The sequence below is a fragment of the Haliotis rufescens genome, unplaced genomic scaffold, assembly GCF_023055435.1.
Source record: "Haliotis rufescens isolate VD_foot unplaced genomic scaffold, xgHalRufe1.0.p SCAF_24, whole genome shotgun sequence".
In the NCBI taxonomy this organism is placed as follows: Eukaryota; Metazoa; Mollusca; class Gastropoda; order Lepetellida; family Haliotidae; genus Haliotis; species Haliotis rufescens.
In genome coordinates this window covers 1864094-1936182 of record NW_025963935.1, presented here as the reverse complement: position 1 = coordinate 1936182, position 72089 = coordinate 1864094, and the positions used below count along the sequence as shown (strand labels likewise).

General features: G+C 42.9%; 6 protein-coding genes across 13 annotated transcripts in view; 2 read left to right on the top strand and 4 right to left on the bottom strand.

The window, feature by feature from the left end:
- Window positions 1-4291, top strand: part of LOC124119022 (cell wall protein IFF6-like) — a 15823-nt gene extending 11532 nt beyond the window's left edge. For 4 of the 7 annotated variants that reach the window (XM_048401946.1, XM_048401947.1, XM_048401944.1 and 1 more), the window contains 3 exons: window positions 1190-1231; window positions 2289-2576; window positions 3679-4291. In XM_048401946.1, coding sequence (XP_048257903.1) covers window positions 1190-1231; window positions 2289-2576; window positions 3679-3869 — 521 coding nt within the window. In that variant the 3' untranslated portion in view covers window positions 3870-4291. The remainder of the gene's footprint in view (window positions 1-1189; window positions 1232-2288; window positions 2577-3678) is intronic. The other 3 variants (XM_048401945.1, XM_048401948.1, XM_048401950.1) reach the window with 1 other exon arrangement.
- Window positions 4292-17793: 13502 nt separating this feature from the next.
- LOC124119013 (vegetative cell wall protein gp1-like) lies at window positions 17794-28913 on the bottom strand. Its single transcript, XM_048401842.1, has 2 exons — window positions 28814-28913; window positions 17794-19556 (listed from the first exon to the last, which is right to left on the bottom strand). Exons 1-2 carry the CDS (start codon window positions 28911-28913, stop codon window positions 17794-17796), a joined length of 1863 nt encoding a protein of 620 aa, XP_048257799.1.
- A 1833-nt stretch (window positions 28914-30746) lies between these two features.
- LOC125383562 lies at window positions 30747-37890 on the top strand. The gene is made up of 7 exons (XM_048401943.1): window positions 30747-30839; window positions 31540-31610; window positions 32096-32398; window positions 33356-33647; window positions 33848-34146; window positions 34436-34471; window positions 34879-37890. Exons 1-7 carry the CDS (start codon window positions 30799-30801, stop codon window positions 35127-35129), a joined length of 1293 nt encoding a protein of 430 aa, XP_048257900.1. The 5' UTR covers window positions 30747-30798; the 3' UTR covers window positions 35130-37890.
- Window positions 37891-39523: 1633 nt separating this feature from the next.
- On the bottom strand, window positions 39524-45435 carry LOC124119028 (protein draper-like). Its single transcript, XM_048401942.1, has 5 exons — window positions 45319-45435; window positions 45116-45177; window positions 43160-43212; window positions 41780-42718; window positions 39524-40298 (listed from the first exon to the last, which is right to left on the bottom strand). Exons 3-5 carry the CDS (start codon window positions 43191-43193, stop codon window positions 40201-40203), a joined length of 1071 nt encoding a protein of 356 aa, XP_048257899.1. The 5' UTR covers window positions 43194-43212; window positions 45116-45177; window positions 45319-45435; the 3' UTR covers window positions 39524-40200.
- Window positions 45436-49170: 3735 nt separating this feature from the next.
- LOC124122851 (multiple epidermal growth factor-like domains protein 6) lies at window positions 49171-55068 on the bottom strand. 2 transcript variants are annotated; one of them, XM_048401940.1, is made up of 6 exons: window positions 54869-55068; window positions 54603-54718; window positions 54329-54382; window positions 52947-53000; window positions 51610-52548; window positions 49171-50107 (listed from the first exon to the last, which is right to left on the bottom strand). In XM_048401940.1, exons 4-6 carry the CDS (start codon window positions 52969-52971, stop codon window positions 50010-50012), a joined length of 1062 nt encoding a protein of 353 aa, XP_048257897.1. In that variant the 5' UTR covers window positions 52972-53000; window positions 54329-54382; window positions 54603-54718; window positions 54869-55068; the 3' UTR covers window positions 49171-50009. The 2 variants fall into 2 exon arrangements, with proteins under 2 accessions (XP_048257897.1, XP_048257898.1); XM_048401941.1 differs by lacking the exon at window positions 54869-55068 and having other exon boundaries at window positions 51610-52545; window positions 54603-54798.
- An 8534-nt stretch (window positions 55069-63602) lies between these two features.
- Window positions 63603-70216, bottom strand: LOC124122835. Its single transcript, XM_048401890.1, has 3 exons — window positions 70093-70216; window positions 65686-65727; window positions 63603-65257 (listed from the first exon to the last, which is right to left on the bottom strand). The coding sequence occupies exon 3, from the start codon at window positions 65166-65168 to the stop codon at window positions 64818-64820; it is 351 nt and encodes a 116-aa protein (XP_048257847.1). The 5' UTR covers window positions 65169-65257; window positions 65686-65727; window positions 70093-70216; the 3' UTR covers window positions 63603-64817.
- Window positions 70217-72089: the final 1873 nt, after the last annotated feature.

The window sequence follows — 72089 nt, the reverse complement described above, 5'->3', positions numbered from 1 at the left end:
AATCATTAACTTGGCGAGGCATACTGCATAAGACTCTCCCAATGATGATTTGAGGGAGTCTGTCCCACTCCTCTTGCAGTGCCTGGGCAAGTTCAGTCAATGTAGTCGATGGCCTATGACGTTGACACACACGTTCCACTTTTATGTCCCAGGCGTGTCCAGTGGTAGAGGTAGAGCGTCCGCCCGGAGAGCGGAAGGTCCGGGGTTCGATCCCCGGCCACGCCATACCAAAAGACGTTTAAAGATGGAACTTGTTGTTACCCTGTCTGGTGCGCGGCATTAAGAGGCTAAAACAAGGACTGGTCGGCTCGGAGTCAGTATACCGTTTCTGAGTGGGGTATTCGTGCTAGACATGGTATCTCAGTGGGCTAGCACTATAAATCGGCTTCTGTAGGGACCAGAACAAGCGGCCACACACACAGGCCTTCATGCACGTCGCTATGTAAGTTCAATAATCTTGGACGCGACGTCAAACCCAATTTCACCTCACCTCACCTCCAGTGAAAGGCATTGGCTAATTGCTCGCCATGGCATTCTGTGGATGTTGTGCTTCTGGAGGTGAGCATTGATTATTCATTCACGATGAACACGGGCATGGTCGTCCTGAAAGACAAAACGTCAACCCAAACATCTTGCAAACGGGACAGCAAAGGTATCGGTATGTAGTCTCGACAGCACAATCCATTGAAACTCCTTGCACAATGTGTAGTGGGACTGCCTCAGTCATAGTGATCATTGTCATAGCCAGCATACACCATAACCAATCCATCGCGAAAGCTATATCAGACTGACAGTTTATTTTGAAAGCAGAATCGATAAAATTGACAGAAATAAGGTCAACACAGATGAATCGACCTTCCTTGAAAGTGTCAAAAACACAAATGACACCCTTCGCAAGTGTATGGCGCAACTACGTGTGGCACGTGCAAACTATAGGTTGTGTTTTTGTGTTACATTTTACAGACATAAACGTTCTTACGTAGGATGTTTGTCGTCAATACTTGTCTTTGTTCTGTTACTTGCTATTAGTATGTACATTTCCTGATTCCCTACATTTTTAAAGAGTCTATGTATAAAAGTCGTATGGCAAATGGGCATAATGGATATCTTATCTGAAGTCAAACTTTTCTTGAAATGAGACACTGTATAGTTGTTGTGATCATTTTATTGAGGTGTTTTGGTTTTAAAGCAGTTTCCTTACCTACAACGGCTGGGACACCAACATCAGCAGGTGCGTATGCAACAATGATGGCATATGTATTGCTACTTCGCTAAATACACATGTTGCCATTATCTCACAAGGCCATTAGTATTTTCAAATCAGTACCTTGACGTTCCATTTATGTCTCCATGTTTTGCACTTACCATGGACAGCAATACCGGGTCCCATAAATATGAATAAGGGAGTGAACGTTATCAAGGCATTCAAGATAAGGAAACAAATTTCAAATGTTTGTCGGATTAAATGTTTATGTGTTAGTATAAATAAATTTTGTAAATAATGTCCTTCGTGTGGTATCTTTTAACTATGTGCATACCTTCTAGAGATCAGAATCTACATCAGCATTTCTAAAAGTATGAAGTAGTACTTATGTTAATGACATGATGGCACGTCGTCCTGTGAAGGTGTATGTGCAAACCTTTCCGAAGCTTGAAGGAATCTTGGTGTGTATTCTACCCAGGGAAAAAGTCGACTTAATACACTGTGATGCATCATATATATTTATTTATGTTTCCTGTGTTCTGATTCAGTTTCGATAGTTTATCACATATCGCATTTATTAACTTCAGAGTATAATGGGAAGGTCGGGTAGTCGAGTGGTTAAAGCGTTCGCTCGTAACGCCGAAGACCCGTGTTCGATTCACGACATGTGTACAATGTATGAAGCCCATTTCTGCTGTTCCCCGCCGTGATATTGCTGGAACATTGCTAAAAGCGGCGTAAAACCATACTCACTCCTTCTTGAACACAGTCCATTAAAAGAGTATAAGTATTATACAGGTACATACGGATTTTGTATGCATTACATTGCCAAATCATAACTGGGAAAAGCATGACATGTTTTTGTAATTAGTCAGAGCTTATTGTTTCAATAGTTTCAACTTTGCTTGTTGCACTTGCTTTGTCAAACACGCAGTGTTGCCAAGGGTCTCCAGTAGATGGCACTTTTATATCAGCAACACCCACAACCGAAACAGGATATTTGCAATATCTTCAACATCAATAGTTATCTTTCATTTATTAGCAACCATTTATATAGCTAGTGTTTAACATGATGCCCCCACAGATTCCACGTGTCCGGGGGGTGTCGGTCTGCTTGGAACAGAATACACAATAGTAGGTGACAGAAGCAACTATACAGGCTTGGTATGGGTACGACCAACTGATGGCCGGTATGTCGTCACCTGCAACCCCAGCTGCAGCCCCGTGGCTGGATACAGGGCAACTTTGAACGCCACACACTCGACACTCACTATACACAGTGTTGGGGTGGCAGATGCTGGTACATGGAAGATCGTTGATGCGAATGTAGGGGGTGCCATCCCTGTCGGCGTGTGTCAGCTGACGACAGCTGGTGAGTATTTGCCCTCAATACTTTGTCATAGTATAGATCATCAGATCATTTCCGAGTTAATGTATAGGCGATGACTAGCTATACTCATGAACATTAATTAATTCGCGTGAAAAGGTAGTGATTGATTATTGATTAATTCTTATACGTATGTATTAATCACATTAAGTGTGTGTGTGTGTGTGTGTGTGTGTGTGTGTGTGTGTGTGTGTGTGTGTGTGTGTGCGTGTGCGCGTGTGTGTGCTATCGTTACCCAGAAATCAGTGATGAAAATGATTCGTTTCGACGGTTGTGTACATCAATGTCGTGTGAATGTAATGACAAAACAGACTGCCAACCATGTAACTGCCAAATCAATGTATTGAGTCTGTATCTGTTACGGTGCTGGCACAGCCATGGCCATAACACTCACGGGGGCGCGGGTGGCCCAGTCGTCTTGGGCGCCGCGATTCGCTGTGCAGTGTTGCGTCCCTTGGGCACGCCAGAAACCTTTGATTGTGGGTTCGAATCCCCGTTCGCCCCGATTATGTGTCAGAACCATACCCGTGCTCGTGAGTTTCACCGAAGTGGTAAACGTCTGAGACCTGCATCACGTCGGGCTTTCCTCCCACATTAAGTTGACACGCCACAATATAACTGGAATACTGTTAAAAGCGTTAAACCCAACTCACTCATATAATCACAGGTGCCTTCTCTATTGTTGACAATGACAACCTTCGTCAGTTATTCTAACATGGCCGAGAATATCGCGAGCAGGCTTCTATCAGTTGTCATCATGGTTTTGGATGTTGCCTAAAGATGTGTCAAGAATGGGTCCAATAGAGAAGATGAACTGTGTGAATGTCTTTAAGAGTGAGCTAAGTCTGTGCCTGATGTTGTCACTGTTAAATGCACAATCGGAAAATGAGGTAACAGAATGGAATAGCATCACTACATTAATGTGTTGCTCAAACTTTTACAATGAACTCTGTTAGCTTTTGGCAGATACTTCTCAATATTATGGAGCATGTTTTCTAACTTTTTTTATATAATAGACGAATGTTAGGGTTCGTATCGTCTGCAGCTATCATTACCTACAAAACTATACTGCTTTCCCCTGTTGTAGGATCATCGTCCAGCCGTCTCTCTTCAACAACTCCAAGGTCCACGACAGTTAACGTTGTTGAGGGTCGGTTACCTGTAGGTGCTCTTATCGGAATTGTGATCTCCATCGTGATCGTTCAGGCTATAATAGTCAGTTTAGCTCATTATTCCGTGCACCTCGTGGACAGAAGACAGGGAAAGACGTTTTACTAAAGGTCGGAGGTTTGTGCTGGTGCAGAAAGTAGAAGCAACTCATATACTGATATCTTGATTTAATGTCCAGTACTTGCATCTACAAAAAGGCTTGTGTAAGATAAGACGTATCTGGATATAAAAATCTCAATATCAAATGTTGCTTTCCTGAATATCAAGTGCATATGTAAAGTGTTCAAATCTAAAGTTATTGAACATTTCTTGAAGACATATATACACATGGAAATCAATTTAGTACCACCCATAATTTTGTGATTGAGTCAATTTACTTGCGGCGTAGTGCGTTCCAGATGACACTGAGTATCAAATGCTGTCATAAAACATTTAGAAAGCAAGGCTTTTATTTGGAACAAGGAATTTATTGTGATTTGTTGGCATCTTTGGGAACACAACAAAGTGAAAATTACTGTTGCCACTCAATAATTATTGAACTTCTTCAAATCAGTCTGCATCAACAGAATCCCAAACCGGAAGATGCGAAAAAACTGTTCTTGTCAATATTTCGTGTAACTACCCTGCATACTGACGGGACACGTCTCATCATTTCAGACCGCCTCCGTGGTCTTGTGGTAGAGCGTCCGCCCGGAGAGCGGAAGGTCCAGGGTTCGATCCCGGGCCGCGTCATACAAAAAGACGTTAAAAGATTGTACTTGTTGTTACCCTGTCTGGCGCTCGGCATTAAGGGGCTAAAACAAGGACTGGTCGGCTCGGAGTCAGTATACTGTGTCTGAGTGGGGTATTCATGTTAAACTGCGGCATGGTATCTCAGTGAGCTAGCACTATAAATCGGCATCAGTCCGGACTAGTACAAGCAGCCACACACACACATACACGTGCATGCACGTCGCTATATAAATGCAATAATCTTGGACGCGACGTTAAACCCAATTTCACCTCACCTCACCTCATCATTTCATGAATCACATGGTGCACTTGACGCTGAGATATTCAAGTCCACTTTGCACGCAAGGCAGCAGCAAGTTCATGTTTATATTGGACAGGTGGATCTGTTTGAAGCACTTGATGGCCTAAAATGTCCCACAGATGTTCTACTGGATTATGAGCTGGACTTAAGCGTCCCGATGGAATTCTGACGCATGTGATCTCTGATAAGGTCAAGTTTACAATTGAATGAAACACATCCCCATACCACATACCAAATGGATGGGTCTCTAGAATGTTGTTTGTTGTGATGCTTGGTCCGCCTTCTGGCTCTGTATCCAACTGCTTACAGACAATTTCTGATGTTTCTGATTGAAATGGCTCTGCCTGGCAGCAATTGTGCCTTTAAAACTGTTCAGTTGTCAAATGGACGTCGCCTTACGAGCCTTAATAATCTTCTCTCCTGGATGTCTCCATGACATCCCTGCAGTTTTTATTTGTTATTGTTTTTTAAAGATTTTATTTGTTTGTTTGTTTGTTGTTTAACGCCGGACTCAGCAGTAGTCAAGCTATATGACGGCGGTCTGTAAATAATCGAGTCTGGTCCAGACAAACCAGTTCTTGACATCATGAGCATCAATCCACACAATTGGGATCGATGACATGCATCAACCAAGTCAACGTGCCTGACCACCCGATCCCGTTATTAGCCCCTTACGACAAGTATAGTCGCCTCTTTCGGCAAGCATGGGTTGCTGAAGACCCATTCTACCCCGGATATTTACGGGTCCCCTGCAGTTTTCATTCCAATAATCTGCCATCTTAACGCTTCAGACATTCTACAATATGCCACGATAATGCTTTGTGATGTGCATGCTGCCTGTGTCGAGCAATGTGTATCTGAAATGTTCACGACTAATATGTGTTCTCTGGACTTGTCATGGGTGTTATACTTCATGTACAGTGTGTGCAACATCAACTACCGTGACAGTGGTATTGAATGACACGGTGTTGGGAAAGAGCCATTATATATGTACGGATTCAATTTACTCATATTTATAAGAAATAAAAATAGGATCTGAATTTCTACACTTCTGTTTTGTGAATCGTCCCTGAATATTATGTCGAGATGCAGCTAGAGTTGTGAAAAAGTCAATCGGTTCTTGTGTTTGTCCCGATTCATGAATGTTCATTTGGCCCTGTGGTAATTCTGGGGCAGAGAAGCTCAACAGTACTGTGGTTCGTGTGGTTATATGTGCCCTTCCTGATGTGTGACATCTTTCACAGAAGGTGCGCTCCTTGTCCATACATGTCATTCTTTGTCGTGACGTTTCAAACTCCATCCCGCTCATTAACTCTATCCCACTCACAAACTCCATCCCTCTCACAAACTCCATCCTGCTCATTAACTCTATCCCTCTCACAAACTCCATCCCTCTCACAAACTCCATCCCTCTCACAAACACCATCCCTCTCACTAACTCTGTCCCACTCATAAAACCCATCCTGCTCATTAACTTTATCCCACTCATAAAATCTATCCTGCTCACAAACAACATTCTGCTCATTGGCACCATCCCGCTCATTAACTCTATCCCTCTCACAAACACCATCCCTCTCACAAACACCATCCCTCTCACAAACACCATCCCGCTCACAAACACCATCCCTCTCACAAACACCATCCCTCTCACAAACTCCATCCCTCTCACAAACACCATCCCGCTCACAAACACCATCCCGCTCACAAACACCATCCCGCTCACAAACACCATCCCGCTCATTAACTCTATCCCTCTCACAAACACCATCCCTCTCACAAACACCATCCCTCTCACAAACACCATCCCGCTCACAAACACCATCCCTCTCACAAACACCATCCCGCTCACAAACACCATCCCTCTCACAAACACCATCCCGCTCACAAACACCATCCCGCTCATTAACTCTATCCCTCTCACAAACACCATCCCTCTCACAAACTCCATCCCTCTCACAAACACCATCCCGCTCACAAACACCATCCCTCTCACAAACACCATCCCGCTCACAAACACCATCCCTCTCACAAACTCCATCCCTCTCACAAACACCATCCCGCTCACAAACACCATCCCTCTCACAAACACCATCCCGCTCACAAACACCATCCCTCTCACAAACACCATCCCTCTCACAAACTCCATCCCTCTCACAAACACCATCCCGCTCACAAACACCATCCCTCTCACAAACACCATCCCTCTCACAAACTCCATCCCTCTCACAAACACCATCCCTCTCACAAACACCATCCCTCTCACAAACTCCATCCCTCTCACAAACACCATCCCGCTCACAAACACCATCCCTCTCACAAACACCATCCCGCTCACAAACTCCATCCCGCTCATTAACTCTATCCCTCTCACAAACACCATCCCGCTCACAAACTCCATCCCTCTCACTAACACCATCCCTCTCACAAACACCATCCCGCTCACAAACTCCATCCCTCTCACAAACACCATCCCTCTCACAAACACCATCCCTCTCACTAACTCCATCCTGCTCATTAACTCTATCCCTCTCACAAACACCATCCCTCTCACAAACACCATCCCTCTCACTAACTCCATCCCTCTCACTAACTCCATCCCTCTCACAAACACCATCCCTCTCACTAACTCCATCCCGCTCATTAACTCTATCCCTCTCACTAACTCTATCCCACTCACAAACACCATCCCGCTCACAAACACCATCCCTCTCACAAACTCCATCCCTCTCACAAACACCATCCCTCTCACTAACTCCATCCCTCTCACTAACTCCATCCCTCTCACAAACTCCATCCCGCTCATTAACTCTATCCCTCTCACTAACTCTATCCCACTCACAAACACCATCCCGCTCACAAACACCATCCCTCTCACAAACTCCATCCCTCTCACAAACTCCATCCCTCTCACAAACACCATCCCTCTCACAAACTCTATCCCTCTCACAAACTCCATCCCTCTCACAAACACCATCCCTCTCACAAACTCCATCCCTCTCACAAACACCATCCCTCTCACAAACTCTATCCCTCTCACAAACTCCATCCCTCTCACAAACTCCATCCCTCTCACAAACTCCATCCCTCTCACAAACTCCATCCCTCTCACAAACTCCATCCCTCTCACAAACTCCATCCCGCTCACAAACACCATCCCTCTCACAAACTCCATCCCTCTCACAAACACCATCCCTCTCACAAACTCCATCCCTCTCACAAACTCTATCCCTCTCACAAACTCCATCCCTCTCACAAACTCCATCCCTCTCACAAACTCCATCCCTCTCACAAACTCCATCCCTCTCACAAACTCCATCCCTCTCACAAACTCCATCCCTCTCACAAACTCCATCCCTCTCACAAACTCCATCCCTCTCACAAACTCCATCCCGCTCACAAACTCCATCCCGCTCACTAACTCTATCCCACTCATAAAACCATCCTGCTCATTAACTCCATCCTGTCGCAAAATTATATCGCAACCAACAACAGTGAAAGTTCAATAGCTTAGCATTGACGACTTACACCCAAATGCAGCTTTCGTTCCACTCTATAAGTGAGTGAGTAAGTTGGATTTAACGCCGCTTTTAACAGTATTTCAGTTATATCACGGCGTGTCAGCTTAATGTTGGAGGAAAGCCCGAAATGATGCAGGTCTCAGACGTTTACATATTCTAAACTCGTTGGTCGTAAGTGGTTGTAATAGACAGAAATATGTTGTAAAAGATGGCTTGACGTACTAATATACAGTACAACGAGCACCACTTTTGCGGATTGTAATATTTGTTCTTAATGTAGAAAGCATCATACTTTTGGTGAAACTCACGATAACGGCTGTGAGCTGAAACAAGCGAGTGAATTGGGTTTAACGCGGCTTTTAACAGTATTCAAGTTATATCGCGACGTGTCAGCTTAATTTCGGAGGAAAGCCTGGAGAGATGCAGGTCTCAGACGTTTACCGCTTCGGTGAAACCCACGAGCACGGGTATGCTGACAAACCTAGAAACCTATTCGGGGCGAACCGGGATTCGAACCCACAATCATAGGTTTCTGGCGTGCCCAAGGGACGCAACACTGCACAGCGAATCGTGGCGCCTTGGACGGCTGGTCCCCTTCCACTCTATGACTATTAGTTAGTCAATGGGAAGTAATTTTACAATCTTTGCAATTATTCGGGGCCACACGGCGTACATGTGGGGCTAGCCTAGAGGTGAAAGTGTTCGCTACTCACGCCGAGGCCCCGGCTCTATTCCCAACGTGGGTACATGTGTGAACTATTTCTGCTGGCCCCCACCTGGATGTTGCTGAGATATGGTCTCACTCATACCTTTGCCAGTAGTGCTCAAATAACAGCGTTTTATAGTGTAGATATTGGACTTAATTTGCGAAAGGAATTATGTGACGAAATGTTTCTCTTCGTGTGTATAATGGGGGCGATTATTCAATCTGGCGAAAAGCACACACTGTGATCTCGACACAGGATATGCTTACTAATGTCGTTTATGCTCAATCGAAACATGAACAGATATGTTCTTATCTGTATAATATATAATACATTACAATATGACGCGTCTAATGGTGTCTTAAAATGTTATACCTTTGGTTAAAAACTATCTACACATTGTATAAAGTTGTAAACAATTTAGGACTTGGAATCATGTGCTGGTAGATTTTTATTATAATTTAGATGTTTACCCTTACCAAATAATTGAAATCTGTTACCCCGTTAAAAACCGTATCTGTATTGTTTGTTTGTTTGTTTGTTGTTTAACGCCGCATGCAGCAATATTCCAGCTATATGACGGCAGTCTGTAAATTATCGAGACCGGACCTAGTGATTGATATATTGTGCATCCATCCATGCAATTGGGAAACTTTGACATACATCAACCAAGTCAGCGAGTCGCCTTCAGTCGCCTCCTACGACAAGCACAGTCGTCAATTACCATCCTACCATCGAGTGTGAATGGCAGGCCAAATAGCCTGACACACCTTCTTCAGTGAACAGATTTGCAATCATGAGACCTCGGTCCACCGTTAGTGGTTTCGAATCCCAAATTCGAGCATTTGTGTTTGTTAATTAGTCGGCGACATTCCCGTTCTCGTGGCTTCCAACCGAGTTGCAAACGTGTATGACCTCCGTCACTACGTGCTTTCCTCCCACGTTAAGCTAGCGCCGTGGTATACATAAATCACTGTTAAAAGCGACTTCAAACCCACGTCACGCAAACATTATATTATTAAGCCTAGACACACTTTACCACTGATAATACACAACGAGGTTTCTGCTCTGGACTACATAATTCAATCGACAAGTTTTCACTTTGCTTTCATCACCAAGAAACAACAGTGCGTGCAGAGCTACGGTGAACCCATGTAAGGCGATGTAATATCAGGCCTTAAAGCCAACACGAAGAGCTAAAGAGTTTCTCCTCGGGAATCCACCTGTCTGTAGTGGATAGAAAATCCCAAGGATACATGATATTATTTTTGAACACAACGTCATAACTTGAGTATGTCAAGCATGTGTACTTGATACATGTACATTGCATATAAAGGAAGTCTCATGTCTTGTCTCAATGTGCTTAAGTGGTATCGAGATTATTTATAGCAGTTCACACATTACATACCTTGCGTTCATAACATATGATTTGTTAACATTCGTATTGATCTTATAATATCTAATTCGGTGAAGTCTAGCGCTCTGTGGCCTTATAATCACAGGCGATGTGAGGTGAAATGGGGTTTGTAACAAAGTACGTCAAGGGTCACTTTGCGGCCAACATATGGCCAAGAAAAATCATTATTCCTAATACAGTAAACTACGGTTATAACGAACACGCTTATAACGAACTGACGGATATATCGAACTTACTTTTTGGGTCCCGACTATTTGCTGTAGTTATGTTGTATATATGCTTATAACGAACTGCGGTTATAACGAACTAGTAGTCCCTTTGAGTTCGTTATAACTGTACTTTACTGTAAGCGAAGACATAAGATCGACTAATAATTGTACACATATTATAATATAGAGATAGCATCACTGCACATGTTGGTAGGCGAGATTACTAACGATTATCACAGGCCGCTGTATTCCTTGAAAGCTATTGATATGTCAACTGTGGATGTAGCAGGTGATAATATGAATTAAATAGATAGCATAGGGCTCTATGAGGATGCCTCAGCACAAGGCTTTGCAGCTCCTGTCGTGGTCCTAACATTTGACCATCGGAAACCTATGTTTTATCGTACAAGATTGATTGGTCGATCAGATTTCGTAACTAGGTTGATTGGGTGGCATCGCACCCCTACGTGGATCATGATATCAATCACTGGATTGATTCGATTATCTACAGGCTCGTTTAACATTAATGAAATAATAAATGTATCATTATCATTTGATAACCATCCCCAATTACCTAGAGGGGGCAATGATGAAATAATAAGATGATTTCTGGGTGTCAATAGGCTCGCTAAATACAATGTTTATTCCTAATGCAGGATATTTACCATCACCAAACACACAAGCGTGATAACCTCTTTCCATCATATAATGTCATTCTTTAATTCTGTGCTTGAAAATCGCTTTCCCTCTCTCAAAAACAATACCAAAACATTGCGAGCATTAATATTTATTACGTCACAGGGTAAGTGATGTGTCAGTCGGACAGTGACAGCAGCCAATATAGTTACAACTCAAATCTGTTTCTTATACACTGGCGATGCAACATATACGCAAAACAACAATTGTTTTTACTTGCATTTCCCGGCAATCCTTCGGTCTGTCCGCTAGAGTAACTGCCCTTTGTCAAAGGGAAGCTACTCTAACCCTAGTCTATAAGACGTCACGACCACGGTCAGACGTTGTTGACAGTCGGTCTGTCCTGTCATAACGTTAAGAAGTGTAGTCAGATGTACATACAGCGACAAAACGAAACAAGGTAACAATTCAAACATACGCTCGTATTTCGGCCAAATCCAACTTTTTTAATTTGAGGAGAAGGTTTCAACCCGCAGAGGTGTACAAGCACAAATATGGCTACTGATCCCGCTTGGCTAGGCCTCGTGCCCTCGCAAAATTGTTTCGAAATTTATATCTGCAAAGTTGGCAAAACTGCCTTAGCTACGTCACAATTAGACACTGATTTTCAGTATATTAGACTGTTTTTTTTTATAATTATAGCAAACAGCATCTCGCTCACTGACGCCATGTTTGTTTATAAACAGTGAAAGTAGTCCCTACTTGACCTTTGATTTGCATCTCTATCCGCATATGACCCCAACGGATATCGTTTTTATCCGTTGGCTTTATCCTGCCGAGAAACATACCCATTATATGACAAACTTCTTTATCATGAGGGACACAAAGTTTTGGAGGAGATGCTTACTCCTTCATCTTCCTTATATGTACCACTTCTAAATGCCTTTCTAAGACTCAATCATGAAATGGTTGATTAATTTCTTACACTCATAGCATAATGGTTAAAGGTCATCTGGATATCACATTATGTGATTGCTGTGATTCACGAGGTCTGGCGTCTGGTGGAGTTACCAAAACCCACACACCCACACCCACAACCACACCCACACCCACAACCAAAACCACACCCACACCCACACCCACACCCACACACCCACACCCACACCCGCACCAACACCCACACCCATCCACACCAATCCACACCCACACCAACACCCACACCCACCAACCAGCACCTACACCCACACATACACTCACACCAACCCACACCAATGCCCACACCCACCATCCACCACCAACACCCACACCAACACCAACACCCATCCACACCCACTGCCACACCCACACCCACACCCACACCCACCAACACCAACACCTACCACCCTCACCCATACACACATCCGCACCCAGACACCCTCACCTATACCCACACCCGCACCCAGACACCCACACCAACACCTACACCCACACCCACACCCACGACCACACTATCACCCATCCACACCCACACCCACACCCACACCCAAACCCTCATACCCACCCACCACCCACCCACACACCCACACCCACACCAACACCTACACCCACATCCACACCCACGACCACACTATCACCCATCCACACCCAAACCCACACCCACACCCATCTACACCCATCCACAACCACACCCACACCCACACCCACACCCATCCGCACCCACACCCACACCCACACCCATCCACACCAACACCTACACCCATCCACACCCACACTCACACCCACACCCACACCCCAACACACCCACACCCACACCCATCCACACCCACACCCACACCCACACTACAAAACCCACACACCCACACCAACACCCATCCACACACATCCACACACATCCACACACATCCACACACATCCACACACATCCACACCAAAACCCCTCACCCACACCCACACCCACACCCATCCACACCAATCTAGACCCATCCAAACCCACACCCACACCCACACCCACATCCACACCCACACCAACACCCACACCCACACCCACACCCATCCACATCAACACCTACACCCATCCACACCCACACTCACACCCACACCCACACCTACACCCCAACACACCCATACCCACACCCACACCCATCCACACCCACATCCACACCCACACTACAACATCCACACACCCACACCAACACCCATCCACACCCGTCCATACCCATCCACACCAATCCACACCAAAACCCACACACCCACACCCACACCCACAACCACACCCACAACCACACCCACACCCACACCCACACACCCACACCCACACCCACACCCACAACCACACCCACCAACCACACCCACACCCACACCCACACACCCACACCCTCACCACACTCTCACCACACCCTTACACAGCCACACACCCACACCCACACCCGCACCAACACCAACACCCATCCACCCCAATCCACCCCCACACCCACACCCACACCCACAAACCAGCACCCACACCCACACATACACTCACACCAACCCACACCAACGCCCACACCCACCATCCACCACCAACACCAACACCAACACCCATCCACACCCACACCCACACCCACACCCACACCCACACCCACCAACACCAACACCTACCACCCTCACCCATACACACACCCGCACCCAGACACCCTCACCTATACCCACACCCGCACCCAGACACCCACACCAACACCTACACCCACACCCACACCCACGACCACACTATCACCCATCCACACCCACACCCACACCCAAACCCTCATACCAACCCACCACCCACCCACACACCCACACCCACACCAACACCTACACCCACATACACACCCACGACCACACTATCACCCATCCACACCCAAACCCACACCCACACCCATCTACACCCATCCACACCCACACCCACACCCACACCCATCCGCATCCACACCCACACCCACACCCATCCACACCAACACCTACACCCATCCACACCCACACTCACACCCACACCCACACCCCAACACACCCACACCCACACCCACACCCATCCACACCCACACCCACACCCACACTACAACACCCACACACCCACACCAACACCCATCCACACCTATCCACACCCATCCACACAAATCCACACACATCCACACCAAAACCCCTCACCCACACCCACACCCACACACCCACACACCCACACACACCCACACACACACACACCCACACACACACACCCACACCCTCATTCCCACCCACACACACCCACACATCCACACACACCCACACACCCACACCCACCAACCACCACCCACACCCTCATACCAACCCACACACACACACTACACACCCACACCCGCACCAACACCCACACCCATCCACACCCATCCACACCCACACCCACACCCACCAACCACCAACCACCAACCACACCCACACCACACCCACACCCACACCCACACCCACACCCACACCCGCACCCACACCCATCCACACTAACACCCACACCCACCAACCACCACCCACACCCACACCAACACCAACACCCATCCACACCCACACCCACACCCACGAAACCACCACCCACACCCACACCACACCCACACCCACCAACCACCACCCACACCCACACCAACACCAAAACCCATCCACACTCCCACACCCACACCCACACCCACACCCACACCCACACCCACCTACACCCACAGCTATACCCACACCCACACCCACACCCACACCCACACCCACCACCCACACCCACCACGCACCACCCACACCCACCACCCACCACCCACATCCACCACCCACCACCCACACACTTCCACACCCACACCTACATACCCACCCGCAACCCGTAATCCTTATTCCAACAACCACTACACGCACACCATGTCAGCAATATCAGGAAAACACTCCAGTATCGTGACGGAGTCAAACTTTTGCGACTCGGTTTAATCATGACAATCTGCTATAAACTGTTACAGCCCTCCTACATTCTTCCCTTGTAATGAAAGTGTCATATTTTGTTAGACTGTTTGAAAATCGATTAAGAAATTTTACAGCAAGATTGAAAGATCTTATCACAGAATATTAAAATATAAATGTTCTGATCCATATAAACACGAGCACAGTTCTGACAAACCTAGAAACATGGTCAGGGTGACTATGGCAGATTCGAACCCAGAATTATAGATCTCTGGTAGACCTAACGGACACAGTGCTGCAGAGCCAATAGCGACGCCTTTTACGACCCTGCTACGCGTCACCCAAGTAGCAGTTGCCATGTTCAACGTGCCAATACACATATCGATGTCACGCACATGACAAGAAAAAAACAACATGGTGGATTGATCTTAACGGGACTACTTGGCAGTGCTTGGGACTACACTCTCAAAAAGGTGAGACGCTTGCAATTATGTACATGATCAATTGTGTACCTATCTACCATACTGAATACACATATACACAGTAAAAAAAGTGTTGCACCCCCACATTAATACGTCTGATACATCACAACATTTAAAACGCCCGACTCTGGTTTTAATGGTAGGTATTCCTTGGGGATCTGATGTTAAATGTGTAATGTTTTCGGAGGGAAGATGATCGCCAAAACGTAGCAATCAGCACGTGAATTGCATGGTGCATGACATTTGCAGATTGCAGTATCTTCTTAAGCTCAACATCGCCTATAAAAGATGTTCTCTGACAGCCCAGTTTATTGTAACCCACAATGCCGGGTAGACGATTGTCAGAAGCAGTCAAGTGGCAGATTATTGGCCTTCATGGAGCAGGTCTTTCGTTCAAGGAGATTGGCAGAAGAACCGGACATCACTACTCAACAATAAGCCGTTTGGTCAGAAAACACGCACAAACTAATGATGTAAGGAATCGCAGACCCTCTGACAGACCACGTAAGACCACAGTTAGAGATGACAGAGCGTTGTTGAGGGCGGTAAGGCGTCATCCATTTGCTACAAGCACAACCTTGAAACGTCTTTGGCTTCCTTGTCAACAGTTCAGTACCCAGACCGTGAGAAATCGTCTTAAAGCTGCAGGGTTGAAGTCCAGAAGGGTTATCAAGCGACCTAAACTCACAGACAACCACAAACGACTACGTCTAGCCTGGTGTAGACTGAGACAGAACTGGAACTTGAGGTCCTGGAGAAGAGTCCACTGGTCGGACGAAAGCAGGTTCCTTCTGCATGTTGTGGATGGCAGAGTGAGAGTATGGAGGCGTCCTGGAACAGCTTATACTGCAAGAAACATCATGCCAACTGTACCATATGGAGGTGGATCTGTTATGGTCTGGGGATGCTTCTCATTTGATTGTAAGCTTGATTTAGTGACCATACGAGGCAACTTGACAGGGGAGCGCTACATCCAAGAGGTGCTGAATCCAGTTGTGGTGCCCCATTTTGACAATCATCCACTGGCCACCAGACCGATATTCATGGATGACAATGCCAGACCACATCGTTCACGAGCTGTGACCCAGGTTATCCACAACAATGCTCTGACGCAGATTCTATGGCCAGCAATGAGTCCAGATCTGAATCCTCTGGAACATGTATGGGACATTTTGGGACGCCTGATTTATCGTCGGGACCCTCCTCCACAGAACTTGCGTGAATTGGAAGCAGCATTACACGAGGAGTGGCAGCAGCTGCCCATGGAGCGATTCCAACGTCTGGTGAGGAGTATGAGACGAAGACTTCAAGCTGTGATCCAAGTGCTTGGTGGAAGTTCTCGATATTGACTTACTGTGTTCGTCAAATCTCCATATGACATTCTTACCCTATTGGATGAATTTGGTCACTAAAAATTATTGAGATGTCACCATACTTAATGCGTCTTCGTTGTTCGTTCATTTTTCGTAAAAGTTCAGCATGAGATTATTACATGCCATAAGGTCATGGAATACCCCATTTAAGTTCATTGTATAGACAATACACTGGTTTGTTGGTATACACGAAATCCTGGTTATAATATTAATTCGGTTATCTTTACACCCTCTCAAAACACCCCTCCATGAAAAAGTATAGGGGGTGCAACACTTTTTTTACTGTGTATATATACGAAGGCTGTATTGTGTAAGTTAGGTGGTTTGTGAGGTAGCTTACACAATGCATGACGGTCCACGGGGCGCATTTACCGCCATTACTATCACTTCAACTCTTTTCTATCTGATACGTGTAAGTATATGTGTATCATTATGTTATGACTTGTATTGAAATGAAAGGATAAGTTATGCTGTATATTCTATAACCTCATACATCATGGTGGGTGTTCGTGCATTCAGTTGTCTTGAATGGTTATGCCATGATCTAGTGTGGCATTGTGGATTACATGAAGCTTTCGAGTGGGATTTATGTGATGCATTGATGTCGACTGAAACAATTATATATATATATTTAATGATACCCTGATCTTAATAATGGTTGGTGAGAAAGGGTGAGGATGTGTGGGTAAGGATGAGTGATACTATATGTTTACTGTTTTGGTGAGGAAGGTGTAGGGTGTGTATACATGTATGTAGGTATGTTGAGTCAGATGTGGATGTTGGCGTGGGAGCGGGTATTGGACTGGGGTGTTGGATGAACAAGTTGGCGTGGGAGCGGGTATAGGACTGGGGTGTTGGATGGACAAGTTGGCGTGGGAGCGGGTATGGTACTGGGGAGGTGGATGGACAAGTTGGCGTGGGAGCAGGTATGGGACTGGGGAGGTGGATGGACAAGTTGGAGTGGGAGCGGGTATGGGACTGGGGTGTTGGATGGACAAGCTGGCGTGGGAGCGGGTATAGGACTGGGGTGTTGGATGGACAAGTTGGCGTGGGAGCGGGTAAGGGACTGGGGTGTTGGATCGACAAGTTGGCGCGGGAGCGGGTAAGGGACTGGGGTGTTGGATGGACAAGTTGGCGTGGGAGCAGGTATGGGACTGGGGAGGTGGATGGACAAGTTGGAGTGGGAGCGGGTATTGGACTGGGGAGGTGGATGGACAAGTTGGCGTGGGAGCAGGTATAGGACTGGGGAGATGGATGGACAAGTTGGCGTGGGAGCGGGTATTGGACTGGGGAGGTGGATGGACAAGTTGGCGTGGGAGCAGGTATGGGACTGGGGAGGTGGATGGACAAGTTGGAGTGGGAGCGGGTATAGGACTGGGGTGTTGGATCGACAAGTTGGCGTGGGAGCGGGTATGGGACTGGGGTGTTGGATGGACAAGTTGGAGTGGGAGCGGGTATGGGACTGGGGTGTTGGATGGACAAGTTGGCGTGGGAGCAGGTATGGGACTGGGGAGGTGGATGGACAAGTTGGCGTGGGAGCGGGTATAGGACTGGGGTGTTGGATGGACAAGTTGGCGTGGGAGCGGGTATGGGACTGGGGTGTTGGATGGACAAGTTGGAGTGGGAGCGGGTATAGGACTGGGGTGTTGGATGGACAAGTTGGCGTGGGAGCAGGTATGGGACTGGGGAGGTGGATGGACAAGTTGGCGTGGGACCGGGTATAGGACTGGGGTGTTGGCTGGACAAGTTGGCGTGGGAGCGGGTATGAGACTGGGGTGTTGGATGGACAAGTTGGTGTGGGAGCAGGTATGGGACTGGGGAGGTGGATGGACAAGTTGGAGTGGGAGCGGGTATAGGACTGGGGTGTTGGATGGACAAGTTGGCGTGGGAGCGGGTATGGGACTGGGATGTTGGATGGACAAGTTGGAGTGGGAGCGGGTATGGGACTGGGGTGTTGGATAGACAAGTTGGCGTGGGAGCGGGTATAGGACTGGGGTGTTGGATGGACAAGTTGGAGTGGGAGCGGGTATAGGACTGGGGTGTTGGATGGACAAGTTGGCGTGGGAGCGGGTATGGGACTGGGATGTTGGATGGACAAGTTGGCGTGGGAGCGGGTATAGGACTGGGGTGTTGGATGGACAAGTTGGCGTGGGAGCGGGTATTGGACTGGGATGTTGGATGGACAAGTTGGCGTGGGAGCGGGTATGGAACTGGGGTGTTGGATAGACAAGTTGGCGTGGGAGCGGGTATTGGACTGGGGTGTTGGATGGACAAGTTGGAGTGGGAGCGGGTATAGGACTGGGGTGTTGGATGGACAAGTTGGCGTGGGAACGGGTATGGGACTGGGATGTTGGATGGACAAGTTGGCGTGGGAGCGGGTATAGGACTGGGATGTTGGATGGACAAGTTGGCGTGGGAGCGGGTATGGGACTGGGGTGTTGGATGGACAAGTTGGCGTGGGAGCGGGTATGGGATTGGGGTGTTGGATGGACAAGTTGGTGTGGGTGTGAATTGGGTCCAAGCTTCCATCTGGTGTTATTTGGTGAGGGGATATTTTTAAGTTACAATTATGGTTGCGGTCAATACTTATGCATGTGAAAAATGCCAAATGGGCTCTCGTTGAACATTTTACACACCGAGTTGTATTGCTAAAGCCTGTTCTTTTTCCATTGTAAATGTTTGTCATTGTTAAACAATCTATAACATCGAAAGACAGTAAACTGATCGCCCCAGCATTCATTAAAATATTTGCTTACATTTATACAACGGACAGTTGGATCCTGAATTTGCTGTCTGTGTTCAATGTATGTTGTTTTTTGACAGTAAGAGTATATTTCTCAAAATTGTATACTTGCAGTCTTCAATTATTATTGGGCAGGTTCCACATCGTGTTGTGTGACATTGTGTTACCCTTACGGTGTTTGTATCTTGTTATTTTGATGGACAAAGGATTTGTTTGAGATTGTTGGGCTCTCTTGTGCTGGTATAATTTTACGTATTTGAGACATTTTGTCATTTACGTGGCTGTAAATTGGAAGATTGGCTTTTATAACGGACATAGGTTTACAGTTACTAGGGATGCAGGTACACAAGAATGCCCGTGTACAGTTCCTTTATTTTCATCAGTGCTTCTCGTAAGATTGTCATTGTTATATTTACAGCGTCTGTAACCACTCATATATAATATGATATACACATATGTATCTGTGTGTGTGTGTGTGTGTGTGTCTCTCTCTCTCTCCCTCTCTCTCTATTAATATATATATATATATATATATATGTAGATAAAATACACAAGTCCAAAGATGAGCAGTATAATTTAACATAGCATGACGTCAAAGTGCATTCTAACTTTGTGACGTATGACACATATAAACATATTATAAATATATATATATATATATATAATGGAGATCGTTCCCCAATAGCGTATTTAGATGGCGTCTCAGATATGACTTCATTTGTACATTGATGTATTCGATGTGACGTTAACGTTCGAGCAGGAGACTTTGCACACGTCACAACGGTTCTATTAATGTGAAACTGTGTTGTGGTACACACACGTGGGCATAAGGTAGATCGACAGACAGTAGAACATTGAATGAGTGACTGAGTGAGTATGGTTTTACACCGCTTTTTAGCAATATTTCAGCAATATCACGGCGGGGGACACCAGAAATGGGCTTCACACATTGTAACTATGCTGGGAATCGAACATGGACTTCGGCGTGACGAACGAACGCTTAAACAAATAGTCTACTCGACCGCCCTGAAAATTGAGTGAAGAATCAACAGGTGTCGTGGAATATCCAGCAAACTGAGGTATCACACTAGTACGGCATTGAGCCCCTAACCCAAGCCTCTGCCTTAACCCTTACACAAAACTTTCCAGAAACCCTTCCACTTCAACCACCCTTAACCCTCCCCAGCCCTACTGCCATCCCCAACCTGAACCCTCCCCAACTTTACCATAACCCGTACCGAAACCAATATCTCTCCTTGACTACTCTACCCTACCTGTACCGACACCCCAGCCTCAAAGCTAACCCCACCCATACCCTTACCCAAACCTTCACCCTTACCCTAACACTTACCATACCCCCTACCCATGTACATACCCTAATCTCTACACTAACCACTACCCATACTCAAACCCAAACCTTAACCCTGCTCTACAATACCCTTACCTTTACCTCTCCCCTACCCCTACCATTACCCATACTACCAACTCCTTATCCCTACCCCTACCCTCACCCCTACCCCGACCTCTACTCTTGCCGGTACCCCTACCCGCACCCCTACTCCTGTCCTCTACTGTTACAGTTAGACCTACCCTACTCTGCGCTTATCGTTTTCATTTCACCACCCCTACGATTATACCCACTCCATATCCCCACCCCTACCCTACCTCTATCCTACCCTCACCCCTACTCCCGACCTCTACCCTTACCGCTACTCCTACCCGAATCTACGCTTACCGTTTTCGTTTCCCCACCCTTACGATTATACCTACTCCTTACCCCCACCCTACCCTATCCCTATCCTTACCCTTACCCCTACTCCCCATTCTCCACCCCTATCTAACATTACCCTTACCCTTAACTCTACCTACCCCTATCATTATCCTACTTTAACCCTAATCCTACCCCTACCTATTACGTTACCTCTACCCTATCCAATCCTAAACCCTACTCTTACCTTACACCTACCTCTACCTCCACCCTACACATACCCATGCCCTACCCTAGCTTCTACTATAACCGCTAACCTAATAACCATCCATACCCCTACACCTACTCCTAACTCTATCCCCTAACCTTATCATTTCCCAACTCCCGACGTCTAACCTCAATGCACAGGTAACCCATACGCTATCCATGACCTGAATTTCTCTGTTAATCCCCGCAGTGCAGACGCTTTTACATCGCAATTTCTCAGGAAAAGGGGCCCACAGTACATATCAAATCAATGATAGTAGCCATATGACTAACACTTATCTGTTACACACACAACCGACTACAATCAGGATTTACGGCTTGGCTAAGGTCCATGGTAAGAGCGTAATGTTTCCTTAGTTCACGCGGTCGGGATTAAGGGCTTGTTAGGGAGGTGGGGACTACTTGTGGCGGATGTGGTAAAAGTAATGGGAGCCGTATATTTTGTTAAAGTCGGGGAAGGAAGAATCGTTATGAGTTTTTAACAATCTAAAACTACGTGTCAAACATCAGAGCAGTGGCACACAAATAAAGCACAATGTGAATTCAAAGCCACGGTACAGAATACATGTTATGCCGCACCCGTCACTAATTATGCAGCGTTGTGAATTCGCGGTATTGAGCGCGTGGTTTATTATATGTCCAGCATTCAATGAGCCGTATTGTTCGCGATACCCCTTAGAGGCTGTATTGACAAGGCTTTATCTTCTACCTACCTTGGGTAGCTTGTGTAGCCTAATGGTTAAAGCATTCGCAACTCACGCCGAAGACCCGGGTTCGATTCTCACAATGGTGCTATGCGTGCGACGCTTTTCTGATGCCCCCCACCACGATATTGCAGGAATACCACACTATGCCTTTTGCTAGGCCATAGCCACTCACTCAATCTACCCCTGTGTCAATCACTCCCTGTCTCGCCTCAATGTCTAAATCTCTCTCGTTCATCCAGGTCTATATTTCTCTCAGACTCTCTGTGTGTCATCTCCCTTGATCTCAATCTGAAGTCCTATTGCCCGCAAGGGTACAGTTTCAAGTGGTCACCGCTGTGACATTCCTGGAATGTTACTGCAAGCTGTCAAGTCCATAGTCTCCCACATATTCTCCCACTCTACGTTGTGACGTGTGAACACATGTGGGTACGGATACCACCTTCTCACCTCACACCCCATCGTACCCGCATATGATCGTAGCTGTCAGTATCATGCGCAAAATCATAGATAGCAATTCAGCAGTGTGGAAGTGAAAAACGTTTCATTACACTGTTCGCTGTATAATATGTATTAGTGCGGTCACAGTGAGACAAGCAGGTGTCTCACTGACGTGCTAGCCCTTAAATAAAGTCGACTGATGGCAAGCTGTAAGACAATCCTGTCTTTTTACGAGAGTTCGTTATGTTCAAGAGTTGTAGTCTTGTCATGCGATCTGGCATGTGGCGAACACCGCTTTGTTGAACACGCAAGATAAAATTGATACCGCATGCATTGGTGTTTGACCTCTTTAGATGCCATTGTCATTTCGTCACTTCGGAAATAAAAAAAGGACAAGTCGAGCTTGAAATCAATATACTGTGTCTGAGAGTACTCATGTAACATATGGAGAATGGGTATGGAAAACAGGTATGGAGAACGGGTATGGAGAACAGGTATGGAGAATGGGTATGGAGAACAGGTATGGAGAACAGGTATGGAGAACAGGTATGGAGAACATGTATGGAGAACGGGTATAGAGAACAGGTATAGAGAACAGGTATGGAGAACGGATACGGAGAACGGATATGGAGAATGGGTATGGAGAACAGGTATGGAGAACAGGTATGGAGAACAGGTATGGAGAACAGGTATGGAGAACAGGTATGGAGAACGGGTATAGAGAACAGGTATAGAGAAAAGGTATGGAGAACAGGTATGGAGAACAGGCATGGAGAACATGTATGGAGAACGGGTATGGAGAACAGTTATGGAAAACAGGTATGGAGAACGGGTATAGAGAACAGGTATGGAGAACAGGTATGGAGAACAGGTATGGAGAACAGGTATGGAGAACGGGTATAGAGAACAGGTATCGAGAACATGTATGGAGAACGGGTATGGAGAACATGTATAGAGAACTGGAAGAGAACAGGTATAGATAATAGGTATAGCGAACAGGTATGGAGAACAGGTATGGAAAACGGGTATGGAGAACAGGTATGGAGAATGGGTATGGAGAACGGGTATAATGAACAGGTATGGAGAACAGGTATGGAGAACAGGTATAGAGAACGGGTATAGAGAACATGTATAGAGAACTGGAAGAGAACAGGTATAGAGAACAGGTATAGAGAACAGGTATGGAGAACGGGTATGGAGAACAGGTATGGAGAACAGGTATGGAGAACGGGTATAATGAACAGGTATGGAGAACAGGTATGGAGAACAGGTATAGAGAACAGGTATGGAGAACGGGTAAAGAGAACAGGTATCGAGAACATGTATGGATAACGGGTATGGAGAACATGTATAGAGAACTGGAAGAGAACAGGTATAGATAATAGGTATAGCGAACAGGTATGGAGAACAGGTATGGAAAACGGGTATGGAGAACAGGTATGGAGAACGGGTATGGAGAACGGGTATAATGAACAGGTATGGAGAACAGGTATGGAGAACAGGTATAGAGAACGGGTATAGAGAACATGTATAGAGAACTGGAAGAGAACAGGTATAGAGAACAGGTATAGAGAACAGGTATGGAGAACGGGTATGGAGAACAGGTATGGAGAACAGGTATGGAGAACGGACATGGCGAACAGGTATGAAGAATTGGTATGGAGAACGGGTATAGTGAACAGGTATGGAGAACAGGTATGGAGAACAGGTATGGAGAACAGGTATGGAGAACGGGTATAGAGAACAGGTATAGAGAACAGGTATGGAGAACGGGTATAGAGAACATGTATAGAGAACTGAGAGAGGACAGGTATAGAGAACAGGCATAGATAATAGGTATGGAGAACAGGTATGGAGAACGGGTTTGGAGAACAGGTATGGAGAACAGGTATGGAGAACGGGCATGGCGAACAGGTATGAAGAATTGGTATGAAGAACGGGTATGGTGAAGAGGTATGGAGAACAGGTATGGAGAACAGGTATGGAGAACAGGTATGGAGAACAGGTATGGAGAACGGGCATGGCGAACAGGTATGAAGAATTGGTATGGAGAACGGGGATAGTGAACAGGTATGGAGAACGGGTATGGTGAAGAGGTATTGAGAACAGGTATGGAGAACAGGTATGGAGAACGGGTATAGAGAACATGTATAGAGAACTGGAAGAGAACAAGTATAGAGAACAGGTATAGAGAACAGGTATGGAGAACGGGTATGGAGAACAGGTATGGAGAACGGACATGGCGAACAGGTATGAAGAATTGGTATGGAGAACGGGTATGGTGAAGAGGTATGGAGAACAGGTATGGAGAACAGGTATTGAGAACGGGTATAGAGAACATGTATAGAGAACTGGAAGAGAACAGGTATAGAGAATAGGTATGGAGAACAGGTATGGAGTACAGGTATGGAAAACGGGTATGGAGAACGGACATGGCGAACAGGTATGAAGAATTGGTATGGAGAACGGGTATAGTGAACAGGTATGGAGAACAGGTATGGAGAACCAGTATGGAGAACGGGTATAGAGAACAGTTATGGAAAACAGGTATGGAGAAGGGGTATAGAGAACAGGTATGGACAACATTTAAGGAGAACGGGTATGGAAAACAGGTATGGAAAACATGTATGGAAAACGGGTATAGAGAACAGATATGGAGAACAGGTAGGGAGATTTCTTGTGGAGAATGGGTAAAGAAAACGGGTATGAGCAATGGGTATGGAGTGCTCGACCTACGCCTGTGTTGAACGTAATGGGGTTAATAGATATATTCCCGTGTAAAGTGTTTTCCGTTTTCCGTTAATCACCGAAACACCAATGATAATTCTGAGACGTTGCCGAGGAACCTGGAATGGTTAAGAAAGTTTGGGAAAATACCCAAACACGAACGCCGAAGTGCACTTTTCGCCACTTTGGATAGTGTTTACAAAATCACATTTCACGTATATGGGATATGAAACGCCTATTAGATCACGTACATTTCAAACTCAGCTGCGATACAAGCATCCCTGAATTCCACCTACATTCTAGAATCAAGTGACAAATGATCTTTGTCACCAAAGACAAATTATCAAGATGACATCAAGCGAAATAGTTAAGTTGTGCAAAAGAACACTGTGCTCGGAAAACTGTACTTGATGAAATGTAAACAAAGCAAAATTCAGATGTTACACACGCCCTTTTTGAGAGATTATTTGTTGCATACATCTGCTGCCGCGTTTGGAGGGAAGAGTCATGGAATTAAAAATTATATGCATTACAATGGTCAGGGAAATGTAACAGCAATTGCAAAGATCCCGTCCTGTGTGACGCCATGACAGACGCAAAGTCACACGGAGAGACGACAGTATCTGTATTTTTGACAAATTCTCTTGGATACACTGCAAAACATAAAAACAAATAACAGTATGCAGGTTTTCTGATTGTTTCCGATTTCTTACATGACACATTTATGTATATACCATCCCTCAATCAACGAAAGTACGCCTCTGAAAATCCCACATACTGTTATCAGTGAACACGCCATTTTGTAGAAGTCGGTCACCGGTAGTGATGTCGTACGGTGTGATAAATAATGTTGTACATATTTGGTAAATTCTATGAGGTGAATTTTTCTAACTCGGCATCATGCGTGTTTTTTTATCTTATCTGGTTTACATTATCATCATCGCCTTTGTAATTCACAAAAAGGACACGTTTTTAGGTTTAGATTATGGTCACATTATTTATGAATTAATGCGCCACTGCCATCATGAGAACAGACAAAATGCATCGATTCGAGGCGAAAAAGGAGCGGTTTTAGGGTGTGTAAGAAACAGATTATTGCACTCTTGCCTGTCAGATACCATTTATCTTACAACTCGTTGTTTCAAAGCTTTCGCTCGTTAGATGCGATTTGAAACAACTCGTTGAAAGATAAATGGTATCTGACAGACACTCGTGTAGTAATCTCTATAGAGAAGCATGAAGATCGGGGATGGAGAAAAGGGATGGAGAACGAGTACAGTGAAGAGGTATGAAGAACGGGTATGAGGAAGAGGTTATGAGAACGGGCATTGAGTAAAGGCTGGAGAACAGGTATGGAGAGCACGTATGAAGTACACGTATGGAGAACGGGTACAGAAAAAAAGGTATGAAGAATGGTGATTGGGAATAGGGATGAACAAGAGGGATGTAGTACAGGTATAGAGAGGTGTGAAGAACGGGAATGGAGAATAGGGATAGAGAATAGAGATGGAGAATGGGTATCGAGAAGGGGTCTGAAGAACGGGGATGGAGAATAGGGATGGGGAATGGGTATGGATAACGGATACAAAGAAGAGGTATGAAGAACTTGGATGGGGAAGAGGGATGGAGAACGGGTATATAGAAGTATGAAGAACTGGTATGGAGAACAGGTATGCAGAACAGATACAGATAAGAGGTATGCAGAACGGATACAGATAAGAGGTATGAAGAACGGGTTCAGGGAAGAGGTATGAAGAATGGGTTCAGGGAAGAGGTATGAAGAATGGGTTCAGGGAAGAGGTATGAAGAACGGGTTCAGGGGAAAGGTTTGAAGAACGGGTTCAGGGAAGAGGTATGAAGAACGGGTTCAGGGAAGAGGTATGAAGAACGGGTTCAGGGAAGAGGTATGAAGAACGGGTTCCGGGGAAAGGTTTGAAGAACAGTTTCGGGGAGAGGTTTGAAGAACGGGTTCAGGGAAGAGGTATGAAGAATGGGTTCAGGGAAGAGGTATGAAGAACGGGTTCAGGGAAGAGGTATGAAGAACGGGTTCAGGGAAGAGGTATGAAGAATGGGTTCAGGGAAGAGGTATGAAGAATGGGTTCAGGGGAAAGGTTTGAAGAACGGGTTCAGGGGAGAGGTTTGAAGAACGGGTTCAGGGAAGAGGTATGAAGAACGGGGATTGGGAATTGGGATGGACAAGGGGGATGTAGAACGGGTATAGAGAGGTATGAAGAACGAGTATGGAGAATAGAGATGGAGAACGGGTATAGAAAACTGGGATGGAGAAGAGGGATGGAGAAGAGGTATGGAGAATGGGTATGGAGAAGCGGTATGAAGAATGGGTACGTGGAAGAGGTATGAAGAATGGGGATGGAGAAGAGGTTTGGAGCACAACGAGTGTTATAGTGTTATAGTGTGTATAAAAGGAAAGTGCTACAACGAGGTAAACACATCAGATACGTTCAAGGCCGTTTTAAACAGTTTTAACTTTAAAACCCTCATCTCATGTCAACGTATTGATTTACATTATTGGACAAAGATGAAAAAAATCGAAGCCGTAGTAAGGAAGCTAGCATCTTCAGAAGCTCAAACTATCGTGACTCTTCGATTCCAAGGCAAAATCCCTGCTCAGACTTTGTGATGCTAATAATATACTGAACCGCATAAGATACGTCCCCATGGATAGGTAGATAAACCTTATTCGTCGAAAGGCTTTGAACATACTTCAAGACATATTGAAAAGATGAAACCTTGCAAAACTGATCATCAAGTTTGAAATGAAAGTGTCAAATGTTCATAAAGTGAAACACAACACTAGTCTCTGAGAAAATACCATAACAAGTCAGTATCTCGTGTGTCCGCCATGGACATTGATGACTTCCGTGCAACGTCGATACATGGAATGGATGAGGCGGTTGATGAATGCCACAGGCACTTGAGCCCACAATCACAACGAGTGACCCAGTTCAGCTGCAGTTGTCGCCCTTGGTCGGGCGTCATTCAGCTGTCTTTGAATCTCGTCCCACAGGTGCTCAGTGGGATTTAAATCGGGACTGAGGGCAGGTCACTGCATGGTTCTGATGTCATTCTGCTGGATGAAGTCTCCTCGACATGGGCGTTATCATGCTGAAACGCGCAGTTGCGGCGACGTTCTAAATGAAATTTGGCGTGTGTTCTCAAGACTTGATCAATGTACTGAGCTGCTGTCTCCCTGGAATGATGTTGTGGAAAAACACAGGGCCGACCCTCTGAGTTGCTGTTACACCATTGCCCTGGACCGATGTTCTGGGAGACATCAGGGCAGACTCTCTGTGCAAGACCAATTCCACCCCACACCATGATGCTTGGACCACCCCTAGAGTCTCTCTCAACAACACAATCATCCGAATAACGTTCCCCACGGCGTCACCAGAGTCCCTCTGTCATCTGCTCTCGTCTGAGAAGAGTACCCTTGGTCTTCCACTACGTGGTCGGTCATCTGTAGTGTTGGTGGTCTGGTACCGTTGCTGGAGCCTGTATATGGTCCTTACTTGGACGTGCAATGCATTGGTTACTTGCCGGGCGGTTTGTCCAGCCTGCAATCGTCCAAGGGCTTTATGTCGCTGATTTCTTGTCAATCTTGGCATGTGGAAGCAACTCAATAACGAATGAATGTTATCTGATCTGGGTGGATTTTTAGAGGGCAAGAAATGGGGGAACGCATGTGCATTTCAATTTGCACGGAACTCACGTGCATCGGGTAACCATGGCCGTTGCCGTGATGTTTTTGGGCGATCGGTTTTATTGTCATCTGCTTTGTTTTTTTATCATCAAATTATATTTTTCGTGACAAGGTAATGTTAATTTTTAGAAACTTTGACAAAAGAATAGCCAGATATATAAACGATGACTTTTCATGCAATGTTACTTGGGGTGGCGTTTCTTTTGCGGTTCCGTATATCATAGATTTTGTTTGTTGGATGGTAATAAAAACTCCACGCGTCAAAATACACAAAATCGGTGGCACCTGTCAGCCTCCCGTCATCATTATTTCAACGAGTTTGATGATAAAATGATCTGTGTGTTGTAGCAGCTAATTTGTGCCTCACCAATCCTTGTGCCGCAAGCGTCATCTCTAACACTGCTTGGCATTTTATGTTTCCAAAGTTCTCTGCACTTGTAGAATGTCCTTTCATGGACACTGATACTAATATCAATCAACAGTGGAACTTATTATTCCAGTAATTTGCATGATGGTTAATTGTGACTCGATTAGCAATGGAAAAAGTCGATGCCATGTTTGTTTAAAAACACTGAAAGAGGTGCCATTGAAAGAAGTGATCTTTCATGTTTGCAGATTTTTCCTCACGATATATATATATATACCTGTAAATAGTTAGGTGAACATAAGAATTCAACAATGAAGTGGCGACCCTGTGACCCTGTATATACATAAACCTGTAATCCGTTTTTTCCGAACTCTAGAGTTGAATAATGAAGTGGCAACAACATGACTCTGTGTTGTATGTTATAACATGACTCCAAAGACATCCGAATGTCCCTGGCAAGGGTCCGATATTTGATCGATTACATTAATCTGCCATTTATATCAATGACCAGGCGAGTGAAACAGGTGTGTTCACTCAGACGGATTCTTAGGGAAAAGTTCAGTGGAGTCACGTATCCACATGCCGGCTGACCCAATAAACTTGGATTAAACACCAGAAATGTGTACAATATATTTATGACTTCCAAAGCTGACGCAATGCTAAAATTAACTCAACATGGATCTCACCAAGAACGAAAAGATTATTTAATACTTGTTCTGTGCACAAGGTTTTACGATAATGGACATTATAACTCAAGGATCTGGCTGGCAAATGTTAAATGTCCCTTCTTGTACTATATAACCTTACCGATACTGGTTCGTCATGATTGCTCATGTACATTAAACTACGGTTAAAACGAATTCAAAGCGACCACTAATTACAGTTCGTTATAACCGTAGTTCGTTACAAACATATTTTAAGCACGTATATAGCAAATGTACAGGACCAAAACAATGTCGTTATATCCATCAGTTCGTTGTAAGCATGTTCATTATAAAGGTAGTTTCTTTTTGAATACAATTATTGCTGCATGGAAATATTTTGGGAATATTTTACAAGTCAATGTACATATTTCTTGAATGATTTGCTTGTCATGTTTTTCAGATATTTCTATGACAGCAGGTGGTACAATCGGTACGTTATCAATTGTTTCATACATTTTACCAAATATATATACTGTAAGTGCATATTTATATTTTCTGTCAAACAAAGATATTTTTGGTTCGTAACCTATTTGCATAATGAAATGAATGATGATTATTTTACGCTGCTGTTGGCAATGACATTCGAAAACCACTGCGGGTGACACGAGAAATGGGCTTCACACATTTTAACATGAGTGAGTGAGTGAGTTGGGTTTAACGCTGCTTTTAACAGTATTCCAGTTATATCGCGGGGTGTCAGCTTAATGTGGGAGGAAAGCCGGAAGTGATGCAGGTTTCAGACGTTAACCACTTCGATGAAACCCACGAGCACGGGTATGGTGCTGACAAACCTAGAAACATAATCGGGGCGAACCGGGATTCGAACCCACAATCATAGGTGTCTGGCGTGCCCAAGGGACGCAACTCTGACCAGCGAATCGCAGCGCCTTAGACGACTGGGCCACCCGTGCCCCCCATTTTAACATGAGGGAATTGAACCCGCTCCTTCGGTGTGACGATCGAACGCATTACCCACTGTGCCACCGTCCCTTCCCATAAAAGTACACACTTTTAAAAAGTGATATGATGATAGTTGGTAGATGTCCAGAGGTTAAATATGACAAATAATGTCCTTATCTTGACTGAGTGGGGAAACATGTAGCAATCTCGCTCTCTATTTCTCTTTCCAGTTTCTTGAAAATGATGGTTAAACAAAACCAAGTACATGTATTAGTGGTTCTGAATGCAACCTTCATCCATGGTAAGTAAGTTTAAATGTCCATGTTATTTTCTGAAAAAGTAGCCAGGTTAAATATATATCATTTAATTTTTTTACACTTAACGTAACGATTAAGTATGTTTCATCAACCTTCATAATCATATGATTTAGATTTTTTTTTACTCTACATTTATATATGATTTTTTTTAACCAAGCAAATGTGCTTGCTTTCTTGTTTCTATAAATCTTCAGAACGTAAGAGAAGCCCACTAGCAGATGCTGTTTCCTGTTTGGCTAAAAATAAAATGAACTCTGTCACTGATTACGTAGAGGTGTCTACAGTTGATGTGAACTTATTATTGTTGATTATTTATTTATAACAATTTATTAAAATATATTGTGCATTTAAGGAGGTGATTACACTATATAAGCACGGGTGTTTACTTAAATACCTCCATAAACAGTTACTGTGGTAATTTCTGAAGTAGATCAGCCTTGTAGTGGTTGGTGTTTCATTGCTACTGTAGGTGTATCCCCTACACAAGCCCCGTGTCCAGGTGGAGTGGCAACACTGAATACAGAATATACTATAACTGGTGACAGAAGCAACTATACAGGCTTTATATGGGTACGACCAACTGACGGTCGGTATGTCGTCAACTGCAACCCCAGCTGCAGCCCTGTGCCTGGATACAGGGCCACACTTAATGGTACACACTCTACACTCACTATAGACAGTGTCGGAGTGAATGATGCTGGAACATGGACGATCGTGGATGCGACTGTAGTTGGTGCCATCCCTGTAGACGTGTGTCATCTCGCCGCAGCTAGTAAGTATTTACACAACACGTTTCGACAGATTATAGATCATCGGATCTAGCCATTAACCGGTGTGGATTCCTGATAAAAATACAGTTCCCCAGCAACATGTATTTGCTGGTCATAAGGGGCGACTGAATGGATCGGGAGACCAGGCTTCATTTAGTCACCTATTACGACAAGCATAGGTTGCTGGGGACCTATATTATTTCCGCGCCACATTGTCAAAATTGAATGGTTAAATTCAATAATCAACGGTTCCTTGGTGATCATATTGATAAGTCAACAAATGCGGATTTAAAGGGTTAACCAACAATTACTTTTCAAGTAAACTTTTGACCTCTCTCTCGTTCATTATTAATTTACGAGTTACCACTTTTCGTCATCAATTCCAAATTGTTCTGCTACTGCTATTTTCGTTTTGTTATGCATGTTATATATAGCGACGGCTCAGGGTAAAACATAATATTATGCAATCACACATTGAGTATGTATTGTTACGGCTCATCATCAAATCCAAATTGTTCTGCTACTGCTACTTTCGTTTGTTGTGCATGCGATCGCTGCGGGGACAGGCGAAAACAAATACTTAGCACCGGCATTCGGAAATTAGACGAGATGTATGAATGAATATTGCTTTTATATGTAAAACTGATCAGCCAATATGTTATAAGCCGGACAAATATATAAATTTTAACTAAATATATCTAAACATGTTACTGTCTACCAACAACCATTTGCGTGGATCGATGCTCATGATTTCAAACACTGGATTGTCTGGTCCAGACTCGAATATTTACAGACCGCTGTAATATAGCTTCAATACTGCAGAGTGCGGGTTAAACAACAAACCAACTAACCAACCAACCAGTCAACACCTGGTTATGTTTCCATCGTCAATTTAGTGGAGCCAATTTGATAATGTCATTTTTGGAATCATCAACACTTTGTGTATTTTCTGTCAACAGAAACTCCGGAATGTAACATCAGTAGTGATGTGGACACAGACGCCCTTGAGCTCAGCACAAACCTGACAGTCACAGTGTACATCAACGGCTACTACTGTTCCCTGGACACTGGCTTTAACCTTACCACTGGTGCTGTCATGGAGACGTTGTCGATGAAACACAACGTCAGTGATGTCACGAATGACGCAATTACCAAAACTATCAATATTGACCTTTCACGTTTTGGTGACGTCACGGTGTCGTTTGCATGTGACGTCATGAGCAGTGATCTCAGCTGTAGTGGAGTTAAGAGGTTGTTAAAAAGTGAGTCTAAATGTTAGAGTTGTTAATAGTTGTTATCTATTCACTGAGAAAATTGAGAAAAAAATATATTACATTAGACATTTTCAATTTTGCTTGTAAATGCATGAATGCTTTTTGCTGGATGAAACTTTTCTCTTTTTAACACCAGAAATTAGAGTGACATTGACATGTACATGATTTACCGACCAGGTCCACCACAGTGCAATATAGTAGTGATACAGACACTGATGTACTGGAGCCAGGTAAAAATCTCACTCTGACAGTAGACATCAGAGGCTACTACTGTTCTCAACAAGCTGGATTTGACCTAACTACAGGCAGCGTCACAGACGTCTTGTTGCAGAACCAGACCGCGCACAACATTACCGACACTGTCCAGCACCACTTCTTCAACGTCTCATCTGATCGTTTTGGAAATGTCAGTGTTATGTTTAGATGTGACAACAGCAATAGATCACTTACGTGCGACGGAGTTTCCAAGTTGAGCGGTAGGTATTTATCTTAATACTGATATCCTCACAGTATTCCTCCAGTTCAAATATATACTGTTAAGGTTGACGATGGACATCTAGCATTTGTTTTCCGTTGGCTGATAACTAAACAACAATATATGTCAAGGGAAACCGAAAAATGTCATGTTGTAGTAGGTGACTTAACAGCAATAACCACTTTTTAAACGACCTATTAGAAAGAGCGAATTCCTTTTGGAACAAAATTGTATCCATAAAATCATATGACATCTTGTACAAATATAACGTGTCTGTTCTTCTCTTCCAGCTGCTCCTTCACCGACAACATCCCCTACGTCGACAGGTACGTAACTACCATCCTCAACCGTTCCCGTGTCGATTCCAGGCTAGAATAGGTCCTCAACAACCCACGAGTCGGTGATTTGGTGGATTTCATGTTATTGTTTTCATTTGCGTACATCGATGGTCATAATGTTAATCACTGGACTTTCTGGCCCTGATTGGATCATTTATACACCAGCATGTAGCTCCACAAACAAACAAAACTATCTTCATTCCATTCCTTCAGTACAAACACATACTGTTATGGTTGAAGTGGTTTTTTTGTTAACATTTATTAAGGGTAATCCAACACTTGACATTGACAAATTTTAGTTGTGTCATTTGAGTGCTTCACAAGAGTGTAGGACGAGAACGAAATATCTGCGAATGTTTTCTCCCAATTTAATTTAGCCTTTTTTTCTATTTAAGGAACCAGCTACACGTCACCAAGCTCACCAACAGTATCTGAGAGATCGTCAACACCCACAAGTCCAACTACGACAGAGTCATCACCATCCGACCTCACCTTAGGTTTTGCTATTGGACTACCGCTGCTCTGTTGTGTAATTGCACTTGGTATTGCATTGCGTTTCTACCGGGAAAGGCTTAAAAAAATTGGAAGGTACATTGGACAACGTCCTTCTAATAAGATTCGAAGACAGCGTCACGAAATGCGATAACAGCGACCGATTCAGGACAACCTTTCATCCATAGGGTAATTACCATGTAGCCATGTATATGACTGTACATCACTCAATTGCCATTTGATAAAAAAGCTGATCTCAGTATTAATGATCATCACCATTGCATTGTGCCCTTTAAAGCCAAGGGGGGCACAGGGGGCCCTGTCGGCTAAGACGCCGCGATTCACTGATCAGATTTGCGTCCCTCCTGATTGTGGTTCAAATCCCGGTTCGCCCTGATTATGATTTTAGGTTACTCAACACCATATCCGAGTTCGTGGGTTTCACCGAAGTGGTAAATGTCTGAGATCTGCATCACTTCAGCCTTTCCTCCCACATTAAGCTGACACGCCGTGATATAACTGGAATACTGTTAAAGGGGCGTTAAACCTCCCCAACTCACTCACTCACTCACTTTAAAACCAAATCACAGGGCCAAGCAGTGCACTCGTCTATCACATAGAGATCCCACCATAGCCACCATGCTGCTGGCCCTGCACTTATATAAGAACCACCGTACGGGCACCAACAAAATCGACACTCGGGACTTAGTATATGGTGGGTACTTTAATGGGCTCCGTCCAGTATATATCATGTGTGTTTATATATGTAACTGAGTCATGTAAATTTCATCATAGCCAGTATGGTATTACCTAAATGTGTCTTTACGACACTCGGTATTTTTATGTGCACACTATACCCCAAATTAGGTATTTGGTCAAGCCTTTGAAATTATTTGTGTTGAGATTCTTTCAAATGTCTCCAGTCAAAGACGGACATGTGGATACCGGTGGGTCCGAGACAGTCCGGAGCTGTATGGGTAGCACGTCACAGCGAGGCTCATGCATTTGTCATTATTTCAAGTTACAAATATGCACACTATTGATGTACTGAAAATATCTTTGAATACAAATGCACAATGTATTAGCGCTGGATGGTTGTACTTGACGTTACACCTCCACATCCGAGACTATCATCTAAGAAATAGTAGCTAGATGTAAATAACCCTCAACTAAAAGTGTATAGTGATGGCAAACCAGATTCATGACTTCTTTTTGTGAAATAATTGTTACAGCTGTACAGTGGACGGTACCAGTAGTGAACTTTAACTCAACAAACAGCCACACGCACATGCATGTACGTCGCTATGTTAGTGGAATAATCTCGAACTCCATTTCACCTCACCTCATATAGCCACAAAATCAAACTGGCTCGATAATCATTTATTTACCTTCGATGCATATATAGTTGGTTCACCAGGTGGCACTGATTTAATTATCCTACCAACGGATAGATAATAACATGTTGATTGCATGGTTCACGGCCTAAGATGAGTGGCTCAAAGTCTCCACAATTGTCACTTTTATTTGGACTGAAAAGATTTACATGTGACACAGAACCCATTGTCGCTCACTAGATCTTTTGACAAACGAGTGGTGCCAACATATCCAAAGCCAACTTCATTGTCCACGCACATTTCACTGGTTTCAGAGCTTAACAAAGGTTTCTGAAAAAGGCGGGTTGATGGGGATTTATGAATAGGCAAATAATCATTTTTAATGTCGTCATTCAAACGAACAACAGAGCGTTGTTGCGTACACACAAAAGGGCTTTGCGAATTGCAAGACCCAGTCAGATGTACAACAGAACAAAGCATTGCTAAATACGTCATGTACAGGGAAATGTAACACAGAATATTTACGTGAGTTCAAACGTATGTCCGCTATCTCAAGATGAATTACAATGTTGGATGACAAATAAGAAAATGTGAAATGAATATTTGTGGATACAAATGATATTTTACTTCATATGATGTTGCTAACACTATTTGATATCGCTGCAATGTTGGCAACTGTTGCTTTTAAACAAGGATCGTGTGTCAAATGGCCAGCTTAATGCTGGCATCTTTATGGTCCACATCAAGAGGCTACAAAGATTGTAAAAGAAAAATGTGAATTTGTAACAGACCCACAAATATAACACAGCTCCACAGTATGCATGGTAGCAGTGAATGAAAGCTTATGTGTGCCTCTACAGACGCATGTAAATGATGACTAAATAGTATCAACATATGCCTCATACACCATTGAAGGTCATTGTGAATATGTATGGATCAATTGTCAAACTGATGTTTGGAATTGGAATTTTATGCCTGCTGCATTAAACATTGAACTAACAAACAGCATAAACAGCGTACAGACAATAACAACACATACATAAATAAAATAATAATCGTCCTTGATTTTTTCTTGACGTGTAACTTTAAATCTTTGTTTGCATGTAGTAGTTGTTCTGTTTCCTTGTTATTCGTAAAATATATATCGAATCATGGTATGATGATAAAGCCAGTTCCCTCCTGAAGATTTACCTATTTGGAGCAGCTTAAAGAGACCAGTGACAAACATTTGATAACCCAAAAGAGGCCGACCTATTCCATCTAATGGTGGAGACTCCCCAACATTCTGCTTTTGAGGCCATCAGGATCTCCATCTGCTAAACAATTTTCGAAAATCTGAGATCTCGCAGGCTTCTTCTGAATGTGCAATCGTTCTACTTGTAAATATTTTGTGAATATCCTTGTGATATCCATGTATTTTCTTTAAATAGTTTACTATAAACATGATTTAACTTCCAATACAGATGTTAATATTTCCGTATATTATGCATTTTCTGTCCATTGTTATATGACATTAATAGCTTTAAAGAGCCAGTGTCATACCATTACCTGTAATAACCGACGTCAAATAAAACGTCTTGTGTCGTGTATCGCCTCCACGGTTTAGTTTTTAGACCTATGCATAAATATTCCGAGCGACAAAGTCTCTCCTCATGACTGTATGACAAGAGGGAGGATGACGTCCAACTTTCCTAATGTCAATTTCCCTTAAGTAGCATTTAAGGTCTCAGTGTCAAAGCGTGTTGAGGATATTTCCAAATTTGACGAACCAGTACAGTGTCAAAAATGATATCCAGTGCAGCTACTTATTTTGACTAGTACCATCATATGTCAGTGTGTTTTTTCAGCTGATGAAACACATTCACATATACCGTCAATCTAGAATGTCCTGGGAGCAGGAACGTGCTGCAAAAACTGGGAGTAGTCACAATTAATCATATATAATGGTCCCTGCGTGTAGCAGATATTTCCTATGATCATCAACATCAACACCATCAACTCAACATTCACACCTGTAGTGCGGGTCATTCATTTTACCTTTCAGTGAGAAGAGACTGTTTAAGTAAGTTGCAATATCCCAGTCACATAGAGATCGGAGCACACTAAATACTCTGAATACTTTTTAGGTGGAAGAATATTTGACGTTGATGCGTTCCTTTGGTCCTGCATAAAGTAATTTGTTATTTGACCTATATCATGAAATCTAAACCTGAAAAAAAGATTTAATCCACAAGATACTATTTCATATGAATGTACGTGTGTTACAACGCATGAAGACCGTGAGGGAGATGATTCAAGGTGGAGTGAGTTAGTGAGTGAGTTGGGTTTAACACCGCTTTTCACATTATTCCAGTTATATCACGGTGTGTCAGCTTAATGTGGGAGGAAAGCCCGAACTGATGCAGCTCTAAGACGTTAACTACTTCGGTGAAACCAGTGAGCACGGGTATGGTGCTGACAAACCTAGAAACATAATTTCTAACCCACAATCATAGGTTTCTGGCGTGCCCAAGGGACGCAACTCTGCATAGCGAATCGCGGCTCCTTAGACGACAGTGCCACCCGTGCCCGATTCAAGCTGGATGATACCATTGCCTCTGTCACACCTTTTATTTCAAATATTTCAGAATAAACATCCCCTAATTCTGTCATCACTTGTGTCTGGTAAGTTACCCAGGTAAACTTGAATGGAATGATTCACAGTGTAGGACTTGTTGCAAATGTTCACGGGCCAACAACCACGTGTAAAGGGGGCGAGCCAGACATCGGCGGCAAACAGATCAGCTAATCTTGACTCCCAGTCTATTCATATACAGTCAAACGTCGTTTGTTGTGTCGAACATGTGGTTGTCTCGTAGAAAAAGATACTTGGTCCCTGCGTATTCATTGTTTAATCATAATTTTCGTTGTGTCAAAGCTTCGCAAAATATTTACGTGGGTTGGTTCAATTTCGACACAACAGTGTTGAACTGCACTACCTTTTGGTTATATGTCATATGTATCTACCTGAACGTCCTATCACATTATATCACACCAGGTATACAGTCAATAGGTGAGCTATGCAGAAGATGAACTCTATGCTTTGTTATGTGTGGATTCCCAAATTTAAACAATATATCAACCAATAATCTGTATGGAAAAGAATTAAGTGTGAAAGCAAGAAAGAAACAACAAATGGTGTATAATCAACAAATGTATTACAAAATTCTCAAGGTTTACAAATCAATACAAATTACTGCACATTAATTACAATGGCATTACACAACATACGGGAAGTACAATAATCATAATATAATATAAGTGGGCAGTATGAAACACAAAAACAATCCCAATAGCTAAAAGTGATAATATTATATCAGATTCACCCAGCAGCGATAGCGGTCAAGCTTTCGAGATAACAGAGGATGAGAATCCAGGGTGAAAAGTGATCTTAACGGACGATTCGGGTTGACATTCCTAAGTGCCTGAAGGCATTATAAAGAATCAGAGAAAATGATGAAGAGTTAACATGCAGTTTGTTTCTGAATATATGTCAAGGTTGTTTGAATAGCCTCAGCGTCAGCAGTAAATATGTAGCCGTATCTGATAATCGTGAAGAAATATTTTTTGAACCAATTATGGTGGCGCTTGCAACTTTGGCGCCATCCTTGGATCCATCTGTGAAGATGGATGGTGCGAATTATGTTTAGAGCATAACAGGACATATTCCTGCTGATTAATTGGTTTGGATCAGATTCTTTAAAGTTAGTAAGTGTAATATCTACTTGTAGTTTGACTAATTGCAAAGGAGGCGTAAACAGTTATTGGTGGGGTGCAATAATATCTAGTTCAATATGAGCTGCTGTTATATGTCGTAATCTGATCCCAAACAAAGGATGGTGTGGTACTATTTCATCTACATAATAAATGGAATGACAGGTTCATGAGGAGAAGTGTGACAGGAAGCTGCAGGAATCCATCTCCACAACGGTCTGATGTATTCCTCTCATCTGAAACAAAACATGCACTGTTTAAGTTTCATAGTCGAGTTGGAATTCAGTTTGATAAATGGTGAAAACCTTTTTCATGTTATTTGATTCAAGGTAGAAAAAGAAGTCCTTGAAATACATATTTTCATGGAACATCTTCAAATCTTTGGCAAATACTTATTGTTTCATTACGACTCTAACAGTTCGTAACAATATCCATTCACGTGGTACAAATGATCAGTTTCAGGGAGGTTATTCCATATATTCCTAGCCAATAATAACCCGTGAAGATCCGTGTTAGAATAGGTCTTCAACAACCAAGAGGCGACTAACGAGATCGGGTGGTCGGGTTCGCTGACTTAGTTTCTCAGATGCGTGGATCGATGCTCATGGTATCAATCACTAGATTTTCAGGTCCGGGCTCGATTATTTTCCGATCGGCGTCATGTATCTGGAATATTGCTGTGTGCGGCGTTCAACAACAAACAAACAGATACAACACAGAAAGTTAAGTGAGAAAACCTTATGAAGTGTGAATCCTAGTGATAAACTTCAATAGAGGCAGGGGCGGTGGGGTAGCCTAGTGGTTAAAACGTCACGCTGAAGACCCGGGTTCGATGCCCAACATGGGCACAATGTGTGAAGCCCATTTCGTGTGTGCCCTGCCGAGATATTGCTTGAATATTGCTAAAAGCAGCGTGTAAACCAAACTCACTCACTCTTTCAATGAAGGAAACTTATTCTAAAGATGACGTCAGGTAATCAATTTGTGACGTCATGCACAATCGATGACATCATGTATTTTCTCAGCAATTAATCATTATGCTTCATCTGACAAATCAAATCAATGAGCAAGTATCGGAAATTTGTTACAGACGATCAGTCTACCCTTATGAGTAATCTATCAAATAAGTAACCATGTTTTTGTGAAACTCTCATAAAATTCGTCAGTATAATATTACCTTTTCTGTCGACATGGACTCAAATGTCTGAAAGTTACTGAAGCATGGCTACTTTACATCATTTTTCAGAAACTCTATGAAAATAGTAATTTCACTGTTCTAACTATCGAAGCATCTTTCTTATTCGACATGTGATTGCCCCTTTAATTATTAAACTAAGTAAGCCTAGCCACATCTGGATATAGAATAAGGGAGAATCAGGATTTAAACCCTTTGCCAGAGTAGTCTAGCACACCTTAGACAAGGAGGTTTGTTTTTGTCTTAAACATGCGAGGTGTGCAACTAGTAAACACTTACTTGAGAAAAGAAACAAATAACATAATCATAAATCACATCGAAGTATAACTGACTGTGGTCTGGGTTGTGACTAGCTTCAATAGACTAACAATAATTAATAGACTGGAGATGTGTTCATTTTATTGAAGTTTATGGTCACGTGATATGTACTACATGCATGTAGCTGTACATTCAACAGCATTTGAGTTTAAATGATAACGTTGACTTTGATGGCTACAATTTCTCAATGACATAGAAACTCACCTGTATGTACAGCATAACCATGGCTGGGAAGTCCATTTGTATTGTTTGAACAAAGTGTGACACAAACGTCATCACATCGCCCGTCTTTATTCGTCATGTCGCACCTGCCACAATCAGTCCCACAATGGCGTTCACAAGTGTTGCCAAAGTAACCAGGTTCACATGCAAAGCACTTTCCATCCATATCACATGTCCGGTTAGAACACGTGGAACTACAGACTCTGGCGCAGGCAACTCCCCAATAGCCTTGCGAACATCGAGAACAATTTCGAGACTCTTGCAGACATGCTTTACAGTTGCGAGAACACTTCCTTTGACAGTCAGGAGACATCCATCTGTCCACACAGCCTTGTCTACAGATTGCAGACCTTATTTGGTGATCGTAAACACAGTCCTGCTCCCTGCAGCGACTATCACAGGGTTGATCACAGTGATGGCCATGGAAGCCAAAGCGACATCCTTGGGTACATCTACCTCTTTTAGCTCGCTCGCAAGCGTTTTGATGGCAGCCGCTTGGACACCTTGTGCCACAATCGTCACCAGTCCAACCCTGGAGGCAGCCATTGTTACAATACCCATCCCAGGAGAAGCAGGAGTTGCCGACACACCCTTCACTGCAGGCTCGCTCACACCTGTCTCCCCACCAACCATCTTTACAATTTTGTAAACAATGTCCCGTCGTTCGGTTACAGTATGCATGCCCGTCATCGTTCTCCCTGCATTGTAAGGGACACTTTGTTGTACAGGTGGAGGTAAAGTAGCCACCCTGGCACTGCAGACATTGTCCTGAATCTCTGTGACAGCCACCGTTGTCACAGAAACCAATACACCTCTTGTCACAGCTGCTTTCATACCATCCCAGCACACATTCAGGGCACGGTGTTTCTTCCGTGGCCCACAGACAGTTGGAATCAGCAGACGAAGGGCATATGAAAACTACTGGAACATAAAATCATGCAATCGTTACCTTTCGAACAAAATGAGTTTATATTTTATTTTTAAGTTTATTACTTATTATTCAGTTTAGGTTTTTACCACTTCCATCAGGATTTATCTAAGAACAAAACATTGAAAGACGCACTTAAATATTTAACAATATTCTCAAGTTGTTGAACCGGTATTATCGACATAATTTTGGCCCGTATGGTCGGAAGTGTGACTTATGAACTGTTTCACGGACATCTAGAGCTGTAGTCCTTGCAGTCATATCGGATATGCTCGGTACTATTAGCTGCTTGATTGATGTTCCGTGTCGATATGACACAAACATATCAATTTATTCGCAATTGTTAGAAGTTCCAGATGTGTAACTTATCTGACAGCTGGCTACATGGGACATCATCTGGAATATATTGATGCAAGGAATGAAGCTACACTCACACAATAGGAACAGATTCGTTTTCATCGTTTTCATCGTTCACTTCTGAAGGTGCCTGGGGTGCATACAAGGAGTAAGGTGTTACAGATTTCATTATTTGGATCTTTACTTTCCCTTTTGGGAGAGTAGCTATGTCACTGAAATAATGCCAATGCGATATTACATTTAAATTTTAACTCACCCACTTTTGGGAGATCCTACTCAAAACAAATGTGTTGATAAACATTAGAAACTAACAGTTCAGTGATGATACCTGGTGTTAGCAGAAAGGTAAGGTGAAATGGCGTTTAACGTTGCGTCCAAAATTAATGCACTTATAAAACGACGTACATGCATGTGTGTGTATGTAGCTGCTTGTACTAGTCCGGACGGATGCTGAAGTGCTGGCCAACGGAGATACCATGCTGCAGTTTAAAAGGAATACCCCACTCAGACACAGTATACTATGTCCGAGCCGACCAGTCCTTGTTCTCCACTTAAGGCCCCCTTAATGCCGAGGGCCAGACAGAATAACAATTCCCAAGTAACATCTTTTAACGTCTTTTGGTGTGACAAAAGACCATGCCGGGGATCGAATCCCGGACATTCTGTCCTCGGGCAGACGCTCTGTCACCAGACTACGGAGGCGGTCGTTCGCGAAAAGGGCAAGTCAAGTGTGCACATGAACAAACATGGGAACATACATTCATATTGTACAAATCAAACTAAGGATCAAACATGTGTCAGTGATGTGACAAATTTGGAACTGTCCTCTACATTTCCCTTATACAGCAATTTGAAGATTTACTGTGGCCGTGAAAGCTGAAACCTGGATCAATCAATTTCTGAGTAGGAGTCATCTCACGATGTTTGAAATCTTCGTGGGACAGAGCATGCTGCAGGAAAGTTGACTTGGTAAGTTAACTAGTACTCATCCCTCTTGTCATACAGTCTTGTGGAATCACTTTTGTCAGTCCCAGTCTTTAACACATTTGAAGAAAAAACTTCTTTCTCAAAACTTGTGAAAAATGGATACCAAAGCCTGGACCTTCTGGATTATAAATTTACATGAGTGAGTGAGTGAGTGAGTATGGTTTTACGACGCTTTTAGCAATATTCCAGCAATATCATGGCAGGGGACAGCAGAAATGGGCTTCACACATTGCACCCATGTCGGGAATCGAACCCGGGTCTTCAGCATGACGAGCGAACGCTTTAACCACTAGGCTAGCCGACCGACCCTCATCGACATGAAGGGACAGTGTGTTGTTACTGCTGGAAATGTGAAACACCCCTTTTTTCATACAGCTTTGTTCACGTATTATTATCTGTCGTTATCTTGATGTATAGATCTAAATATGAAAAATATGAGGCGGATTCACTGGTCTCGTTTATATCTATTTCTGGTGTGTAAATCAGTGGAAAGCATGAAGCGAACTGCCCATATTTGAAAGAGACCAAATCATCGATATACATAATGTATGACCCACGTTTGTTATGATGAATTTTTAAAAATAGGAAAATACGTTTTTACCTATCTTAATAATCATTTAGCATTATAGGCTGGGTCAGAATGGTGTCATTTAGGCTGATCCAACTAAATTGGGTTTGAGAGGGTAAAGCTCAAAATTCAGATGCAGTCAAATAACCCCTTACTTCCCGGTCTAGTGGATAGAGAATCTACAGGGCAAAAGGAAGGTCTATGGTTGCATACACTTCCGCTGAGGTGGGAAGATGGTACTAGTTACTCTGCTTGGCACTCGGCATTAAGGGAATAAAACAAGGTCCAGTCGGTTTTGTCTGAGTTGGTATCCATGGTAAACTGTGACATTGTATCTTAATGAGCTAGCACTATAACATTAGTCCAAACTGATATTAGAAGACACACACACGTCAATGCACGTCTTAAAAGAAGTGCAATGATTTTTAAACCCCTTTTCATATCAACTCACAAGGGAACTTTACAAATTAGAACTTACCTGCATCAAACGTGTCTTCCTCTATGTGACTTGTCCGCACCTGGAACCTTATACCTTAAACCCTGCACCAAAAACTGTATAGATTATTACAATAATGTGGCCAAATACACTCTAACTCATTAATATAAAGATAGCCGAGATTGTTGTTGTTAGATAGTCTTATAGTTTTGTTAGAATTGTGGAACATTATCTGAATAACAAACCAGCTGCTGGTTAGTTTTGTTTCTTCATTCGCTCATCAAAGAAGGATTAGACCGTCCAAAGATCCGGGCAATCCTGAATCCCACCTGTTCATACACGGAACGTTATACCTGAAAACCTGCAACATATATACAGTGTATTTTTTATATATTGACAAATGTTTAATTTTAATAATGACATGCCTAAACCAAAGTAGAATCTTCGGGGAATCACACACGTGTGATAAATAGCTTGCTGGCCTGATTTGCTGACAAGATTGACAGGTGACACGCACACAATTGTTGTTTTTGTTCAGTAACACGATACATCCCCGGGAAATGCTGACACACTTCTTAGTGAGGCTGTAGAGTTAGATCTGAGGTGAGTTCAGACGTCATATTGTATATTATGTGTCACGGATTCCCAATAACAACCATTGCTTTCCGAGAAATTGTATAGTCAAGTGTAGAGCTGACGCATGTCCTTTTGAGTAGGAGATAATGTTCTCTACGTCTATCGTAGCACTCTAGCCTGGGATATAGGGGGATTACCCCTTCACTTCACACTGAGTGGGTGAATGAGTGTGTTGGTGTGTGTGTTTGGTCGGGCGGGCGGATGTGTGGTTTGAGTGAGTGAGTGAGTGAGTGAGTGAGTCTTCAATATCTGTCCCTGCTGAACCAGGTGTAACTGCAGGAGCACAGCTGGCCTAGATGTACCTGCAATACAAATGTGTTAGACCGGAGTGGCGTACAACAAACTTTCTGGTTATAATCATTTTTTGGCATTTTTTTCAGGTACGTTTTCTTTATGTTCCTACGCTTGTTTGTCAAGCGAATGAGGGTGCGTTTGTTACATTTATTATGTGGCGTGGTTGAAAGTGTGTCATCGTATCCCGGCGTAACAAATACCCGTGCCATCAGCCACTGCTCTGGATTGTTCATATTCGATTTTCCTTACAGAAAACTGTGACATATGACATCGTGTACTCTCTCATTCACGCATGTAAACAAACATGTTTGACATGGTGCTCCATAAACATATAGACGCGCATTCTGCTGTTTTCTTTTCCAGTAAATAATACTTTCAGTTCTATTTAATATAAGCGTATGAAAACGTTCCAAATGAGCCACTTTTTCATATATGGAAGTGTTGATCATATACCCGATTTAGTCAAATTCAGTACATCAAAGACCCGTAATGATCCGGGTTAGAATAGGTCTTCAGAAACCCATGCTTGACGTAAAGGGCGACTAACGGGATCGATGCTCATAATGCTAATCACTGGATTGTCTGGTCCAGACTCGATTATTTACGGACCGCCGTCATATAGCTGGAATATTGCTGAGTGTGGCGTTAAACAACACACTTAACCAAATCAATTAAAATATGTTCAAAATAACTTTAAAATGTCCGCGTTTGGATTTGGTAGAGTAGGTCCTAAAGTTGGTCTCTGGTTTGCCTGGACAAGACACATCTGTGATTGTTTACAGACTACCGTGTTTAAGGATGTGCAAGTTTTGTAGTACTTTCCCATTGTAACAATGTGAGACTCATTGTTACCAGAGTGTATAACACGTATCGTAAGTTATGATCGACCTTAGTAACCTTTTTGTGCATCCTTTGCATGACTCCGATGCATGTTGACCACTAGAATCACCAACGTCTGTGGCTTACGGGCGCTTTGTGAATCTGTTCGCTGATGTAATAGTCAGCGCTCTGTACCGGTGAGTGAGTGAGTGAGTATTGTTATATGCTGCTTTTAGCAATATTTAAGCAATATCACGGTGGAGGACCCCGGAAAATGGGCTTCACACATTGTACCCACGTAGGGAATCGAACCCGGCCGGTCTTTGGCGAGACAAGCCAATGCTTTAACCACAAGGCTACCCCACCGCCCCCTGTACAGTTGAACTGTTTAAACCAATGTACCTTATATGATGGGCCTGGGACCCCTTTACGAAATAAATTCATCATTCTCTCACCGTGTTTAAAAGGGACATTATTACAAAATATTGTTTCTCGGTCATGTAATTATGAGCGAGGAGCTTTATGGTGTATTTTTCCACCAAGAATACCATCAAAACAATATTGGTCACACAAAAAGTTCGGCTGTTTAATAAAGTGTGAGTTGTCAAACATGAATGACAGTCTGCAGACGGAGGAGTAAGTTATTTAGGTTTAACGATGCTTTTAACAGTAATCCAGTTTTATTACGATGTGTCAGCTTAATGTGGGAGGAAAGCCGAGGTGATGCAGTTCTTAGATGTTTACCACTTTGACAAAACTCATGAGCACGGGTATGGTGCTGACATACCTAGAAACATAATCGGGACGAACCGGGATTCAAACCTACAATCACAGGATTCTGCCGTGCCCAATGGACACAACTCTGCACAGCGAATCGCGGCGACTGGGCCACCCGTGCCCCCAATTAGTCTTTGGAGGGTGCCAGTATCATATCAAGAATATGCACACAAACAACATCCAGTTTGCTTGCTGTAGTTTGTGTTAATGAAAAAGACGTCTATCCATGTTAATTCTTATATGAAACATAGCTTCGGGGCGATACCGTCATATTGTGGAACACGACCCCAAAGCTTGAAACAGTAGAGGCATGATTTCGCAACCGTGTTATGCAGGCATAGCGGGAGTAAATTACGGGAAACCCGTAGAAACGTGTCCACTTAAGCCCAGGGGACTGCACGACACAGCACTCTCTCTGGATAAAACTGATCATGTAATCATATAATATAGCAGCTTGTTGAATGATGTCATCGGGAACCACAGATAAACAGGCTGCGCAAGAGTTTCTTGGGAATATTTGGTTGTGTATTGTCCCGAAATAACCATTATATTCAGTTACGAGACTGTTGGAAGAACTGCAGCTGTATACAATGTCATGTATACGTGGGAGGGGGATGTGTGTGTGTGTGTGTGTGTCTGTGTGTGTGTGGGTAATGGCGGGGGTAAAGTTGGGTTTAATGTCGCCTTCAAGATTTATGCACTCACATTTATGGCTTGGTGCGTACATGTGTGTCATGTTCGTTGTAGTGTGTATGTTGTGTTTGGCCCTGTGTGCACACACGCACACACATGCCCACACATACAGGCACATCCCCATATGTGCGCACACACACACACACACACACACACACACACACACACACACACACACACACACGCACGCACGCACGCACGCACGCACGCACACACACACACACTGTATGTGAACGTGCTGTGAAAAATGAGAGTAGTCATATATAATCATATGTAATGGACCCTGCTTTGAGCAGATATTTCCTATGATCATCAACATCAACACCATCAACTCAACATTCACACCTCTATCACACCTTTTCTTTCAAATATTTCAGCACAACTACCCCCTTATACTGCTATAACGATACAGTTTGACTGCGTGATAAACATCATCACTTGTGTCTGGTAAGTTACCAAGGTAAACTTGAATATAATGATTTACAGTGGAGGACTTGTTGCACATTTTCATGGGCCAACAACCATGTGTGACCCCCAGTCGAAAAAACAAACTTGGTCCCTGCGTATTCATTCTTTATTCATAATTTTCGTTTTTGTCGAAGCTTTGAATATCGCGAAATATTTACGTGGGTTGGTTCAATTTCGACACAACAGCGTTGAACTGCACTACCCTTTGGTACTATGTCATATGTATTTACGTAAACGTCCAGATTCTATCACATTATATCACACCAGGACACAGTCTACAGGTGAGCTATGCAGAAGATGAACTCTATGCTTTGTAACGTGTTGATTCCCAAATTTATACAATATATCAACCCAAAAATCTGTATGGAAAATAATTAAGTGTGAAAGCAACAAATAAACAACAAATGGTGTGCAATCAACAAATGTATTACAAAATTCTCAAGGTTTACAAATCAATACAAATTACTGCACATTAATTAAAATGACAGTACACAGACGGGAAGTACAATAATCATAATATAATAGCAGTGGTCAGTATCAAACACAAAAAACAGCCCCAATAGCTGAAAGTGATAATATTATTAGATTCACCCAGCAGCGATAGCGGTCAAGCTTTCGAGATAACAGAGGATGAGAATCCAGGGTGAAAAGTGATCTTAATGGATGATTCGAGTTGACATTCCTAAGTGCCTGAAGGCATTACAAAGAATTTGTAGTTTGTAGTTTGTTTCTGAATATATGTCATGGCTGTTTGAATAGCCTCAGCTTCAGCAGTAAGTATGTAGCCGTATCTGGTAAGCTTGAAGAAATAGTTTTTGAACCAATGATGGTGGCGCTTGCACCTTTGGCGCTATCCTTGGATGCATCTGTGAAGATGGAGTGGTCAGAATTATGTTTAGAGCATAACTGGACATATTCTTGCTGAAGGATTAACTGGTTTGTATCAGATTTTTTAAATTATTAAGTGTAATGTCTACTTCTGGTTTGACTAATTGCAAAGGAGGCGTAAACAGTTATCGGTAGGGTGCAATAATATCTAGCTCAATATGAACTGCTGCTATATGTCATAATCTAATCCCTAACAAAGGACGATGTTGTATTGACAGCATGGAATGACTGGGGCGTATTCTAGTCCGTTATGTACATGCAGTTCGAATATTGTTCGACCATAAAGATCAAACAGACGACACACGTATTTTACTAATGGTCAATGTCACCTCAACGGGGCCATCTCTGATGCATCACAATTTCATCTACATAATAAATGGAATGAAAGGTTCATGAGGAGAAGTGTGACAGGAAGCTGCAGGAATCCATCTCCACAACGGCCTGATGTATTCCTCTCATCTGAAACAAAAATGCACTGTTTAAGTATCATAGTCGAGTTAAGTTCGATTAATGGCGAAAACCTTTTTTCATTTTATTAGATTCGAGGTAGAATAAGAAGTTGTTGGTTGGGAAATACATATTGCCATGGGACAGCTACACATCTTTGGTAAATGCTTATTAGTTTCATTATGACTATGTCAGTTCGTAAGAGTCTTCATTCACGAGGTACAAATGATCAGTTTCAGGGAGGTTATTCCATATATTACCAGCCAAAAATAACCCGTGAAGATCCCTGTTATAATAGGTCTTCAAAAAAAGCTCGTCGAAAGAGGCGACTAACGGGATTGGGTTGTCAGGTTCACTGACTTAGTTGATGCATGTCATCGTTTCTAAGATGTGTGGATCAATTTCATGATATCAATCACTAGATTATCTGGTCCAGACTTATTTTCCGATCGCCGTCATGTATCTGGAATATTGCTATGTGTGGCGTTCAACAACAAACAGACACATACAACATAGACATGTAAAGTGAGTAAGCCTTATGAAATGTCAACCCTACTGATAAAATTCAAGGAAGGCAGGAGCGGTGGGGAAGCCAAGTGTTTAAAGCGTCACGCTGAAGACCCGGGTTCGATTCCCAACATGGACACAATGTGTGAAGGCCATTTCTTGTGTCCCCCGCCGTGATATTGCTGAAATATTGCTAAAGGCGACGTAAAACCATACTCACTGAAGGCAAGCTATTGTGAAGATGACGACAGGTAATGAATTTGTGACGGCATGCACAATCGATGACGTCATGTATTTTCTCACCAATTAAGCATTATTCTTCAACTGAACAATCAGATCAATGAGAAAATATCGGAAATTTGTTACAGACCATCAGTCTACCCTTATGAGTAATATATCAAGTTATGAGCCATGATTTCTTGAAACACTAATGAACTTCTCCAGTATAATATTACCTTTTTTTATGGAGCTTGACTCAAATGTTCGAAATTTCCTAAAGCATGGCTAATTAACATCATTTTTAGAAGCTCTATGAAGATAGTAATTTCACTATTCTAACATGTAGGAACTTTCTTACTCGACACGTGATCGCCCTCTCAATTAAAAAAACGAGTAAACCCAGGTGTGGTGCTGCCACACGTGGAAATAGAATCAGGGAAAATCGGGATTCAAACCCATTGTCATAGAAATCTAGGACACCTTAGACAAGTAGAGCCTTTTCTGTCTGAAACATGCAAGGTGTGCCACTGGTGAACACTTACTTGAGAAAAACACGAATAACATAATCGCAACTCACATCGAAGTATAACTGACTGTGGCCTTGGATGTGACTAGCTTCAATAGACTAACACTAATTAATAGAATGAAGATGTGTTCACTTTAATGAAGTAGATGGTCACCTAATATGTACTACGTGTATGTAGCTGTACAAAAGGTCAAAAGCATTTGAGTTTAAATGATAACTTTAGCCTTGATCGCTACAACTTCTCAATGACATAGAAACTCACCTGTATGTACAGCATAACCAGGGCCGGGAAGTCCATGTGTATTGTTTGAACAAAGTGTGACACAAACGTCATCACATCGCCCGTCTTTATTCGTCATGTCGCACCTGCCACAATCAGTCCCACAATGGCGTTCACAAGTGTTGCCAAAGTAACCAGGTTGACATGCATAGCACTTTCCATCCATATCACATGTCCCGTGAGAACACGTGGAACTACACACACTGGCGCAGTCAACTCCCCAGTAGCCTTGCGTACATCGAGAACAATTTCGAGACTCTTGCAGACATGCTTCACAGTTGCGAGAACACTTCCTTTGACAGTCAGGAGACATCCATCCGTCCACACAGCCTTGTCTACAGACTGCAGACTTTATGTGGTGGTCGTAAACACAATCATGCTCCCTGCAGCGACTATCACAGGGTTGATCACAGTGATGGCCGTGGAAGCTAAGGCGACACCCTTGGGTACATCTACCTCTTTTAGCTTGCTCGCATGCGTTTTGATGGCAGCCGCTTGGACACCTTGTGCCACAATCGTCACCAGTCCAACCCTGGAGGCAGCCCTTGTTACAATACCCGTCCCAGGAGAAGCAGGAGTTGTCCACACATCCTTCACTGCAGGCTCGCTCACACCTGTCTCCCCACCAACCATCTTTACAATATTGTGAACAATGTCCCGTCGTTCGGTCACAGTATGCATGCCCGTCATCGTTCTCCCTGCATTGTAAGGGACACTTCGTTGTACAGGTGGAGGTAAAGTAGCCACCCTGGCACTGCAGACATTGTCCTGAGTCCCTGTGACAGCCACCGTTGTCACAAAAACCAATACATCTGTTGTCACAGCGACTTCCATACCATCCCGACACACATTCAGGGCACGGTGTTTCTTCCCTGGCCCTCAGACAGTTGGAATAAGCAGACGAAGGGCATATGAAAACTACTGGAACATAAAATCATGCAATCGTTACCATTCGAAAAAAATGAGGTTATTATTTATTATTCACTTTAGGTTTAACCACGTCCATCAGGTTTCATCTAAGAACAAAACAGTGAAAGATGTATTTGAAAAGTTAACAATATTCTCAAGTTGTTGAACCGGTATTACAGACATAATTTTGACCCGTATGGCCGGAGGTATGACTTGTGAACTGTTTCACGGACATCTAAGGCTGTAGTCCTTGCATTCGTATCGGATATGCCCGGTACTATTCGCTACTTGATAGATGTCCCGTGTCGATATGACGCTAACATCAATTTATTCGCAATTGTTAGAAGTTCCAGATGTTAACTTATGTGACATCTAGAATATCTTGATGCAAGGAATGAAGCCATACTCACACAGTAGGATCAGATTTGTTGTCATCGTTTTTTATCGCTCACACTTGAAGGAGCCTGTGGTGCATACAAGTAGCAGGGTGTTAAACATTTCGTTATCTGGATCTGTACTTTCCCTTTTTGGGGAGTAGCTATTTGACCGAAATAATGCCAATGCGACGTTACATTAAATTTTAACAAACCCACTTTTTGGAGATCCTATTCAAAACAAATGTGTAAATAAACATTAGAAACTAACAGTTCAGTGATGATACTTGGTGTTCGCGGGAAGGTAAGGTGAAATAGGATTTAACTTTGCATCCAAAATTATTGCACTTATACAACGACGTGCATGCATGTGTGTGTATGTGGCTGCTTGTACTTGTCCGGACGGATGCCGATTTTAAAGTGCTGGCCCACGGAGATACCATGCTGCAGTTGAACAGGAATACCCCACTCAGACACAGTATACTGAGTTCGAGCCGACAAGTCCTTGTTATCAACTTAAGACCCCCTTAATGCCGAGGGCCAGACAGAATAACAAGTACCATCTTTAATGTATTTTGGAGTGACGCGGACGGCTATCGAATCCCGGACATTCTGTCCTCGGGCAGACGCTCTTGCACCAGACCACAGGGCGATCGTTCGCGAAAAGGGCAAGTCAAGTGTGCACATGAAAAAATATGAGAACCTGCATTTATTGTACAAAATAAAATAAGTATCAACACTGGTGTCAGTGATGTGACAAATTTGGAACTGTCCTCTACATTTCCATTATTCAGCAATTTGAACATTTACTGAGGCGTGAGAGCAGAACTCCTGATCAACTTCTGAGAAAGAGTCGTATGACTCTGTTTGAAATCTTCGTAGACAGAGCATGCTGCAGGAAAGTTGACTTGCTAAGTTAACTAGCACTAGTCCCTCTTGTCATACAGTAAGTATTGTGGATGCACTTTTGTCAGTCCCAGTCTTTGAGTTTTGTCTCAAAACTTGTGAAATGTGGAAACCAAAGCCTAATGCTTCCTTAATATTTATCGACATGAAGGGACAGTGTGTTGTTACTGCTGGAAATGTGAAACACCCCTCTTGTCATGCAGCTTTGTGCATGTCATATTGTCTGTCTTAATCTCGATGTATAGATCTAAATATGAAAAGATGAGTCGGTTTCACTGGTCTGGTTTATTTTTATTTCTGGTGTGTAAATCAATGGAAAGTATCAACCGAACTCACCATATTTAAAAGAGATTAGAACGTCGATATTACTTAAGCTTAATGTCCAAACTAGTATTAGCACACACGCGCGCGCGCGTTGAGGCACGTTTCTATAAAAGTACAATATTCTTCAACGCAACGTTAAACCCCATTACATATCAACTCAGAAAGGAACTTCACGATTCAGAACTTACCTGCATCAGAGGTGTCTTCCTGTCTGTGCCCTGTACATACCTGGAAACTTACACCTGAAACAACGCACAAAAAAACTGTATAAATTATTTGATATCGACATTTATTTAATAATAAAGTCTCGCGATTCATAAGGATGTATATTAATAATTACAATAATGTGACCAAATACACTCTACCTCATTTGATAAAAATATAGCTGAAACTGTTGTTGGGAGAGAGTCTAAAGATTTTATAGTTTTGTTGGAATTATCGAACATTTTCTGAATAACGAACCCGATGTTGGTAAGTTTTGTTTCTTCATTCGCTCGTCAAAGAAGGATTAGACCGTCCAAAGATCTGGGCAAACCTGGATCACACCTGTCCATACACGAAACTTTATACCTGAAAACCTGCAACAAGTATACAGTATAAATTATTTTACATTGACATTTATTTAATGATAATAATGACATGCCTAAACAGTGGTAGAACTCTCGGGGAATCCGATTCGTGGGGTAACTAGCTCGCTAACATGACCCACAGGTGACGTAAACACTTACTGTCTTTGTTCTTGTGTTCAGTAACATGATTAATCCCAGGAAATGCTGACACACTTCTTAAGAAGGCTGTAGGGTTTGATCTGAGTTGAGTGCAGATTAAAAAAGGTTTATAGGTGTCATAAATGTCCAATTACAGGCAACAATTGCTCTCCGAGAAATTGTTTAGTCAAGTGTAGAGCTGACGCATGTCCTTTTGAGTAGGAGATTATGTTCTATACGTCTATCGTAGCACTCATATGTGTATCTTGCCTGGGATATAGGGGGATTACCCCTTCACGTCACACAGTTGTATAAGAAGGGGAATTAGTTGTCAGTTGTAAATCTTACACAATAAAAACAGGCCAATGGTGGTATTTATATATAGGGGACGATGGGGTAGCCTTGCGATTAAAGTGTTCGCTTGTCACTACAAAGACTCGATTCCTATATATGTACAATGAGTGAAAACCATCTCTTGTTTTCCTGGCTGAATCGCGCTGCAGCATGTCGGTGATAGTACAGGGTATGTAAATGATATACAATATATCAATAGATGTGCCTTCCATATCAACTCGTTTGCCGAATAATATAGGAGCAGTCTCGAGGAACAAGCAGCGACATAAACATTTCCCGAGGAAATAGTCCCTTTCTTTTGTTTGTTGTATAAACCTGGCAAACAAAACAAGATGACGGCAGCTTGCACATATGCAGGCTAGGTAAGACGATACTATGAGAGTCCCAATTGCAACCTAATACCCGAATGAGTGCGTGTGAGTGAGAAGGTGTGTGGAAGGGGGTGTGTGTTTGGTCTGACGGGCGGATAGGTGAGTGAGTGAGTGAGTGAGTGAGTGAGTGAGTGAGTGAGTAATGAGTGAGTAATGAGTGAGTGAGTGAGTGAGTGAGTGAGTGAGTGAGTGAGTGAGTGAGTGAGTGAGTGAGTCTTCAATATCTGTCACTGCCGAACCAGGTGTAACTGCACGAGCACAGCTGGCCTAGATGTACCTGCAATAATAATGTGTTAGACCGGAGCGTACAACACTCTTTCTGGTTATGATCAATTTTTGGCATTTTTTGAGGTACGTTTTCTTTATGTTCCTACGCTTCTCTGTCAAGTGAATGAGGGTGCGTTTGTGACAATTATCATGTGGCTTGGTTGATTGTGTGTCATCGTTTGTTGCAATTATCTTGTGGCTTGGTTGAGTGTGTGACATCGTTTGTTACAATTATCATGTGGCTTGGTTGATTGTGTGTCATCGTTTGTTACAATTATCGTGTGGCTTGGTTGATTGTGTGTCATCGTTTGTTACAATTATCATGTGGCTTGGTTGATTGTGTGTCATCGTTTGTTACAATTATCATGTGGCTTGGTTGATTGTGTGTCATCGTTTGTTACAATTATCATGTGGCTCTGTGGATTGTGTGTCATCGTGTGTTACAATTATCATGTGGCTCTGTGGATTGTGTGTCATCGTTTGTTACAATTATCATGTGACTTGGTTGATTGTGTGTCATCGTTTGTTACAATTATCATGTGGCTTGGTTGATTGTGTGTCATCGTTTGTTACAATTATCATGTGGCTCTGTGGATTGTGTGTCATCGTGTGTTACAATTATCATGTGGCTCTGTGGATTGTGTGTCATCGTTTGTTACAATTATCATGTGACTTGGTTGATTGTGTGTCATCGTTTGTTACAATTATCATGTGGCTCTGTGGATTGTGTGTCATCGTTTGTTACAATTATCATGTGGATTGGTTTATTGTGTGTCATCGTTTGTTACAATTATCATGTGGCTTGGTTGATTGTGTGTCATCGTTTGTGTCAATTATCATGCGGCTTGGTTGATTGTGTTTCATCGTTTGTTACAATTAGTATGTGGCTTGGTTGATTGTGTGTCATCGTTTGTTACAATTATCATGTGGCTTGGTTGATTGTGTGTCATCGTTTGTTACAATTATCATGTGGCTTGGTTGATTGTGTGTCATCGTTTGTTACAATTATCATGCGGCTTGGTTGATTGTGTGTCATCGTTTGTTACAATTATCATGTGGCTTGGTTGATTGTGTTTCATCGTTTGTTACAATTATCATGTGGCTTGGTTGATTGTGTGTCATAGTTTGTTACAATTATTATGTGGCTTGGTTGATTGTGTGTCATCGTATCCCGGCGTAACATATACCTGTGCCATCAACCACTGGTCTTGATGGTTCATATTCGATTGTCCTTAGAGAAAGCTGTGACTTATGACATCAGGTACTCTCTCATTCACCCATGTAAACAAACATGTTTGACAAAGTGCTCCATAAACATATACACCTGCGTTCCGCTGTTTCATTTCAGAAACAAAACTACTTTCTGTTCTATTGTATTCTAATATAAGCACATGAAAACGGTCAGGTCATATACCTGATTTAGTCAAATTCAATACATCGAAAACGAAAATATATTCAGATTAACTTTAAAATGTCCGCGTTAAGATTCGGTAGAGTAGGTCACCACTATCCGGTGTCTGTCCTATGAGGTGACGAGAATGGGATGGCGTGGTCACGCTCTGTGATTAAGCTTCAGACATCTCACCCTGATGACGTTCATCCTACGTTGGACTCTGGTTTGCCTTGACAAGACACATCTGTGATTGTTTACGGACTACCGTGTTTAAGGATGTGCAAGTTTTGTGGTAATATGCCATTGTAACAATGTGATTCTAATTGTTGCCAGTGTGTATAACATGTATCGTAGGTTATACTCGGCCTTAATAACTTTTTGTGCATCCGCCCGTGCCCCCAATTAGTCATTGAAGGATATCATATCATGAATATGCATACAAACAATATCCACTTTGTAGTTGTAAAAGACGTTTATCCATGTTAAATTCTTATGTGAAACATAGCGTCGGGGCTATAGCGCCATGTTTCGTTAACACGACCCCAAAGCTTGTTACAGTAGAGGCATGATAGCGCAGGTATAGCGGGAGTAGACCACGGGAAAAACCCCTAGAAACGTGACCTCTTAAGCCCAGGTAACTGCACGACACAGCTCTCTCTCTCGAGAAAACTGATCATGTAATCATATAATATTGGAACTTGTTGAATGATGTCCTCGGGAACGACAGTTACACAGGCTGCGCATGAGTTTCTCTAGAATATTTGGTTGTCTATTGTCCCGAAATAACCGTCATATTCAGTTGGAAGAACTATATTTGTATACAATGTCAAATAAACAGGTGGAGGTAATGGCGGGGGTAAAGTGGGGTTTAAGGTAGCGTTCAAGATTATTGCACTCACATTTATATAGCTGGGTGCGTACATGTATGGTCTGTTCGTTGTAGTGTGTATGTTGTGTTTGGCCCTGTGTGCACACACGCACACACATGCAAACACACACACGCATATGCACACAGACGCATACACACTCACACATATAAACGTACACACTCACACACATACAAAAATACACACACATACATGCATACTCACATATACACAAATACATACACAATCACACACAAATGCATACACTGTCTCTGTCTCTCTCTCTCTCTTACACACTCACACATACAATGCACGTACACATACGCAAAGACACACATACACACAGACACACAGAAACACACACAAACATGAGTATACACACAGACACATACGTACACACTCACACACACAGACACACACATCCAGACACATAAACACACAAACACACACTCACGCATACAATCTACACAATCAAACACACACCGCGCCCACACGCACACACACACACACACACACACACAAGCATACGTACATCCTCGTCCAAACATAAGTGCAGTATTCTGTTATTACAATACACCTTATCATCTCACCGTCACCTAACCAAGTGGAGAATATCATTTCCATATGAAACTTGTTAACAATATCACATTAACCCATGTACTTTTACCCGTTTCATCATACTAACAACCCTTTTTCGTCATACCAAACACCCCGTTTCATCATACTAAAAAACCCGTTTTGTCATACTAAAAGAGCCTGTTTCATCATACAATATCACATTACCCATGTACATTAACCCATCATATCATACTAAACACCCCGTTTCATCGTACTAACCAACCCGTTTCATCATACTAAAAAAACAGTTTCATCATACTAAAAACCCCGTTTCGTCATACTTAAAGACCCTGTTTCATCATACAATATCACATTACCCATGTACCTTAACCCGTTTCTTCATACTAAAAACCCTTTTCCGTAATATACCAAAGACCCCGTTTCATCATACTAATCAACCCATTTCATCATACTATAAAAAAACGTTTTCTCATACTAAAAAAACGTTTTGTCATACTAAAAAAATCGTTTCTCCATACTATACTTAAAACCCCGTTTCGATCCCCTACTGTATGTAGCGAATCGCGGCGCCTTAGACGACTGGGCCACCAACGCCCCCAATGAGTCTTTGAAGGATGCCAGTATCATATGAAGAATATAAACAATATCTACTTTGCTTGCTGAAGTTTGTGCACATGAAAAAGACGTCTATCCATTTCAAATTATTATGTCAAAGATAGCTTCGGGGCCATACCGTCATATTGCTGAACACGACACAAAAGCTTGAAACAGTAGAGGCATTATTTCGCAACCGTGTTATGCAGTCACAGTGGGAGCAAACCCCCTAGAAACGTGTCCTCTTAAGCCCAGGTAACTGCACGACACAGCTCTCTCTCTCTGTCTCTGTCTCTCTGTCTCTGTCTCTCTGTCTCTGTCTCTCTGTCTCTCTGTCTCTCTCTCTCTCTCTCTCTCTCTCTCGAGAGAGAGAGAGAAAACTGATCATGTAATCATATAATATAGGAACTTGTTGAATGATGTCATCGGGAACCACAGTTACGCAGGCTGCGCAAGAGTCTCTCGGGAATATTTGGTTGTGTATTGTCCTGAAATAACCATTATATTCAGTTACCAAACTGTTGGAGGGAACTATAATTGTATACAATGTCATGTATAGGGGGAGGGGTAGGGGGGTGGTAATGGCGGGTTAAAGTGGGGTTTAATGTCGTGTTCAAGATTATTGCACTCACCTTTTTATGGCTAGGTGCGTACATGTATGGCAGGTTCGTTGTAGTGTGTATGTTGTGTTTGGCCCTATGTGCACACACACACACACATGACCACATATGCAAACACGCATATGCACATACACAAACAAACACACATACATTGAACGTACACATACACACCCACACACATACATACACACTCACACACATACGAACATACTCACACACATGCGTACACACAGGCGTACACACACATATACACATGCAGACACGGACACACTGAAACAGACACACTCATACATACAATCTACTTACTTGAACACACACACACACACACAAGCATACGTACATCCTCGTCCCAACATAAGTGCAGTATTCTGTTATGATAATACTCCCTTTCATCTCACCGCAACCTAACAAAGTGGAGAATATAATTTTCATAAATGAATATACATGTAAACAATATCACATTATTCATGTACGTAAACGTGACCCAATCTTTGTGTCATGACGTCAGAGTCTCGTTTTGTGCGAGCGGGTATCAAAGGCGGCGCTCTATGTTATTTTCGTCGAGCGAGTGAGTTGGGTTTAACGCCACTTTTAACAGTATTCCAGTTATATCACGGCGTGTCAGCTTGATGTCGTAGGAAAGCCCAAAGTAATGCAGGTTTCACACGTTTACCACTTGGGTGAAACCCACGAGCACGGGTATCGTGCTGACAAACCTAGAAACATAATTGGGGTGAACCTGGATTCGAACCTGTGCTGCGTTGTGTCCGGATCCAATGATTGTGACTATGAGTTCCCGGACCTCTCCGATTATGGCTTTTGACTGGTCAGCACAGTATCTGTGATCAGTGGTGTCATAAAAGACTTGCATCACTTCAGTCTTCCCTCCCACATTCAGATGACCTTCATTCAGCTGATATACGCAGCCTGACGACCTTTTCAAAAGAGCTGGAATGTTACTGAAAACGTCGTTAACAAACGGATACAACTACAAAATGCTGATTGTTTGATACACCTGGAATATTCCTGATTGTAGTTTTAACAAAAGAATACTCCTACACAATGACGATTGTTTGATACGCCTGGTGTATTCCTGATTGTTGTATTAACAAAGCAATACACCTACACAATGTCGACTGTTTGATACACCTTAAATGTTCGTTCCTGATTGTTGTTTTAACAAAGGAATACACCTACACAATGTCGACTGTTTCATACACCTGGAATATTTCTGATTGTTGTTTTAACAAAGGAATACACCTACACAATGTCGACTGTTTGTTGCAACTGGAATATTTCTGATTGCTGTTTCAACAAAGGAATACACATAAACAATGTCGATTGATTGATACACCTGGTATATTCGTGATTGTTGTTTCAACAAAGGAATACACCTACAGAATGTCGACTGTTTCATACACCTTGAATATTCCTGATAGTTGTTTCAACAAAGGAATACACCTACACAATGTCGATTGTTTGATACACCTGGAATATTCCTGATTGTTGTTTCAACAGAGGAACACACCTACACAATGTCGACTGTTTGATACACCTGGAATATTCCTGATAGTTGTAACAACAAAGGAATACACCTACGCAACTATACTTTGTCCGCTATTTAATACACCTGGATTATTGCTAACTGCTTTGTTGACAAACGGACACTGACTGGACATTTGTCTACATCTGTCTCGATAGACACACTTTTTATGGATAACAACTTCTTTAATACTGGGAAAGGCGACGTTACGGTATAGATCCCTATACCGTTGTTAACCCACTCATGTATGCAAAATTGTTGTTACTGTTATTCCTCCACCTACTATATATATTCTGTACTATGTCCCTCATTCAGTCTTGCTTGACAACGGTATAAGGATCTATACCGAAACGTCGCTTTCCCCAGTATTAAAAAAGTTGTTATCCATAAAATTGTGTCTATCTAGTCATCCGTCAACTTCTAAGTAATGCCTCTCAAACAAAATACATCTGTCTCAACCTCAGCTTGGATATTATTTTCTGTGTTTTTATCACGGGAAGGTGTGTGCTACCAACTCAACGATGTGATCAACAAGGGCAAATTGAAAGGATTTCGGTGGTAACTTTTTTCTGACACCTTGGCTGACAACATAGGAAGCTAAACTGCACCACACCCGGTACTTAAGGTGACCTTTATACACCTGATGTGCACTTCAAAGTGACGTTCGCCCCTGTCGTAATCTACCCATACATTATTTATTGCAACATGTTTCCTAATGTTAGCTTAGCCCTCATCGAAGTTTTATGATACTTTAAATGATTAATGATAGCAACGCTCCTAACATTCATGTCTAAATTTGCTCATTGAAACTTCTTTTAGACATAACTGCAGTAATGTTGACTGTTGTGTTAACAAACGAATCCCAATACACACTGTCAACTGTTTGATTTACCTTGATTACTGCTAACCGCTTTGTGGACAAACGAACACAGCTACACTATGTCCCCTGTTTGAGAACAAATGCTTCATCAAACGAAAACTATCTGTTTCGCCTCATCCTCGATGATCCAGGGTAGTAAACCTCCTTTCTATTATCATTAAGAAAACATATCGATTCGCCGCCACAGCTTGTAGTGTTCCTATATCTAGACATTCCCTCTGCTGTGTTCCTAAAAACAAGCTGACACGATGTACGGCACACTTTACAGGATTCTTCGGTGTGTTGAGTGAGAGAGTATGCTGTTACGCCGCTTTTAAGAATATTCAAGCAATATTAGAGAGGGAGACACCAGAAATGGGCTTCACACATTAACCTCATGTGGGGAATCGAACCCGGGTCTTCGGCGTGACGAGCGAACGCTTTAACCTCAAGGTTACCCCTCCGCCCCTTTGTTGTATTTACCTCGTATTTCTAGTGGTATACCTAGTTGGGTATGTGTAAGCGGAACTGAGTGGATCTTGTTGCAATTTGAAAAAAAAATGATTGTTTATGTAGGTCCAAAATGCATTGACGGGGCGTTTGTCATCATATGCCATCGCTGCTCAGACCAGCTTAGATGTGTTTTTCTGTTTTGTTTCATGGTGTAGGAGTAGCTCTCAGGACACAACACACTGTCAGGTCATACAGGGAGTAGGAGTAGCTCTCAGGACACAATACACTGTCAGGTCATACAGGGAGTAGGAGTAGCTCTCAGGACACAACACACTGTCAGGTCTTACATACTCAAAATTGTGATCACCAGTGACAACTTGAAAGGATGCCGGTGGTAACTTTCTGGTGACAAGACACCTTACAACATGAGACGCTAAATTGCACCGCACCCGGTGCCGGACCATGACAGGACTGGACGCAGAATGGAGGAGTACTCATTTTCATTGGGTTCGTGGTGTCAATAATGTATTTGTGTTGTGGTGGCTGTCACAATATAGCTAAATTGTTTGATAGGCATTACTTAGAAGTTGACGGATGACAAGATAGACACAATTTTATGGATAACAACTTATTTAAAACTGTAAAAGCGACGTTGCAGTAGATATCCTTATACCGTTGTCAAGCAAGCCTGAATGAGAGACATAGTACATAATATAAACTAATGTCCAAAAGAAACAATACCATGTGTTCAAAAGGTTATGGAAGTAAAACAAAACGAGAAAATTAATATTGGTATATTCCATTAGAGCAATCTTTTTACATCATGTGTACAAAAATTCATTTTAATCATATTTTAGCATGCAGGCATTTGTATTGGTGTTGTATTCCTAACGTGTCGGGTCAACAGATTTAACAGTAGATCTGCACGTGGATTTCGTGCTACGGCACATGACATCGTTTTTGCAAAGTGTACGTTTTTTACACAAATTGTCAAATGTTCCGGCTTTTTCCCACCGATCACATTTGGATTGGTACGAAGGGTATGTTTAAATGTGTTTTCATATAAAGTATATCACTTATAACTCAAAATGAATTATAAAAAGTAAGTATCGTTATTTTTGGACATTAGTTTCTATAGTAGGTGGAAGATTAACAGTAGAGGATTAACATTGGTAGGTGTCGACATGGATACAATGTGTGAAGCCGATTTCTAGTGCCCCCCGCCGTGATATTGCTGGAATATTGCTAAAAGCGGCGTAAAACCATATTCACTCCCCCCAGGCCGATGAAAGTAGTACATATCCATATACGTGGATTATCATTTTCCATTCAATTGGAACTGAATGCTGAAGAAATTGACCAATCAAGTCAACTCGATTGCAGTAACTACAATGAACACACAACAAGTTTAATTGCATATCTGTTTCTGAGTATACACAAAATATATATATGTTCGAAAAGGCTTTTCATCAGAAAAAATACAAAAGGAAAATACAGTGAGGTACCTAAACATGTTGTTGACATGAACTCCTTTAGTGGTATATATGTCTGCAATAACAATATTTTGTTTCAGGCAATTTAAAACACACATGACTGGCACATTTTTATCATATGCGTCTTCTTAATGGGGGGAAGTTTATGAAAGTTGCTTAAAAGAAAACACACTGTCCTGGTAAAATAATAATGCCTGATTCGTATTTTTGTGGTGATCCTGCTTCTGTTGTCACCGCCGTGATGTGGCTGGACTATTGGTAAAAGCTGCTTAAAATCATATGTACTCATTCATCCACTGATGATGCTGAACTGTTTAGAACTTTACCTGGCAAGCACTTCGTACAGCCAGCAAGTTGAAATGTCTGTACTAAAAATAATTCGCGAATCAGTTATTTGACTTCAAACATTTTACAGTAAGTAATAGTTTAAAAATTTGGTTTTGATATATTTAGGGTCCTTTTCACGTGTTGTGACGATGTATTTTCCTATTACATGACGATAGCGGACAACGAGGATGACAGCGATTACAAGTAAGACGCCAAGGCCTAGAGTAGCATCAGTTGGAGTGTCTCTGTCTTCAGTGGCAGTTGGTCTGCTGGGCGTGGGCGTCGGTCTGTTGGGCGTGGACGTCGGTCTGTTGGGCGTGGACGTCGGTCTGTTGGGCGTGGACGTCGGTCTGTTGGGCGTGGGCGTCGGTCTGTTGGGCGTGGACGTCGGTCTGTTTGGCATGGACGTCGGTCTGTTTGAAGTCACTATCACGTGTTGTGACGATGTATTTTCCTATTACATGACGATAGCGGACAATGAGGACGACAGCGAGTATAAGTAAGACGGCAGCAAGCAGAGACAGTCCGATAGCAAGGCCTAGAGTAGCATCAGTTGGAGTGTCCGTGTCTTCAGTAGCAGTGGGTCTGCTGGGCGTGGACATCGGTCTGCTGGGCGTGGACGTCGGTCTATTGGAGGTGAACGGTTTCTCGGTTGGTACCGTGGAGGTGTCGACACTGGTGGTCGTTACATCTTAAACAAGAAATTGTGAATCATGAGTGAGTGATTGTTTAACGCCGCTTTTAGAAATATTCCAGCTGCACGTAGACCATGCACGTATTTTTTCTCTTGCACGCTTTAAGCGAATTCCCTTTTTTACCCCGATACACTGTATTGTTTCACAATAAGGTATGTCGATGTTTTCTTACTTTTTCTGGTATTTCTTGCAGTTAGACGGTATATAAGTTGGGGGGCACGGGTGACCCAGTCGTCTGCCTCCGAGGTTTTGGTTGAAAATGTTTTCCCTCTTGGCGTAAAAATGCACTCACTAATCCAGACATTTTGAAAGATTTAAGATTTTCCTATATGTAGATACTATTAGTTCTAGCCGTAGGGTAGCGCATATATCTGCGTCAACATTCCCCAAGTTAGTGTTAATTCAATATATATATTCAACTTACCGGGTACTGTGACTGGAGTTGTTTCTGTCGACTGTGCTGCTTCTACAAGTTCAGAAAAACATGCGATTATATTTTCAATATCAGTTCAGTGAGTAAATAAGGGAGTTACTTGTAAGCAATATTAACGATGAGACATAGACTTCCGATAATCGTTATGATGTGACTGCTTAAAGCGCCCAGGTTTTATTTCCAGTAAGGACATCGTGGTAGCCTGGCTATAACTCATCAGGGTCACAACTCGGGATCGATGGACACACTGTAATGGAGAGCCTGGCATGAGAGTGGGAGGTCCGGGCGTGGATCCTCGACCGCGTCATATCATAAGACGTTAAAATATAATACTAGTTATGACCCTGTCTGGCGCGCGGCATCAAGGGGCTAAAACAAGGACTGGTGGGCTTGTGCCTGAGTGGGATATGCATGTTAAACTGCGACAAGGTATCTCAGTGGGCTAGCACTATAAAATCAGCATTAGTCCAGACTGCTACAGCAGCCACAAACAAACAAACACGCACGCACGCACGCACGCACGCACACACGCACACGCACACATGCACGCACGCACGCACACACACTGTTAACACAACTCACTCACCTTTTACCAATATGTTGTACTTGTAAATTTACTCTGAGAATATGCTACAAAACCATTTCCACAATCTCAAAACCAACGAACGTTTCGGGCTATATCAAGAACATGTGTTACTATCAGATAGTTATGATACCAGGAGTATTCTGCCCCACCGCCGCCCACCATCCTTCTAAGCCCTTTTGGTACATAACATTAAGCAGGGACCTTTTCGCTCTATGAAGTTAATCCAAATCGCGTAAGCGTGCCAGGTAATACGAAACGGCTATGGTTGTTGTCACACCTCGTGCAAGGTAATACGATAAGGCCAAGGTTGTTGTTACTCTCGTGCCAGGTAATACGGTAAGGCCAAGGTTGTTGTCACACCTCGTGCAGGTAATACGATAAGGCTATGGTTGTTGTCACATCTTGTGCCAGGTAATACAATAACGCCAAGGTTGTTGACACACCACGTGAAGGTAATACGATAAGGCCAAGGTTGTTGTCCCACCTCGTGCAGGTAATGCGATAAGGCCAAGGTTGTTGTCACACCTCATGCCAGGTAATACAATAAGGCTATGGTTGTTGTCACACCTTGTGTCAGGTAATACAATAAGGCCAAGGTTGTTGTCACACCTCGTGCAGGTAATGCGATAAGGCCAAGGTTGTTGTCACACCTCGTGCCAGGTAATACGATAAGGCCAAGGCTGTTGTCAAACCTCAGTCCAGGTAATATGATAAGGCCAAGGTTGTTGTCACACCTTGTGTCAGGTAATACGATAAGGCCAAGGTTGTTGTCACTCCTCGGTCCAGGTAATACGATAAGGACCAGGTTATAGTCACACCTGGTGCTAGGTAATACGATAAGGCCTAGGTTGTTGTCACACCTCTCCACTAAATCAAAATGTAGTGCAATTGTTCTGGGTTGCTCGACACATAAAGGTGACAGGGAGTCACATGAGGTCACACCAAGCATATCACTAATGTGTTGTTAACCACTGCGTTATTTAAGGTTTGTTCATGATATTTACGCCTAGCATATCTTCCCGAAATGGATAACGCATTCGAAGGTGTTGGTATCCTCAACGTTGGATAAAAATATGTAACTAGAAAATGAAGATTGGATGGTCCTGCTTTGTCACCTTGTGTCGAGGCAACGTTGGGTCTTAACCAACAAAGTATTTTGGGTCCACCTAGGGTTAAATGGCTGAGATATAGGCAGCCACGATGAACCCATTGCCACTTGTCTAAAAACGCCATATGGAACATAGATGAACTGTGTAGGGAATGTGTTTTCTGCATGCTTGTAGGTAATTTGTTCCACTTGTGTGGAATCAACACCTCATATGTTAACGTGTATATCACAATTAAGGTATATGTTCCATATTTCATGTATCTGACTGACATTAACGTCACAAAAATGTTCACACAGCGTGATATGGCAGCGTTCCAGCGTTCCAGCGTTCCAGCGTTCCAGTGCAGAGACGTGGCCGCTTGTAAGTAAATCAAAACGTTTAAGAAATATATACATAAAGAAAACAGTTAAGCACATCCTAATATACTGAACAGCATTGAAAACGCACCAGAATACATCTTGAAATATTACAAAAACAACTTGAACAATACACCCTAATATATTTCATCATTGTTTGGTTCCAATGTTTGTAACAGTAAATAAGGCATAATTGCGGGAAGAATTATGTTTTCTCGAGATGATGTTATCAGTCATGCGTGACGAAAGCTCACGTGCCATGCATGGTATACCGTCGAGTATCTCTAAACTCAGTATATCCAAACGTTAAAATTGCTTTCTTAATCTCAGTTTTAAACAGTTATTCCAAGGCGATTACCAAACGCCCCAAGATGGCAAATCGACAAATCGCCGATCACCCTTTTTAATAGCTGTGGTTGCACAATCGTCGTTTCAGCACCAGAAACGCCAGGAACCGGCTGAAAGCATCATGACTGAGGGCTAGACGAGTCATAAAGCGTCCCTTTTTGAGAGATCATCACAAAGCAGCTCGCTTAGCATGGTGTATAACGCGACGGAACTGGAATCTGAGAACTTGGAGACGGATACATTGGTCAGACGAAAGTCGCTTTCTGCTCAACGTCACTGATGGAAGAACGAGAGTTCGGAGGCACCGGAACACGGCCTTCACTCCCAGAAACATTAAACCAACTGTTGCATATGGCGGGGTCTCGGTATAGGTTTCGGGTGGGGGTGGGATGTGTGTGTGGGGGGTGTGTGTGTGTGTGTGTATCTCTCATGGTTGCAGGTTGGATTTGGTCACCATAAAGGGCAACTGAGCATTTTGACAACCACCCTCGTGCAACTCGACCTCAGTACATTGATGACAATGCCAGGCCTCATCATTCGCATGCAAGCGTGGATTACAAGAGGGCAAATGCAATAACGACTCTACCCTGGCCAGCAATGAGCCCAGATTTGAACCCCCTTGGACATGTTTGGGATATTCTTGGGCGGCGCATACAGGCACGAGATCCTCCTGTACAAGATGTACGCGAATTGCATCAGGAATAGTTGTTGTTGACCCATTAACAGATCCAACATCTGACTGGAGGCATGAGACGTAGGGTGGAATGCACCATCCGGGCACGTGGCGGTCATACCACTTCAGATCTTTTTCACGTGTCATGTCAAGTAGAGACTTTAAGGAACATTTTTACATGAAACATCAAACGTAACTCGTTTACTTAATCCATTTTTTTTTAGTTACTGTCTGAGGTCAAAAACGTAAGTACCATATACAGGCTCCAGCAACGGTACCAGACCACCAACACTACAGATGACCGACCACGTAGTGGAAGACCAAGAGACATCACCCGACGTCAGGATCGTCTGATTCTGCGACAGCATCTTCAAGATTGCTTTGTGCAGCTGCGGGAACTGCTCGACAGACAAAGGGGACACACCAGTGACACATTAGTGCCGACATCGTGCGTCGACGATTGACGAGCAGACAGCTCCACTGTCATAGGCCACACTTAGGACTCATTCTGCCATCATGCCATCACCGGGATCGTCTCCAGTGGGCAACATAGCACAAGCATTGGTGCCACTAGCATTGGCGAAGAGTCCTCTTCTCACGTGAGAGTGGTTACTGCATCTCAACAGTCGGTAACGTTATTCGGATGTTTGTGTTGTTGAGAAAGACTCGTGGTGTGGTCCGAGCATCACGGTGTGGGATGATATTGGTCTTGCACAGAGGGTTGGCCCTGTTGTCTTCAAGAATATCGGTCCAGGGAGAGGCAATGGTGTCACAGCAGCTCGGTACATTGATCAAGTCTTGAGACTACACGCCATATTTCATTTGGCACGTCGCCAGCATGATAACGCCCGTGCCCACAATTCAAGATCAGCAAGAGAGCAGAATGGCATCAGAACCATGCAGTGACCTGCCCTTAGTCCCGATGAAAATCCCATTGACTACTTGTAGGACGACATTCAAAGACGGCTGAATGACTGCAGCTGAACTGCGTCAGGCGTTCCTCAGAGTGTGGGCTGAAGTGCCTATGGCCTTCATCAACCGCCACATTCATTCAACGTATCGACGTTGCACGGCAGTCATCAATGAACATGGTGGACACACGAGATACTGACTTGTGATGCCATTTTCTCAGAGACAAGTTTTGTGTTTCATTTTAAGAACATGTAACACTTTAATTTCAACCTTGATGATCAGATCTTTTTAATACATCTCAAAGTATGTTGACAGTGTTTGGACAAATAAGGTTTTTCATATTTCTATCCATGGTGATGTTTCTTTTGCGGTTCAGTATACAATGACATACATGCATAAAAAACAAAAACTTACCACTCAACTTGTCAACTCCGGCACAGATAAGTGTTCTGGTGATGCTGTCACACAGGAATGTGACATCGATGTCTCCAAAGTGATCAGCTGTGACCGTCAAGGGCTGGGCTAAGACAACGTCCGTGATATTCACTGCAAACACGAAAACGTCGTTTTTTTCCGTATATGGTCATTGGACGGAAAAACGACTAAAAATTCATTAAAATTGATTAATTGGTCAGCGTCTAGAAAGTGTCCAGAAAAGGGTCGAGTTTTTCAAGCGTAAAATGGACGGAAAAACGATGCTTTTTGCTCCGCCTTGTACAACTGTTAACGGCCAATCAGATGGCGCTGGACCCCCGACGCACGTGATGTCCAAGGCTTCCTTTCGAAAGCTTTAGGTTTCGTATTTCTGGCATGCCTTGCTCTAGTATCTGTCGCGCGCAGTGCTGCGAGATTTGCTGATAAGCTAGTTTTAGGATATGTAACATGTTAGTGGAATTCAGACACGTGCCAAGAAGTCAAACCAAACAATGTTACTAAGTTTATTGTGGTAACGGCTATGCACAGTTACCCCTATCGGATAATGGGTTGTGTTTCATTTGGTTATAACAATAACTAATATTTTAATGTGAAGTTTACAAGATATACGACTTGGACGCGAGGTCGGTCACATGACGTTCTTCACGTGACTGTATTCTTGAAAAAGGCGTAAACACTGACTACTTCCACATTCCTGGGGAAAACCCTTGGAATTCCCTGTTACGAATTCATACAGAAGTGTGGTTACAAGCCCATTTAAGGATACCCTCGCTACAACCCATCCCAGAGAGAAAAAACACGAGAAAAAAAATCCAAACTGTCGCATTGACAATTTACTGTAATCTTTGAATTTACCTTAGTATCTATTTGACACATCTTCACAATCACCTTTCAGTGATCGGCCAATTGATCAGTGATGCCAACGGCTTGAAATAGCCACAGGTTAATTAACAACTTCGAAAATATCTCCCGTCACGTTTATCGTGTCGGCCATTTTGACGTATTGTACTTGATGTAAATATATTACGACGCTCTGTCATTGTAATTGACTTACTGAGGTAATTCTGTAAAAGATCTTCTCACCTAATGAGGATATTGTTTGGAATATATTTCTTGTAAACATACTAAAACATATGTTCCTCGCTTTGGGGGAACTATTTTATTCCGGGGTGGCCCATTAAATCTAGTAGTAAGTCAAGGCACCATGCGTGATCTGTTATTCTTTGTGTTTAAATTACGATTTGGGGCGTTAATAAAATACACTGACGCAAGTATATTCTATTAAAATCAATTGGATAATTGAATAATTATGCTTTCTTTTACATATTACATAACATCACTGCACAAAATATGAACAGTTGCAGTAACACACTACGGTAATCGCATTAAACATCATCTTCAACTGTACAGTATTTCAGTATTTCAGTTATATCATGGTGTATCAGATTGATGTGGGATAAAAATCCGAAGTGGTTCAGGTCATCCAATGGGTGTTCGGGAAAAGGTGAGCGTATCCTGCCACACAAGTGGCACCCGTCACAAACACATGCAAGGACAAGTCAATTGTTCACCTGAACAAAGCACGGAAACACACAATGATGCCCGTCCTCACTTTTACCGAGCATGTAAATTAGTTTGTCCGTCAAAAACATGGACGAGTATAAACAATATGTTCATTCAAGTAATACATGTCATACATTTGACAAAATGTATTGACTCGGAGTATTATTGTTAATCACAGCGTATGCAGTTGAACTCATCACCCATCCCATTATTGATAACCCTTCTTGAAGATCTATGAAATCAGAAGCTGCAACACTCTACCTTTTAACTGGCTAGTCAGACTTCTATTTCATTACTCAGTTTTATTTGCACGGATTACTATGGAAGGGACATTGTCGCATTGACGCCCTTACAAAAACAAGCAAAACGTGTCAAAATTAACAAAAGCGCGACAATTGGCCATTTGTGGCATT

Excerpts from the sequence above, each read along its gene's own strand:
- LOC124119013 (XM_048401842.1), bottom strand. The coding sequence starts at position 28,913 with ATGTCTCCCAGAACATCGGTCCAGGGCAATGGTGTAACAGCAACTCAG. Across the intron at positions 19,557-28,813 it reads TCCAGGGAGACAGCAGCTCA|ATGGAAGCTTGGACCCAATT; the intron begins GTACATTGATCA and ends AAATAACACCAG.
- LOC125383562 (XM_048401943.1), top strand. The coding sequence starts at position 30,799 with ATGTTTTTCAGATATTTCTATGACAGCAGGTGGTACAATCG. Across the intron at positions 32,399-33,355 it reads GTGTCATCTCGCCGCAGCTA|AAACTCCGGAATGTAACATC; the intron begins GTAAGTATTTAC and ends TTCTGTCAACAG. Across the intron at positions 33,648-33,847 it reads AGCTGTAGTGGAGTTAAGAG|GTCCACCACAGTGCAATATA; the intron begins GTTGTTAAAAAG and ends TTTACCGACCAG.
- LOC124119028 (XM_048401942.1), bottom strand. The coding sequence starts at position 43,193 with ATGAAAACGATGAAAACGAATCTGTTCCTATTGT. Across the intron at positions 42,719-43,159 it reads AACGAATCTGTTCCTATTGT|TAGTTTTCATATGCCCTTCG; the intron begins GTGAGTGTAGCT and ends TTTATGTTCCAG. Across the intron at positions 40,299-41,779 it reads TGGTTATGCTGTACATACAG|ATGAGAGGAATACATCAGAC; the intron begins GTGAGTTTCTAT and ends GTTTTGTTTCAG.
- LOC124122851 (XM_048401940.1), bottom strand. The coding sequence starts at position 52,971 with ATGACAACAAATCTGATCCTACTGT. Across the intron at positions 52,549-52,946 it reads AACAAATCTGATCCTACTGT|TAGTTTTCATATGCCCTTCG; the intron begins GTGAGTATGGCT and ends TTTATGTTCCAG. Across the intron at positions 50,108-51,609 it reads TGGTTATGCTGTACATACAG|ATGAGAGGAATACATCAGGC; the intron begins GTGAGTTTCTAT and ends TTTTTGTTTCAG.
- LOC124122835 (XM_048401890.1), bottom strand. The coding sequence starts at position 65,168 with ATGTCCACGCCCAGCAGACCCACTGCTACTGAAGACACGGACACTCCA.